Source organism: Amborella trichopoda, chromosome 3 (assembly GCF_054954075.1).
Source record: "Amborella trichopoda isolate Santa Cruz 75 chromosome 3, AtrichopodaSantaCruz75HAP2 v2.0, whole genome shotgun sequence".
NCBI classification, from domain to species: domain Eukaryota; kingdom Viridiplantae; phylum Streptophyta; class Magnoliopsida; order Amborellales; family Amborellaceae; genus Amborella; species Amborella trichopoda.
This window is the reverse complement of record NC_142338.1, coordinates 2580117-2652205: the sequence shown is the minus strand read 5'-3', so window position 1 is coordinate 2652205 and position 72089 is coordinate 2580117. Positions and strand designations below refer to the sequence as shown.

Here is a 72089-nt window from a genome sequence, read left to right as displayed (position 1 = left end):
CATAAATTAGCCATAGACCTCTCTCTCGGTCTTCCTTGTCATAAATAGAAAATATTATAAAAGTATTAGTCGCATATTCTTTAACAAACAAATATTAGACATGGACCTCTCTCTTACTCCAAAGAACCCAAAAAAGTCTTTTTTTTACTATTAAAATATAGGTTTACGTAGTAAACCCGCTTTTTTGGAAACTAACATTGTTAGATTGTTTATACATACTCGAGAAGCTTCCTCCCTCCAAGTAATTTTTAAGGATTGACAATTAATAGTGAACTTTATACTTCCTAAAGTTGGAAACTTATTGTAAGATCGGCGAACACTTTCTTATGCAAATTTGAACCAAATCATAGATTTTTCAACCCTTTTAAGAAACCAGTGTTAGAAACCGATTCAAACCCCTATTTTTAAGGATTTAATTTGGAATCGTTCTTATAAGAATTGGTCATGGTTTTTATGCGTGGTGCTTTCAACGAAACAACAATATATGCATCATTCTTTCATTTGGAGGTCTCAATTATTTCCAAATCAGGCAAGCAAATGGATAATTTTCCTTTTTTTTTCTGTCCTGGTGAGTTTTAATCCCATAAATGGTTGTCTATTTTTGTCTATATGGGCGTATTTTACATTACATAGAGCTATTTCAAGTTTTTTCCTTTTTTTTTCCATAATGTTTCCCATTTTAGAGGAGTTATTTTGTAATTATGTTATTTATTTTACCAGGTTTTTTATGGCAAGAATAGAAGATGGAAATACGCAAGGACCGGGATTTCTTAGCACAATTACAGGTTGGTCCAGGTTTTTAGAATTTTACATTGTGGTCCCCCTTTTCTATACTTTTTTATTCCATAGGCTTTTTATCTTATTTATTGATTTATCTATTTTAAAAGTTTTATTGCATTTCTGTGGCAATCCGATGCCCCAATATAGGGCCGACCCATTTCTAAAGCGGGCTAATAATTAACCATCAGACTGCCTCATAAACAACAAAAATTAACACTCTAAAAATTGAAAATAAAAAATCAATCATTTGTATGCAATATCTAACTAGTGAGAACTAAAATTAGAAATCAATAATTTGTAGGCAATATCAAACTAGTGGTAAACAGGAATAGAAAAACCGAAAAAAAGAAACCTTCTTGTAAAATTCCCAAAAACTTTAGACCAGAACATAATAACGCTAAAAAACCCATGCAAAGCACAGTATAGCCAACTTAAAGCAAAAAATACACACACATTAGAACCATGCAAAGAGAATCAAGAAATTGTACAGTGATTTCGGCATGGATGCAGTGCCGTTACGGACATAATAAGCCCGTGTTGGTCAAAAAGGGACTCTGCCTTGAACCGCAATGGCTCTATGGGGGTGAAATTACTGTACACTCGCCGTCAGAAAGAATTTTCATATATATATATATATATAGAGTGAGAAAGAGAGAGAGGGAGATGAAGCTCAAAGACTCAGGCTTAACATCGTACCAGTGACTACCTCGAGCTCCAAGACATTCTTAATCTGAGGCCCGAACCGAAAGGTTTGCCCGCTGATCCCGGCATTCGAGAGCGTACCACCGATTGTTAGGTCGAGATAATCGGTCCAGCTACTCGGGGCGAGCTCATGATTCAATGTAAACCTCAACAAATCAACCCATAATTCTCCAGCCCCTGCATCTACATAGCTTTCCTCTGCACCAATTGTGAAACCCTTCAAATTACTCATGTTCATGACAACGCCATTAAGAGCTTGAGCTTGGCCACCAGTTGAATGGCCATTTCCTCTTGGTGCAAGAGTCAAGTTATGAGATGACCCAACTTCCAAAATCATGGTACAAACGTCTTTTGTCGATTTTGGAGTGAAGAGAAGTTTAGGTTTTTGGTGAATTATGCCACCAAAATCAGTAGAAACTTGGTCTATTTGATTGCCAATGAAAGAGAGGGTTCCTTGGAGGTCTGCTTTTGCGAGGGCATTGCAGTCATGGTTGGAGATCCCTGTAGAGAGACAAAGTGGGAGGTCGAAAGAGGCGGAGCAAGAGAGGAGGAGAGTTAGAGAGAGAATGAGGAAGAGAAGGGTGGCCATGGTGTGTGTGTGGGTGAGAGAGAGAGAGGTTTGTGCTTCACAGAATAAATGAGGTGATGAGGTTTGCGTTTGGAATTGAGAGAGAGAGAGAGAGAGAGGTTTTTGGGTTTGGAGAGAGGAGAGGCTTGTGGAATTGGACACCTAAATAGAGGAAGAGATGGTCACGCAAAGAGAGAGAGAGAGAGAGAGAGGGTGGTAAAGTTAGGGTGCTGTGAGGGAGGTGGTTCACAGTTAGGGGATTGAATGAGAGGTTAGGAGGGTGTTTTTGTGTTTGGTTTGTGAGACAAGCGCGTATTGGATACGGCGACTAAATTTAGATTGGGTGACGTTGCGAGAATCCAATGAAAATTGGGGTATTGATCTAGTCAATTTTTGCGTTATACTAGTCATACAAGACATTTTTAAGACCTATTTTGCTCCTCTTTTCTCTCTCTATCTCTATCTCTATCTATATTGGAATATCCCATATATATATATATATATACAAAGAGAGATAAGTAATTCAGAGTTTTTTTTGTTTTGGACACAATTTCCATGAGTCACTTCTTAAAAATCTATTTTGGCATGGATTTTTTTTACTTAGTTTTTAAGGTCATGTAATGTCTAACATGGAGATCATGACAATCATGACATGAATATGAAAAATAAAATAATTTTTTAAAATTAAAAATAATAATTTTATTAAGAAAATATTTGGACTTTTAGATTCAATTTTTTTTAGATGGACCACCTATTTGCATCCATCTTTAAGATGGATGCTTTATAACTTGGAACCGCATATTATAGAAATGTGGTCAAGCCCGCATGAAACAATTTTCCTTTTGTTTTTGGCACAAGGCAATCGTTATCGTCAGTCAAGTTTCAAATCAGATAATTGCGAGTATGTGCTCAAAGTTCAAAGAAAATTGTAGGAACTTCATAACACTCCCCAAGCTATCCAGTTTGAAATCGAATGGCTAGATTGTCCCTTTTTTATAACTAATTTTCAAAAAGATATCTAACTTATGAGTTACCTTCCATCTCCACTAGTTAACTATTTGATTAGAGCCAAAGATATTCTAAGGGGAGTAAAATGTCCATTTACTCCCTCAAGAAAAACCTTGCTTACAATTTAATTTTAGGACCTTAAATATCTGGGATGTAACCTCTTCAACCCATAAATTAGCCTTGACAAAAACAAAATTCTAATCGTACAGTCCATGCACTTGAAAAAATAATAACCTCAAGATTAAATAGAGAAGATTTTATTTTTAGGTGGTGAGATCTAAGTGTAAAAAAAACTCAAATTTCATTTTCTTTCGAGATTGGATTCCAAATTTCATATTGAAAAAAAATTTCAAGGTACCTTTTCAGAAGATGGGAGTGGGAGACCTATGACCCTGAGGGAGTCAAATAGGATTGGAATAAAGAGATACAAAAAGATGCCCAATTTGTGAGAAGAGAGAGAGAGAGAGAGTTCCAATTTGAGAGGGAAAGACCAATGTTGTCAAATTCTCTTCGCTTAGGCTGAAGATATCGAAGTCTTCGAATTTTAGGCTTAGAGCAAAGCTTGGTGTTATCACTTCCGGTTACTTTGGTCATGTTCGGGCCAATTTAGGCTGCTTTGGTCAAATTCGGTTTGCTTCGGCCCGCTTCTACCAAGGCAAAGAAATATATATACATCTATATAAAAGTATTTTTATTTTTTTGAAAGTTTTATTTTAAGTTTTTTCTATTGTTTTATATATTTTATTTATGAATATCTAATTTATTTATATAAAATTTAAATAATAATAATAAATAAATAAAAACGGACGTCTTCCTTTCAAATCAGCCGAAACATATAATTGCTTCATTTTTCTCACCAGATCAAAGATAACTGGAAAGCAAATCTGCCAACAATGGAAAAGAATCCTAAATTTGTACGATTGTAACATGTAGAATTCTATGTCGTGTGTATATAGAGTTCAGAGTAAGAAAGAGAAAAAGGCGGGGGGACAATACTTGGTCCAAGATATGGCACGATTGCTCCAAGATATGGTTTCTACATATACTCATATGAATTGTGATACGCATAATAACTATCAGACTTTCATTCTGAAAAGAGGGAAAGAGAGAGAGAGAGGGGGAAAGCAGTTAATGTGAGAGACAGTCACTTGTTTTCTACCATTGTAAGTCCTAAAAATGCAACATTTATTTTGTGCAAGAACATGTGGTGCAAAGAAAGTGGGGAAGTACTAATGCCTTCATTTACACTGCCAGATGCCTTCATTCATTGTTGCAGATGCCTCCATTCATTGTTGCACAGGGGAACAGATAATCCCATGAAACAATGGGAACTTGATTTACACAAAGTCAAACGAGGTTTAAGAGACAAGGAAGTAGGTTTTTTTTGGCGTATCTACAGAGAAAGAAACCATGACGCACACGTTTAGAAGGGATGAGTAGGTGAGCAGGTGCATTTAAGGGAAAATATCTATGTGCATCATCGTTTTAGATTTCATTTATCAACAGACTCATGGTTTGAAAATATACATGGCGGTATAGATATCTCACATAGTATATATTCTAACTTTTAACTCCTTTTGTCTTACTATATGCCAAACCTATCCGTTAGTAATCATTTATTTTTTTTTTGTGACTTTCGTTGCAACTGTTAATAATAATAAGACAACAACAATATATTCCTTGTTAAATAGTTTATCTCTTGTAGATATTCTGATCAATTTCTTTAATAAATGGATAAATAATAATAATAATCCAATAACAATAGTAATAAAGATCTTGATTAATCATTTTGCAAGTTCAAAAGATATTGATGTAATTATAAAATAGGACATAATAAATATATATATATATATATATATATATATATATATATATATATATATATATATTTCTTTTTCAATTCTATAGTGTAGAATAGCGTCCATGGAGGTCAGATTGGTTTTGGGCACGAGAAAGAGAAAGGATTTGACTAATGGATGAGTTTGACATTTTGTAAAGAGAAATGATCTCCCTCACCCATGTGTGTAGGACCTCAAAAGATCACCATTAAATTTGACATAGATCTATAGAAAAGTCAAGTCCTACACCCATGTGATAACTTTTATAGAGATATGTGGCAATTTTAATGATGATCATTTAGAGTTCTATACACATGGGTGGGGAAGGGCCCTATACGATCATTACTCTTTTGTAAAATGAAAATATTAAATTCGTAAAAAGAACAAAAAAATTTCTAATAGGGGAACTAACCATCCCAAAGCTTTAAACTTGAGAGGTAAACCTGAAAGTCTAATATAGAAGGAAATTACAGGGAGGAGGATATAGGTCATTTTCCTTAAAATAAATAGAGAGAGATAGTAATGTACACTAATGCATATCTATATCTCTACGGCATTATTAAGCCAGAGTTAAAGGGTGGACCTGTGTTGCGAGAATAAGAAAGGACCTCGAATCTTTTAAAGAGTGTAGAACAAATTACATCATCTTTAGCGGGAGAGATAGTAAGAGAGAGACATGGACGAAAGAGAGATGAGAGAGAGATATATAGAGAGAAAATTAAGGAGAAAGAGATTTTTATAGGAAATTTTATGGCTGCTATTAAAAGGCTGTTTTTTTTAATGTTTCCTATTAATATCTCTAGAGAGAGACTTTGTAAAAGTATTGGTTTAGAGATATAGGAAGAGAGATCTTCTCAAAAACACAAGATAGAGCAAGAGAGATATGTAACCTCTTTAGAGAGAGATGTGGATGAGAGATATATAGAGAGACAATTAGGGAGTAAGAGATTTTTAGAAGATAGAAAACTTTTAGAGAGAATTTTATGGTTGTTATTAATAGACAATTAATATATCTAGAGAGAAACACTTCATTAAAAAAAAATTGGTTTCGAGACATAGGAAAAATGCCAAAAGAAATACTAAATTTTAGAGGGAGGCTACCCTTTTTGTATCCTCAATAAAGAAATAGAAAAAGAAAGTATGAATTATCATACCATATACTTTCTAAAATATAAAATTTTTGGAGAGGCATGCACTGTAGGTGTACATCTTAAATATTGCTTGCTTATTGCATGAAATATTGCACTTCTTAAAATGGAACCCCTATCTCTTTATAAAATTATTAGAAAGATATCTTGAGAAATTCACACATATTTATTTCTCTCTCTGTCTCAAGAAACATTCTCCAAACCATATTGCTAAGTCCAGGTTAGATTGCTAAAAAGGTAAAAACAGAAAAGGAATTTGTTGTTAAAGATGAAGAATAACGAGCATTAGTTGGCCTTTCTTAATGAACTGCTGCTGCATTATTCTCTGTAAAGAGATCATAATGAGGTACAATTGAAGATTATTTTGTATCAATAAAAGGTATATGGAGTCCATCTCTTTCACACTCTCTCCCTATGCGAAAGTTTAAAAAGTTTATTTTATCAAAATATTCATTCTGGAGCAGTTATGACCAATTTCCACACCTCTCATAACCAAATTTTAAGTGTTTCACTCAAATTAAGTTTACTTCTCTAAAAAACTGATTCCTGTTATTTTTCGTTAGCATAAAAAATGAACCACATTTAATTATAAAAATAATTTATAGTTGCTTTTAATAGTTTTTATATCGATGTAATAGTATTCCAGACTTATTTTGAGAGACATTATTGAAATAATTTTACATCTTTTTTATTCAGCTTGTTATCTCTCTGTGTAAATGTGTGTGAACAACTATTATCTGTCACCTTATATCAAAAGTAGCTTTATTTCTATGAATTCCATTTTATAGTTACGATGATTACATTTTTCCAATCTATTATATTATGCATGGCAAACGTTTTAATGACCATACTACTACTATTATACGACAGGGTGCGGTTTGCATAGAGCCTAGGCTCTAAACAATCAAGTTAGAGCCTACCTTCAAATAATGTCGAGAAATGTGGTTTTAGTATTGAAAATCTTTGTGATGGCCTTACAATATATTTTCATCTTTATTTATAAAGTTTAAAGCTTAAAAAATAGTGTAAATTGACCGACCTATGAAAATTTGAAAATCTTAAAAATTGACGGTCAAAAAATGCATTACAAAATACACTATTTCAAAAAAATGAAATCTATTTTTTTCTCATGTCCATGCATCGTGATGTCGAGATGATCAATTTGAAGATATTTGGGAATCAAAACATCTTCAAGTGAAATCATTATGTAGATTTCTAGCTAAGAAACAACAATAATAATAATGATATACACATGATTGAAGCGATTGGTTCGTGGTTTAAAGTACTTGCCAACTTAATAAGAAGATCTAGGGAGGGGCCACTCCCTCATGCCTTAATTATCAAATTTCTTTGCGGATGATACACTAGTGTTTTGTGATGCAAAGATAAATCAACTGGAAAATATTACTAGGTTTTTTGAAATTTGTGAAGTGATTATGGATATCAAAGTGGATTTCTACAAATCTTCTTTGGTAATCATTAATTGTGGGGCCGATGTAGCGGCGAATTTGGCAAGAGTTGTGGGCTGTAAAATAGCAAGTTTTCCCATTTTCTAGCTTGCCTATTTCTGATAGCAAGTTTCCTATTGTTGTGTGGGATAAGGTTATTGAAAGGGTGCAAATTAAACTTGACTTATGGAAGCACAAGTATCTATCACTTGGGGGAGGGCACACTACTGCGGTCATGCTTAGCCAATCTCCTTGTGTACCATATGTCACTGATCCAAATGCCGGCTTCGGTAGGAAGAAAGCTCGAGAAAATGATGAGAGATTTCCTTTGGGACTCAAACGATGTCTACAAGAAATTCCACTTGGTTAGATGAGACAAAGTTTGTACTCCCAAATGCGAAGGAGGCCTGGGCATTCGGAATGTTAGAAAGTTTAATGAGGCTCTTTTATACAAATGGTGGTGACGGAGTATTATTTCTAAGGACCAGCTCTGGTATAATATTCTCGTTGCTAAGTATGGCTTGGACATTCATAGTTTGTGGATTCGTGGAGGTAGAGGGAATGAGACTTCTTTTACTTAGAAATCCATCTATAACTGCAGGCCTATGATCTCTGGCTATTTCAGATGGAATGCTGGAAGTGGTAGGCAAGTTATGTTTTGGCATCATAAGTGGATTGGTGAATTCCCACTTAAAGTTGCATTCCCTGACCTTTTTCGTATGATTTCTGAACCAAATGTGTTCATTGGAGATGTTGTGGAAAGAAGAGAAAATGGTTTCTCTTGGAATATAAATTTTAGATGCAGACGACTAAATGAAGTTGTTTTTACTTAATGGTGTACTATGCTGGAATTGCTGGACAAAGTATATATCTCACATGATGCGGTTGATGAGTTGATTTGGGAGATTAAGAGTGATGGATTTTTTTCAGTTAAATCTTGTTATAATTTATTTTTCCACAACCATTATAGATGGTCTTTCTTTGAGATTGTTCAAATTTGGAAGTGGCCTATCCTCCATAAAGTACAAATCTTTATTTGGTTGGCGACACAACATAAGATCTTAACCATAGACAATCTTATGAAGGGGGGAAAAATTTTGCCTAATATTTGTTTACTTTGTAAACAAGATGGTGAATCGATTGCACATCTCTTGATGCATTGTCCTTTTACTTTAGGGATTTGGCATTGGCTCTTCAAATTGGTTGGGATTTCTTTGGTTATACCGCAGAGGATTTCTGGGATAATTACTTAGTTTGTTCTTCCTTTTCTACCCAAAACTGGGAGAACAATTTGGAAGATAGCCATAGGTATGGTGATGTGGGAAGTGTGGAAGGAGAGGAATAGAAGAACCTTTGAAGGTGTGACTTTGTCCCAACAAAAAGTGATTTTTTTAATTAAGCAATCGACATGGTTCTGTATATCTATGACCAAGGAGGGATAGGGCATTACAAAAATAGATGTGATGGTTAATCTTTCCAATCTATTTTTTATTGGGATTAGGAGGCATCAACCAAAGGCTTTGTGGTTAGCTTCACCCTTAGGCTGCCTTAAGATTAATTTTGATGGTAGCTCTCTGGGTAACCCAGGTTCGGCGGGTATGGGAGGTGTAATCCGTGATTGCTATGGGAATACTGTGCAAATCCCATGCAGGACCGATTGGTGTTGCTATTGCAAATTTTGCTGAGATGAGTGTTGTTCTTAGAGGTTTGCTCATTTTAATAGACCATAACTTGGGGACAACCTATTTAATTGCAAGCGATTCTTTAAATGTTATTAGATGGTGTAAAAATGAGCAGTCTATTTCGTGGGAATTTCAATCTTTATGGTTGCAAATTATGGATATTACAACAACCTTGACTGTTACTTTCTCTCATGTTTATAGAGAGGCTAATGAGGTTGATGCTTTGGCAAAAGGGAGTGTTGAGCTTGTTTCTCTCTCTATACCTCCTGATGTAATTTCCTTTTAGTTTATCAATAAAATTTTGAACATTGGTCAAAAAAAAAAGTTATCAAATTTCTTTTATAAGAGGATACATAGCATATCCTTCAAGAGAGATGCATCAACTTTAGTCCACGGACCATATGCATGCGGATGTGCTCATGTGTTACAGAGAGAGAGAGAAAAAAAGAAAGAGAGAGTAAAATATATACTATGCTCCCACGGGGAGCATAGTTTACTTCTACTCCCTCGGTCATGTGACCCTACTTGGTAGGATTTTTTCAATGTGAAATTTTGGTAACCACCTCAAAAAACTACATAATTGCTCTCAAAATAATAATAATAATAATTTGAGTTTTCTAATACTTAGATCTCACCCTATAAAATTGGACAGTTCCTATTCAATCCAGGGACAGTATTTTTCAAGTGCTTAAAGGGTGCAATAAGGAAATCCTTTTTAGTGAGGTTAATTTATGTATTAAAGAGGTTATGTCCCAAAAATTTAGGGTTGTAAAACTAATCCTAGGTGGGGTTTATCGCGACGGAGTAAATGGATAATATATTCCCAATGTAGTAGAGTATCTTTTGGGAACTAAATATTCAAGGCTAGGACCATCTTTGGTCCAATGTGTTTATATGAAAATTTTTGGTTGAAAAGGTACGATCTCCGATTCATTTTCCTGTTTAAATGTATTGGGATAAGGGCCCCGTCAAATTGCAACCCAGACAAGGGACCGCTGCAAAGCTTGTTCCTGTTCAGATTACCGACAGTGCCGGCTAGATAAACGATAAAGTTGAAAATTCGCAACAGCTTGAGAAGGGGAACTTTCTGAGAAAAGAGGGAGAAATTTTAGCAAAGGGATTTAGAAATGAGATTGTATACGATGAGACCATTTACCTTTGATACAAGGAGATCACAATTACTTATAACCATTCGATGAAATCTGATAGATTGGGTATATCACAAAGTTTGAGAAAGTTTCGTTTGAAGTTTAAGCATGGTCAATGGAATGAATGCAGCAATCCAATTGCACATCCAAAGATTAAGATTAATTGTAATCACTTTGTATCAAAGGTAAACTGTCTCATTGTATTTTTTTCCTTTAGAAAATAGACAACAAATAAAATGAAAAGAAGAGAAGAGACCTAAACTCATTCTGAGCCTCCAGGTTTGGCGTCCAGAGTTGGTGTCAGTTCAGAATCGGACTTTGACGTGCTAATTTTTCTCGTCCTTTTTGAGCCTACCATGCAAGGATGATAGATACCAAGACGATTTTGGTGAGAGGTTGGAACTAGGGCCTAGGAGGATCGGGTATAGGGTTTCAAAGAGACTCAGGACATGGATACTCCGGTCTGGCAAAATATTAGCCAAAGGTTCAGAAATTATCCAACTGAGTCTTAGCCAAAGGTTTGGAATTGGTCCTAAAAATGGGGGGTTTGGTCCTCCATCTATAAACAAGAGCACCCCCCCCATCAAACAAAAAAAAAAAAAAAAGAGTGCTACAAAGCACAAAGTCGCGATCTAATCTAGGTCATCCATTTCCAACGACGCTGGTGGACACACTGGCATTGCCATCTACGATGCACAAGCTTGGCGCCATTTTAATCGTTTCAAAACTGAGTCATTAGTGAAGACGTTGATGGGGCACCATTATGGATTGCCACAGTTATGAGGAGTGGAGTGTTGTCAAGGGTGGCAAATGGTCAGCCATGATGATGGCAACATTGGATGTCTGGCTTGCCTGCTGGTAACTTGAGTCACTGATTTCATGGCATTGTTGGTCATGATGCTTGGTATTGACAACCCCGTCGCCGAGATAATCATGATTTTTTCAACCACATTCCAAGGCCTAACGTCCAATAATTTTGTGCCATTGTTGGTCAAGACGCCTGTTGCTGACACCCACGTCGTTGAGATAATTATGCTTCTTTCAACCCCCTCCTGAGGATTGGCGTCCAGCTTGCAGGCATGTAACTTGAACCAATGATTTTGTGGCGTTGCTCCTCCCAGCTCTGGCAATAGGACCCCCATCATCTACTTCTACAGCTTACTCATTGGCATGAGAACCACCAGAGCTAGCACTACTGGTCATGTTGCCAATGTCTAAAAGCCAAATAAGATTCCCTAGACCGTTTCTTCTAGATTCTTTGTTGCATTCCGATGGTTTTTAATCTGCTAGGGGCTTTTGCTGCAGTTTGGCATTGATTTCAAACCTAAACAATGGATCTTAGGAGGACCTATAAGGTTTTGGGCTTCAGGATCTTGGTTTTAGGGTGGTCCTAAGGGTTAAGGTGACTAGTCTGCGTTTTTTGTGGTTATGGAATTCTTCTGTATCCTAGAATTTACTCAGGAATGGGGTACCTACGATTACATGGATGTGTCATTTAGTAAACCGAATCGCCCACTCTCAAGTGGCCACCAGTTATACCAGTCCAGATTAGATGAATCAACTATCCAAGTTGCTGAAAATAGGGGAAAATAATAATGAAAAAGAAATGTATCACATTACACTTATAATTTGAACTATTAAATATTTCATTTGTATATTTTTTATCTAATTTTAAATGATCTTTCTTGTTTTTATTAAATTTCAAATAGCCCATCAAATCACACATCAAAATGGATTTTGAAATTTTATCAAAATAAGTGCTAAATAGTTCAAATATTAGATATCTTTTGAGAAATTAGAAAAGAAAAAAAAATGAATATCGCATGATTCCAAGAATCACATACCCAAATCACCCATCACAAAACTCTAATCAGAGTAGGCGACATCAATTTTTAAAACTGTTGAAATGTACACAACCAAATATTTTTGATGATATGATTTCTTTGACTGCACTGTATGCACGTTTCATTAAGTATTTAGTAATTCAGCTATGGGGTTCAATAATTCAGTGTTGTGGCTTCTATAATATGCATCCATGGGGGCTTAAGGCCCGAATATACAGTTTTTCACATTTTAACTTGGTATCAGAGGAGGTCTGATCCGTGAGCTAGATTTCCCTTAGCCACTCTGATTTGATTTATTTTACTTCTATCTGAGTTTTTTTTTAAGATCTGTGCTCCCTACAGTTCGTGTTCGAGCTCAGATCTATGGTTGTCTTTGCTTGATCTGAGCTTTAAGCTTCAAGTTTTGTTTGAGATTTTCTGATTGATCCATGATCCTGGTTTTGAGCTAAGAACTGCATCTCCTTTTCTGCTCTTCTTTTGTCTCTCGATCTGCTATTACCAAATGAGGGTCTTCTCAGCTGCCTTCGATGGCCAAAGGCATCATTAAAATCCACATCAGATAAGGATGTTTCTCTCTCATTCGTTTGCTCGAAAGATCTTGAGGCCCATCCTGATCCAGGTGCACCTTCTCTCTCACTACAATGCTTTCCTCCTCTCTCACTAAAACGTTTGCTCCCAAAATTAGAGGAGCCACCAAATTGGGTTCTTTAATTCGCAGGCTGAGAATGTGATCTCTCTCTATTACTTGAAAATGGGTTCCTTTCATAGCTTTCGTATCCTCCAAATTGGCCCATTATTTTAGGGTCCTCTACATGATGTGATTTGAGGTATATTTGATTTTCTATTTTGGTGGGAACAATACCAGAGGGAGATCATGTTGATATCTTATAAAACAAGAGGTTGTCGGTAATAGGATTTTTCACGTATCTTGGAGATCTTATTTTTGTAGAAAAGATATCTAGTTAAACTAGGAATGAAAAAATTATCATTTATTCCAATTGGACTTCTATTTTTTTTGAAATTTTGGAATCTTGTCTAATTATAAGTAGATGATTAAAATGCCGAATTATAAGTTCTTGAACATCTAATATATCATTCCCTCCTACAATATGATGGTTTTATTGCAATCTTGGGATGCCATTTTTGTTAAGGCATATAGAGAGTGAGAATTATTTTTTATTTTTTATCTGTTTCCTTTGAAGTAGGTTGCTGGTTCTAGAGATCGCATCCCCAAATTTTGGGATTCGAAAGATGTTACAAGTATAAGTTCCGCCCAAAAGAGTAGATGAATAGTATACTTATGCATGAGCAGGAAATATTTTTAGTGTCTTCACTTGATAAATACTTGTGGGAGAAATTGGACAAGTCAAACCATTGAATTCCCTACAGGAAATAACTAATGCCCACTTCATTTACTTCCACATAAATTCAAATTGGGAAGATATCTCTTGAAATAACTAATGCCCAATGCCTTTACTTCCACCTAGATTTCAAATTGGGAAGATCTCTAAGAGATATCGAATTTCACATGATAACAACTTATCGAGAGACCAAGGACCACAAAAAAAAATTAGTTGACCTAATGGATTGAAAAGACGAGTCGAAATATAAATCGTAGACATTAAATAACTACTTGATTTTGCCGGAAAAACACATCAAAAGATATGTGATTTTTCAACATTGGGATTCGCTAAGATACTCCATGAATAGTGAAGTGTGCAGTGTCCTAATTTCATTTGAAAAAATGTATCACATATTCTTCAAAATATTTTTTTTGGATGGGTCGTTTTCTTCTTGGCTTTGTGTAATAACAAAGATAAAGAAAAAAAAAGCACTTGATGTGGAAGGGAAAAAGAAGAAAAATTCAAGACAATGAAGTAGCATGATGTGAATTGTTTCGGAACTAGGCCTAGGCTAGCATTGACCCGCCACTAGCCTGGCCTGAAAATTCTTAAATATAATCTTTTTTAAAGTATTTTTAGTATATAAGGTTTCATATTCATATGAAGCCCGACCTAGCACAAAAACATTTGGGCCAAAACAGGCTCTACAATACTTTGGCTTTACCCAGGCACCAAACAGGATTTTCATGCCCTGGCGTCTATTACATAGTTTCAGGTCAGCCTCAGGCTTACAGTTAGCCTAGCCCATTGGCCGCCTTAACGATTTTTTATTTTTGTTGGGGTAATTCAATGGGGATGACGAGCTCCTACCCATTTTTTTATATCGTTAACGGTTTTTTAGTGCGTTGGGTAAGAATGGAAATCTATACTTTTGCTGGAGCATAAGTGGTGCTACCACCCCAACCCCATTCCGGCCTTAACAATATTTGAGAGATAGTAGATCCCACAGGAAGTACACGTTCTAGTCTTCCTCCAATACCTATTGACGTATTGGATGGTGATAACCCTCATGACCATGCTGTCATGACGTATTATATGGATCGTATTGACAATAGTTTTTCAAAGACGTAGATTCAATTCACATCAAATTTGCCTGAGGACAGAACTGCCTAATTAAGATCAAAATGCCTAACCGAAATTGAGATGAATAACCAATCACATGTGTGCATGTTATATGGGTTCATAAGCTCGACCGTGCACAGGTGTGCGTGAGTTTGTGCGCGTGCATTTTATGACCCACTCACTCTTTTTTCAAAAACCATAGAGAAGCTTGTAATTGTATCAAGGAATGTGGGACCAAAATTTTCCCTTAAGTCATACTTTGTCATAAGTTTGAATAAATGCCTAAATAAACTGATAAATTCTATAGTTATTTTCAAATGACATTTACAACATTAAAAATATCCCTCCTGTTTCAAAACAATAGGACTTTTTACATGCAAATTGTGTTCATACATATGAATGCATCCAGCCTCTCAGGATTTTATGTTCTCTCTAAGACCTTTCGCATTTATGGCAATGCGCACAAAATTCGGATTTCCATGAATGCTCTTAAGTGCCCAACTTCTTTAAGATGCGACTTCATTTTCATATTTATACAGGTAAATCCAGAGAGGGTGTCATGCAACTTGACACTCTTGTTTAGGATCATTATCATTTACGGACCCCAATCCAACACGAATCTCGGCCGATAATGGAGATTTCAAAAAGTGGAGGAGAAGGTTGTCTACACGCAGGCAGTCGAGCCCCATGAGGATGCGATAAACGAAGAAAACGACAGATCAGAGGGCTTAGGAGATGGAGTAAATGTTCGTTCAGCACAATCTTCGGAACAACCTCTTGGTTTCGAACGCCATCATGGAATGGGCCTTCGTGAGTTGCCATTGTGGATGAGAATTCACCCGATCCGGATACGAAACCCAAAATTTGGATCCAGATCCAAAATCTAGATCTGAATAGTTACTCAGGTCGGATTCAAGTGGTAGTGGATTGGATCCGGATCTGACTTGGTTTTATATATATATATATATATATATATATATATATATATATATATATATATATATATATATATATATATATATATATATATATATATATATATATATATATATATATATATATATATATATATATATATATATATATATATATATATATATATATATATATATATATATATATATAGTAAGTATATATAAAGTTTATATAAGGTTGCAACCTTAAATGTAGAATTACAAATACGCCTCAAAAATCCGTCAGAAAAGATTGTTTTAATGTTGTTGAAAAACCCTCTAATCGATCATCTCCACATCAAGATTCAGAAATATGAAAAAAAAAAAAAAAAAAAAGGATTTTAAGTTCTAAAAATAGTGCATATTGCAACATATTATCTTGACCGTCCATTTTCGAGATTTTCATATGTTTATAGATCTACTTGATTTTGACCATTTTTGGAGTTTAAAATTTTATAATTAAAAATGAAAATCTATTTCCCAATAGGGCTAAGAATTTTTTACACCAAAATTACATGTTATGATAAAATTTGGAGGTGTGCCTTAATTGGATTGTTTAAGGTTGCAACCTTATAGAAGCTAAAAAATTCTTAGGATTATCTGAAAATCTATTTTCATATCTAAATATAAAATTTTACAACTCCAAAAATGGTTAAAATCAAGTAGATTTATAAACATATGAAAATCTTAAAAATGGACAGTCTAGATAATATATTGCAAGATGCACTCTTTTTTGGACCCAAAATCTTTTCTTTTTTCATATTTGTACATATCCATATCGAGATGATGAATTAGAGAGGGTTTTTCAACATTAAAACGACCTTTTTATGATGGATATTTGAGGTGCATCTATAATTCTACATTTTAAGGTTGCATCCTTATATGAACTTTTTTTTTATATTTTAATTTTATAATATACAAAATTGGAGCTGATTTGGATCCGAATCTGAAATCATATCTAGATCTTGTATAGTTTTGGATCCAAATCTAAATATGAATATTCTGGATCCAATCGAATTCGAATCTAAGTCTTATGTGTATTTTTCGGATGGATCTAGGTGGATTGGACCCGATCCAAAAAATTCTTAGCCCCATTATTATCTAGGAAGATGAAGTGTCAAAATCTCTACATGGGTTGAAATCCATTGCACCATGTAGTCAATAGTACTTGTGATGCTCAGAGCTTGCTACAAATCTAACTTATTATACCCCTTGAACCTAAAACTTGGGATGTCATCATCTACCAAGATAGATTTGTAACTTCTTAAATGGGTCCTATGCTCTCGCTGACTATAATTCGTATTTGGTCTCATGGACGGTCCTTAGTTAATGGACCCATTAAGTCCTATTAAAACCTATATGACTTAGTATAATTTGTTTTTTCTGTTTATATCTTAGTATTCCCTCTCAACATCAGTTGATGAATAATTTTAAAATAAAACATAAAAAATGATTTTAAGTTCTTTAAGGCCAAGATCAAATCTAGACGGCCAGTATTCACTAAATTTTCTCTCTCCTAAAGAAATCCATTTTTTAGGCTCTTTCTAAAACTTTTTTGAATTGTTTTTTCAAGTTCTTTTGATTTTAGGTGCAAAATTTCGAATCAAGTACAACCCCTATTTTAAAATATTTTTTAAAACAAAAGGTAAGTGTTTCTTTTATAAATACACTTATCACAATTCTTTCTACTATTAGCGTTTGTATTTTGAGGGATTGTTAACTCTAGACAAACTCATATTTAAATGGGATTGTATATAGTGGCATGTACCTTTGGGGCAAGGTCATAATTACTTTAATGGTCAAGATTAATTGTGACCACTTTGTATCAAAAGTAAATGGTCTCATTGTGTACTTTTTCTGTTTAATTTTAATTTAAATCAATTCGAGCCAGTGTCTACTAGGCCTTGCGCTATGGGGGCGAGTTTCATCATAGTCTGTTGCATACCTATTATTGTATAGATTATATATATTAAGGGTGTGGTTTCCAAAAGGTTGCAACTTTAAACAATTTAATTAAGACGCACCTTCAAATTCTATCATAACATGTAATTTTGATGTAAAATATTATTAGGATTATCTTAAAATCTGTTTTCATATCTAATAATAAAATTTTAAACTCCAAAAATGATTGAAATCAAGTACATATAGACATGTGAAAATATTGAACATGGACGGTCTAGATAATTTATTGTAAGATGCACTATTTCGGGGACTCAAAAAAAAAAAAAAGAATTGCCATAGTCATACATCTCGATGTCGAGATGATCAATTAGAGGGCCTTTAACACTAAAACAACTTTTTTCAACAGAGTTTTGAGGTGCATACATAGTTCTATATTTTAAGGTTGCAACCTTATATAAACTTTTTCCATATATTAATAGGGTGCGGTTTGTATAGAGCCTAGGCTCTAAATAATCAAATTAGAGCCTACCTTCAAATTGTGTCGAGAAATATGGTTTCAATAGTGGAAATCTTTTTGATACCCTTAAAATATATTTTCATATTTATTTATAAATTTTAAAGCTTAAAAAATAGTGTAGATAGAGAGATCTATAAAAACTTGAAAATCTTGAAAATTGACGGTCCAAAAATGCGTTACAAAATACACTATTTCCATAACTTGAAATCCATTTTTTTCTCGTGTCCATGAATCTTGATATCGAGATGTTCAATTTGAAGATATTTGGGCATAAAAACAACCTCTTTTAGCAAAATTTTTGAGATAAGCTCGAATTTTATTGTTTAGAGCCTCGGCTCTATGTAAAGTTTTCCCATATTAATATATCAATTCTAAGTTAAAAATGCTCAAATGGCTTCTTGTATAGTATATACGATTCCCATCATGGAGGGGGTTGAAGCCCCTTACCAACAAATGCTGCCCTCATTTATATGTATTATTTTTTGTGTTTATTTTACTTTTTTTTAACTTGTGCTGGACTCAGACCAACTCAGTACATTGGTCTGAGCAATAAAATAGCCGAAATTAAGGGGAAAAGTTCTTCAAAACAATCTTTTGTTTTGGTAGTTCAATGGTAGGAAGGGAACTTGAGATCTCCCAGGCCCAAATCTGAGTCCTCTGTTTTCGAACTGAAATCATCAACAAAAGAAGAGGCTTGTTATGTAGATGCCCTTTTTAGACTGTTAGTCATCCAAAAGGCTTCAATACTTATCTTCCCCAACATTGAGGGATTGAGGCTACAGCATCACAATCAAGGGCTCATCTTATTTTGTTCCTAAATTGACGATGCATGAAGGAGATTCCTATCCCAATTTTCCTTCAAGTCGTTTAGGTATTGACAGACGTTCGAAATGACACCCAAATCGTCAAGAAATTACCAGAGATTTGCAAAGAGTTTCCTCCTCTTTAAAATTGGCCATGGTTAGATAAGAGGCATTTGCCATGGTCCTTTTGATTTCCAATTTGAATATTTCCACTTACCCATTCCAATTGATTTATCAGTTCAAGAGTTATCCCTTCAATCTCCCATTCCAACTGATTTTATCAGGTGAAAGTTATCCCTTGTGACTATCCACATTTCATAACACTCGAGCTCAGCATGCCAAGGCTCACCTCGCCCGAGGGACGTCCCTGCACATGACCAAAAGGCCCCAAAAATGTTAAAAAAACGAAAAAAAAAAGAAGGAAATGCGTGAAACATAGAAAAAAATATAGTGAAAGTAAAATGAAAAGTAAAACAACTCTAAAAGACAAGATGGAAAAAGTAGAGAAAAATGAAATTTTAAAAAAAACTGATTTGCATTTTGGTAGTGTTTTAGTCTAAGAAGGGTGAAGACATTAAAGTTTTTCTTAACTGGTCCTAAGCTCCAATAAAGGATATGAGTTGTGTTAAGTAGGCAGTGAATGCAAAACTTTGCCAAAATTTTATAGCTAAAATTTTATATAAATCATGAATCTATGTTTTCTGCTCATGATGGTATAACCCTTGATCAAACAAAATGACATGTTAGAATCCGTATAGCTGATCTCAAATAGTTGAGAGAAGGTTGTGATGATGATAATATTTTGATAGAGTTTTAAAAACTCCTTAAAAAAAAGAAATTATAAAATATTAATTAAACAATATTCACTATTCTTCTTTTCCAAATATATATATAAAGTAAGTTTGTATAACATTTCTTCATATTTTTTCAATTTTTTTATTTTTTAATGCTCCGACTTAACTCGGGGCGAGGCCTAGTTCATTCACACTGCTTGAGCTTATCCTTTGCAATGTTCAAATTCCTACCGCAACCATTTGCACCCTAATAAAAACTAGTCACGGTTAATCTAGAATCCATGAATTCTTGAAAAAACATTATTAGAATAAGTCTTGGAGAGTATTTTTTTCTACATTTCTAATAATTTTGAAGTCTCTAAACCTATTACCTTGTACAAGGTGGTAACCTTAAACAATCTGGTGCGGTTTGTACAAGGTGGCAACCTTAAACAATATGTGTGGTTTGTATAAGGTGGCAACCTTAAACTAAGGGGCACCTCTATTCCTTTTTAAAAGATGTATTTTAGTCTGTGGCTGGTATTGTTTCTCAACTTTCCATTCCTCATTTGCCTAAGATGGGGAAAATTATTTAGCAGATAGCTAAGGGAATTATCTTTTGGGAAGTTTGGAAAGAGAGAAATAGGCTGACTTTTGAGGAGAATTCTTTGTCTTTTTCTGTTTTATTAAACAATATCAAATTCTGTATTTAGAATTTAATTTCTGTACACAAGGAAGGAAAGAATATCGGCAAGGTAGATGTAATGGCCATTCTTGGTAGCTCCTGGTGATTGCCTAAAGTTAAATTTTGATGGAAGTTCATTGGGAAATCCAGGTGTTGCAAGTATTGGTGGGGTGGTAAGTGACTCTGCTGCCAATATTATTTTTTCTTTCGCTAGCCCAATTGGAGTTAGAACAGCCAACAATGCTGAGCTTAGTGCCTTGTTATGTGGGGTTAAAGTGTTTGTTGATAAATTTCCGGGTTGTTCTTGTATCTGTGAAGGGGACTCCTTAAATATTGTTAAATGGTATAAAAAGGAACAACGCATACAACGAGAACTTCGTGGCCTTTGGCTGCAAGTCATGGATGTAGTTGAAACATTTCATTTGTCCATGTTTTTAATGAAGCTAATACCCTGGCGGATTCTTTGGCGAAAAGTGGGGCTCTTTTATCTTCTCTTGTAGTTTCGAATTATGTAATATCTCTCCCTACTTAGCAATAAAATCTTTGAATCTTTGTCCAAAAAAAAAAAAGTTTTAAAAATTTTGAAGATCGCCTGAAGTTTTATTTTACATCAAATTATAAATTTTAAAACTCAAAGCAAGGTGCAAATTCAAATCTACAAACACTTGAAAATCTTGAAATGAACGGTCTAGATAGTATGTTACAAGATTCACTAATTTTTTAGGACTTGAAATTTTTTTTTTATCCATATCCGTACATTTCGAGGTCGAGATGATCAATTGACACATTTCTGACTATCAGAAGAACCCTTTTTATATAGATTTTAGAAGCATGCCTTACTTCTACAGTATAAAGTTGACACCTTTATGAACATTTTCCATTTTGTTATGGAACAAGTTTATACAAGGTCGACACCTTATATTGTAGAATTAAGGTGCACCTCAAAAATTCATTTTGAAGAGGGTGTTTTGATGTTGGAAAACCATTTAATTAATCAACTCCGTATCGACATGTAAAAAAAAAAAATTCAAAAATAGTACATCTTGCAATACATTATCAGGACCAACTATTTTCAAGATTTTCATACGTTTATAGATCTACTTGATTTGAATTATTTTTGAAGTTTAAAATTCTATAATTAAATATAAAAATAGATTCTCAAAACATCTTAAGAATTTTCAAGGCTAAAATTGCATGGTATGATAAAAGTTTGGAGGAGGGCTTACTTTGATCGTTAAAGGTTGCAACTTTACCTTTTTGTTCATATGCTTATAGAACTCAGATCGGCCTAAAATTTGGTAGGTGGGACGTTAGGATGCCTGTAGGACACTTATTAAGAATTGACAATGGATAGGCCATATCTATATTCATCTTAGCCATGGCCAATTTAAAATTCAATCGAAACTGCCTTCTAAAGGACCTGAAGCTTTGCATATGAGCTTACGGGGTTCCAAAATGATCTTCTACTCACTTTGCGGGAATTTAGTGATTACTTGATTGTATTTCCAAAATTGGTTGCATTGAAATGGCCTCACTATGATATGGTTTGTAATAGAGCAAAATGACAGATCAGGATTTGTATAGTGGACCTCAACTAGTTGGACAAAAGATTTGACCAGCATAATGATGGTCACAATAAGATTATTGTTAGCTCTGTTTTAATTGCCAACAACTCAACTCTGAGATCCTCCGGGATCAAATCTTTGTGCTTTAATTCATATTTCGGCTAACTCAAGTATGCAATGGAAGAGTCCGTGTAGGTAGTACTGAATCATCTTTGGCTGCCACCAACGTTTTTGCCTTTTGCTTCTTTGACTAGCTATAGAAATTATAAAATGCATGAAGGGGCTAAATTGCATAGCCTTTGGAACAATATGAACCACATTGTTTGGGATTTGGAGCATTGGAATTAAAAATCTCTCTTGGCCATATATTCTTTTGAGACATCTGGTAAAATTTAAATGATACAGAGAAAACTCTCTTGACCATGATCACTTTTCGACACTTAAGAAAGCAAGAAGAAAATGAATATTAGAGAGTCATCATCTTTATGATAAGTTTTAATAAAGTTTTATATTGGTTGCCTATCTAACAAAACCTAGCTCCCTTACCCAGTATGAGATAGGTTAAGAGAAGGTTTAAAATCCTCATCCTTCTTATACCAAAATAAAATAAAACATGCAATGGTGTTAAGACGTATTCTTTAAACAATAAGAGTTCGAGGAGGAGTTTGTGGAAAATAAAGCTTGCAATGGCCCCATGCACTATAAAAATAGCCAACCATCTTCCTGTAAAAATTGCATAGGTTCTATCTATGGTCAGGGACCTCCTAAAACGATCTACTAAATTCATCAAGTTGTTTCAATTAATCGAAACGGCTAGTTATTAATGGAATCCCTTGTCGCCTCTCTATGAAATACTCATTCAGTCGAAGGCTTCCAAACACATCGTAAGCTAAGCCTATGTAGTGCTTCAAATAATTCCCTACATTTTCTCTATGAAATACTCATTCAGTCGAAGGCTTCCAAACACATCGTAAGCTAAGCCTATGTAGTGCTCAAATAATTCCCTACATTTTTAAAGGGTTTGTCTAGAGTTAACAACCCCTCAAAATACAAAAGTTCAAGTTAGAAAGGGTTGAGATGGGTGTATTTATCAAAACAATGATTATTTTTTAATTAAAAAATTATTTAAATAGGTAACTTTACTATTAAACAATACCAAATTTGAAATTTTCCCAAAAATACAATAGCATTTTAGAAGTTAATGTCTTGGAACTTTATTTGTAGAGTCCTCTTGTTATTTAGTTAAAATTTCAATTTTACCCTTCATAGATATGACAAAAGTATCATTTGTATTGTAGTAATATTTACAAAATTACCCCACAAAAATAACTTTTTTAAAAAATAGGCTACAAAATTAATAAATTCACCGTTCACAACTCTCTCTATTTTGAGCCTTTGTAATTTGAAGGGTTGTGAAGTTTAGATTATCCCATATTTAAAAGTTTGTTGTGGTTAGGCAGCTCAACACAAGCTTATAGAAAGTTCAGGCTATACTGTGGTTGACCGGGCTTGGGCTTGGGCTTGACTAGTTAGCAGTTGATATTAGCAATGTTATATCTCAAGTTTGATTCTTACTACTGAATTAGTTAAAAAAAAATGGTTTGTCTGAACACTAACGTTAGTAAAACTCACAAAGTTCGCTAGTGGTAGAAGAACTTACTTCGGCTTAGTTGTTCTCTATGATCCATAAGAAGTTTGTTGGAGTGTTTGAGGATCACATTCGGTCTTCAAGGCCCATGATTAGGATCATAGAACAAAATCCAGGACCAGCGTGAACCTTGTATTTGAATGTTCGTTGTAATCAAGCAGATGTGACCATGGCAAAGTTATGGATCTCTAGGAACAATGACTTGGATTATGGAAGGAAATTATGGAGTAGAACATCCTTTTTATCACTTTCAGAGGTCACCACAGTCCGGCAGAAGGTTGGGTTCGGGACTAGGTTCGTTCCTTCTCAATGGGTTGCCACAGTCAAACAGAAGGTTCACCACGGTCGAATTCAAACCGGCCATTTCTCACATTTTTCTTATTTGTTTCCAATGAAATTTGTTTGTTATTGGGAAACCTATTGATTTGAAACCAAAATCAATGAATAAGGCATGATAATAAGGGATTTTCTTGGAAGTACAACTCGGAAACCAACTAGTGCTTCCCCAGGATATATCCTATGAGTACGTGATTGTGCTCATAAAATCGTGGGAGTATGTAATTTAGTAGAGGAAACAGTTTATACAAGCGTGAGGCCTTAAACCATCAAATCACGGCGCACCTCAAAATTTCATGGGAAGAGGTCGTTTTGATGCTAAAAAAACCTTCAATTCAATCATCCCTATCTCAAGATGTATGGACATGAGAAAAAATAGATTCTAAGTCTTGGAAATAGTGCATCTTGTAATGTATTATTTAGACCACCAAGGTTCAAGATTTTTAAGTGTTTATATATCTACTCGATCTGAATATTTTTTTAATCTTTAAATTTTATAATTACATATAAAAATGAATTTTTAGGCTATCAAAAGGATTTTTTATTCTGAAATAATATATTTTGCACCTTATTGTGATTGTTTAGGACCTCAGCCTCACACAAACCACAACCGGAAAAGTTGATGTTCCACCATTTAATTTGTGCTTGTGAAATCCTTATTTATGTGTATACATGAGAGCAGGAACAAGGTTCCGTATAAATTTGGTATGCCTCATGAAGCACTCTTCGTTTCCACTGCTTGAAAGTTTCTTAATTACTGTGGAAGTACCCACCGGAAATGATTTGTAAAAAGTAACGATTTCATTAGTAAGTTAATTCAACTACCTGATTGATATTTACAAGTAAGATGACCATTTTATTGATTTGTAAAAAGTAACGATTTCATTAGTACGTTAATTCAACTACCTGATTGATATTTACAAGCAAGGCAAATGTTGAACATTTATCAAGACAAAGTCATAAAAACCAGCTAGGGTTGTGCCTCTTGGCTTAGTGGTTAGGGCATGTAGTATTAATTGGGGTGGGATCCCTGGCCTGGTGGTTAGGGCATAACGTCCGCTTCAATGATGTAATCCGTTTAGATCACCGCTCTATAAAAAGCATTAGGGTGGGATAAGATTGCAACCGCATATTATAGAAATAAGGCATACCTCTAGATTTTGTTGGAAGATGTAGTTTTCAGTGCCAGAAATCTTATGACGGCTTGAAAATCCATCTTTAGACCTAATTATGACATTTAAAATTCTGAAAACAGTGTAGATTGAACAAATTTGTAAATATTGAAAAATCTTCGAAGAAGATAGCTCTGATAACTTGTTGCAAGATGTATTATTTATAGGATATGAAATTATTTTTATCTTTATATCTATACATCTTGATATCGAGGTGATCACTTGGAAGGTTTTCCAACTTTGAAATACTCCTTTCTACCGTATTTTTGAAGTGCACCTTAGTTCTATAATATGTCATTGCAACCTTATATAAAGGTTTTCCAAAATGTAAATGTATGGTTTCCATTATCTCCCACGGAATTTTCTTAGCCATTGAACACGCTAATGACGCTATTGAGAAACGGCCCTTTGAATTGGGATACGGAAACTTAAATTATCTCCTTTCATTAATCGGAATTTAAAACATTTCTTAATACTTTATATTTTACCTTTAAGTCTCACATTTTTTAGGGTGCATATTGTCTTTTAATGTAAAGATATTTAAAAATATTTTTGTATTTTACTTTTAAGTTTCGCTTTTAGGGGGTGCATATTGTATTTTATTGTTATGTGAAGTTTATCAAACTATTTATGAGATGTAAGCTATTTAGCATGTTACCGTCTTGCAACTATTCTATGGGTTGTATGTGTCTTTTGAGGTGTTTTGAAATTAAATAAAAAAAAATGAGTAAAATGTGAAATAGTTTATAATATTTTGATAAATTTTTCTAATTTTATTTTTCTCTATTAGGCTCAAATTTTGGGCTTTTATTCTTCTCACGCACATGTAAAAAAGTATAAAAAATAATTCATTAAATTAAAATGATGAAAATAATTATAAATTTCAAAGGTATTTTGGTAATTTTATTTATTTGATATTATTTTTTATGTTTTACATGTGCATATTGGTGAGAAGAATGACGCCCTAAATTTGAGCTTAATTTGACAAATAAAAGAATAGGAAAATATTAAAAATAAGGCCAATGCTTTATTAAGAAAAGTACATCCCCACCCAAAACTCACCGAAACGTATAGTCCCAATGTCGGTAAACCTTCAAATCGATCATCTTGACCTTGGTCATTATAGTTGTGATAAAAAAATTAGATTTTCAAGCACTAAAAATGTTGTACATCGTAACACACTATCTAGACCATCCATTTTCAAGTGTTCATAGATCCACGAGATCTATCTAGACTATCCATTTTCAAGTGTTTATAGATCCACGAGATCTGTACCATTTTTTTAGCTACAAATTTCATACTTAGTAATAGAAGTAAATTTTAGAGCCAGTGTTTCCCATACCCAAAGTGTTTTTGAGTCTAAAATATGGAATACAATAAACTCTTTTTTAATTTCTCATAATAAAATGAGACTTTCCAATAAATTTCTCACCCATGATAGCCATCGCATTAGTCACCAAACCCTGTCTGTTTATTTCAAGTCATTTATGGCGTAGTTATAAAGCTAGGATTCGTTATGATTCTCGTGAAATAACAACTTTTTTGCAAGGTTTAGAAATTATCGATGACAAAGAAATAAAAGTCGTTATAAAGCGAAGGGACCCTACCCCTGACGCTATATATTGGGCGTTTTATAACGGCCTGATGCCCGTTATAATGGATTTCAAATTTGCAGAAAGAAACATATGCTATAACTCAAACAAATGCCTTAATATAGGAAAAAAGTAATTTTACAAAAAAGGGTAATATATTTTTGAAATATGAATCCATATACTTTGCCATTTCTCCCATTATTTTCCGTCTTTTTCTTTTGTTGTTTGGATACTTGGCAAGAGAGAGAGAGAGAGAGGGGGCTCGTGGGAACATGTGAGTGAGAAGGAATAGGGGTGTTTGTACTTTTTGGTTTTGGATTAGTGGGATATAAGTAAGAAATATGCTGACATTTTAGAAAAGGGTGAGGTTTGTATTGAGCCGAGGCTCTAAACAATCAAAGTGAAGTCTATTTTTAAATAGTGTCAAGAAATATGGATGCTGTAAATTTTATGGCATCCTTAAAATATATTTTCATCTTTAATTATAAAATTTAAAGCTTCAAAAATAATGTAGATCAAGTAGATCTATGAAAATTTAAAAAATCTTGAAAATTGACAGTCCAAAAATGCGCTGCAAGATGCACTATTTTTAAAACTTGAAATCCATTTTTTTTCTCATGCCTATGCATCTTGATGTCGAGATGATCAATTTGATGACATTTGGGCATCAAAACAACCTTTTCTAGTGAAATTTTCGAGGTGGGGTTTAATTTGATTGTTTAGAGCCTCAACACTATATAAACTTATTGTTTAGAGAAAAAGCCGAAAATATTATGTAGCGGGTATTTGTTTGGTTTTTACACTTTAAGGTTTTATGGGTTTTTCATGAAGGGTCATCATTGTCAAAGCATTTTCCCAACTAATTCGGATCGATTACAGGAATCCTTATGGGTTTTCTACAAAGGGTGTATATAAAAATTTTCATCCAGGGCATATTTTTCCTTCTGTTTTTTTCCCTTGCTTTGTAACCGCCACCTTTGTTACATAATGGCAACGGACCAACCCTTTTTGTTACTTAATTAACATTATTCGATGACCTTCTGAATCCTCTTCTATTCCCCGAATGTCTTTTTGCATGAGAGTATTTGATGGTTTTATACAAAGGCATGAACTGGTGAATATTCCATCGATTGGGACAAAATTCACTTGGTCTAATCACAATTCTGATGAGTTTGTTTTAACCAGATTGGATAGGTTTTTTGTTACCCAAGATTTTGTAAATCATTTCCTCAATTTGAAAGAGATAATTCTTTATTAGAAAAGAGACTCTTGGGGTAACCTTCATTCAAAAATATGTGCAGCTAAAAGAGACAAAGGATTTTGATAATGTCCAATTTATTGGGGGGTTCTCACTCCGCCACATATTCTTCAAAGAACCACTTGTATTGCCTGACTCCGGGATCTTCTTAGACTAGAAGAGATCAATTGGAGATAGAGATCAAGGGTCTGATGGCTTAAGGAGGGAGACAAGAACACTAAGATCTTCCAGGCTATTGCAAATGCAAGGAGAAGAGGTAATTCTATTCAAAGTCTTAAAATCCAAGGGGTTGATTGTGAAAACTCTTTAGAAGTGGAAGCATTGCTCACTGGTCACTTCAAGCAATCCCTTGCCTCTGAAAAGGTCTTGAGTTTGTCCCTTGCTAATGTACCTTTTTGTTAGACTCTTTTTAGAAAAGGTTGGTTGGTTGAAAAGAAATTTTGAATGGAGATCAAGAAGGCAGTTTTTGAGTTAGGTAGAAATAAAGCTCTGCGTCCAAATAGGTTCCCCTTAACCTTTTTCCAAACCTTCTGGTACCTCTTAAAAGATAATCTGTTTAGTTTGTTGAAGGATTTCTATTGGAGAGGAATGACAAATATGGTCATGAACTCTACTTACATTGCGCTAATTCCTAAAAAGTCAGTTATTCAAGAGGTGAAGAATATATGGCCAATTAGCTTGCTGGGCAGTTTGAATAAAATTATAGCTAATAGGCTTCGTCAGGTCTTACATTTGGTTTTTCAATGGCCACAATTAGCCTTTTTGAAAGAGAGACAAATTATGGATAGTATTTTGGTGGCTCAAGAATATATTCACTCAAAGATCAAGGATAGAAAGCCAGGGTTAATTTGTAAGTTGGACTTTGAAAGTACATATGATAAAGTGGATTGGGAGGTGTTACAGAGCATAAGGGGTGGTCTGGGCTTTAAGTCTCGTTGGAGGTTGTCGATAGAAGGTTGCTTGAGTTCCATCTATTTTTTGTTGTAGATAAATGGGAATGCTACTGGTTTCTTCAAAGCTTCTTGAGGCCTCAGACAAGGGGACCATATATCACCATTCCTATAGCCTTTCATGGTTAAATATTTGTGTCATGTTCAGGGGAGTTACTTTCAAGGGATATATTTTTGGTGTGAAAATTGGAAATAGAGGCCTTATAGTATCCTATTTACTATAAGCAAATGATTCCATTATATTTTGTGATCCGTGTAATAGAGAAGTTACTAATCCTTGGATTTTTCTTAAATGTGCAGAAATAGCAATATGCTTGAAAGTCAATCTAAACAAGACTAAGCTTATTGGGATAGGATGTCAAGACAGTCTGGTTGGTAGGCAGGCAAAAATTTTGGGTTGTGGTACATAAAAGTTTCCTTGCTGGTATTTGGGAGTTCTTTTAGTGGATACTAAACCTTCAAAAGCAATATGGGACCTAATTATTGAAAGATATCAGAAAAAGTAATAAGAAGTGGAAAGGACAAAGAGACTTCCCAACCAGAAAGCAAAGTTCTCACTGATGGTATATTTAGTGTAAGCGAGCTCGAAGATCACATCTTTTGAATGAAATCTAGTTAGAAAAGAGCAAAGCCATTTAGTATACTTGGCTTCTCCCCTTTAGTCGTAGTAGTTGGCATTCCGCGCCAAAATGCCTCCTTGGTCGAAGAGCCAGCACGGCGTATTGATTAAGTGCCTAAAGTCGGGATCAGGTGTCTGATACTGCTTGGGACCTATGGAAGGCCAAGACCCTTTCTTTGGGAGGAATATACTCTTTTAGTCAAGTCCACTTTATCCAATCTTCCAGTATACTGTCTGCCTCTATTTCGTATGCATATGCAAATTGTCAAACGTCTTGAGAGATTAATGAGAAACTTTCTATTGGGGGATGTGGATAAAGATAAGAAACTTGATCTAGTGAAATGGGAAACAATTTGCAATCCGGTTAGGGAATGAGGTTTGGGTATCAGAAGATTGAATTTTATGAACTCCAGTTTATTGACAAAGTGGTGGTGGATGATACATTCTCAGTAAAATGCCTTTTGGGTGGAGGTTCTAACAGATAAATATGGAGAAGATACCCTCACGAGACTTATTTAGAGTCCAATAAATAAATTTAATTTTTCCTTCTTATGGAGATGCATTGATCATTGTAGATAAACTTATTTGAACCACATCAGGTAGGCGGTTGGTGATGAAGATCAAACCCTCATCTGGTTTGATAAATGGCTAGGGGATGAGCCTTTGAGACACCAATATCCGGAGGTCTTTACTGAAGTTTTGAACCCCTTGGCTATTGTAGAAGTGGCAAGTGGGGGTGTTTTTACTAACATTATTTGGTCTTTACCTTGCAAGTACATGAGGGTCTCTAATTCTTTAATTGAGGCCTATCAAAACTTGTTGAATACGCTAAAGGTTGTATACATTTCACCCAATGAAGTAGACTCTACTGTTTGGGAATGCACGAAGTTTAGGGATTTTATAGTGAAATCAATCTATTGTTTGTTATTTCAAAATCATCACAGTACATCAGATCCCTGGCTGCGAATAACTAGAAAGATCAATGTCCCCACAAAAATTCAGATGTTCTTATGGATCGTTTGTCAGGAACGTCTAGCAACAATTGACAATCTAAAGAGACGGGGCTTCAATATCGTCAATGCATGTATTTTATGCAAAGCTGAAAATGAAAGTGTTTATCATCTTTTCTTGGAGTGCCCCTATGCTTTGAACGTATGGAGCTGGGTATGTCAGTTGTTCAACTTTCAAGTACCCATACCAAGAAATACTAGATCTCTTCTTAAACAGAGGATAACACCAGGGATCTCTAAGATAGGTACTGCTCTATGGAGGTCAATTTGGGTGAGCGTGCTTTCGGGAATTTGGAAAGAGTGAAATAGAAGAGTCTTCCAGGGAGTTGTGTTAGAAGACTCTATCCTTAAATCAAATATATTAGCATTGGTTGCAGATTGGTTTCTACGAATAAGGATTGTGTAGGTATTCCCAAAAGCTTTATAATAATGCATCATTTTGAAGTAGTTAATCTACCTAACTATAAAGCAATCCGACATGCAGTATGGATCACACCTCCTTCAAACACCAATAAACTCAACTTTGATGGTAGTTCCTTAGGAAATCTAAGAACGGCAGGTTTTGGGGGGCTTATCAGATATCATCTTGGGAAGATCCTATTGTCTTACTCTGGTCCTTGCGGTAATGCAATAGTTAATGAAACGCGAGCTTGAGGTCTATTGGATGGAATTAAACTGCTTTTAAAATTTGATGGAGGAAAGGTTATTGAAGGGGATTCAGCGAATATTATAGCGTAGTGTAAAAGAGAAGCGCAAGTTCTTTGAAGCCTCTCTTCCATTTTTCATAAAATTTTTGACATTTTTCAGTCACTTGAAGTTGAAATACTCCATTATTACCATGAAACAAACGTTGAAGCTAATTCTTTAGCCAATGGAGGTGCTTTTCAATCCGCATTGGCGATTACTAATTTCGTGTGATGTACTTTTACGTATTTCGTTCCCTTTGTAACTTCACTTGTTTACAGTTAATAAAAGCCGTATGTTAATGTTCAAAATTTATAGTTAATAAAAATCGTATGTTAATGTTAAAAAAAACAGAAAAATATATTTAGCTATATTTAACATACAAAAGAAAAGGAGATTTAATTATAAGAGTGGTCCTTCTGGTACACAGAATATGCAAGTGGGGGCTATTGCGTTAGTTCGCATTCGTATCTCTAGCTTAAAGTTGAGGGAGAGAGAGAGATTCACATTCTTGGAGACTCATATGTTAGAGAGAGAGAGATTCACATTCGTGGAGAGGGAGATATTCACATTATTGGTCACACGTATGTTAGAAAGCGGACCAATATTTATATGGGTCACATGCTAGAGAGAACGATTCATGTCTAGTGAGATAACTACAGAGTCATATTCATATCTCATGAAAGTCAGGAGAGAGAGAGAGAGTCGTATTCATTTCTCATGAAAGTTGAGAGAGAGAGAGGGAGTCATATCCATATCTCACGAAAGTTTAGACAGAGAAAGAGAGAGAGAGAGAGAGAGAAAGTCATATCATTTCTTATAAAAGTTGTGTGAGCGAGGGAGCCATATTTCGGATTCTATTTTTTACTTATAAAATAAAGAAACATTGTATAAAAAAACAAAAGAGTCATATTCATATCTCGTGAAAGTTTAGAGAGAGAGAGAGAGAGAGTGAAAGGTAGGTGTGAGAAGGAGGGGCTCACCTAACTAGAAAGTGTTCCTTTCTAGTGGCATCACAGCTCATCGATAACGTTTTGGTTGTTTTTTTGATACCTCGAAGTCATTAAAAAGGTTAAAAAAGGATTACTTTGTGATTAGTTAACTGTGACTTTGATATTGCCATATTCCTAATTTAGGTCTTTAACAATAATACTTGTTCATTTAATAAAGTGGAATAGAACTTATTTTATTTTTCCACCATGCTATTGGGCTTTGTAACATGGACACAGTGCTTATAATTTTTGGGCTTCGTAACATGGACACACGTGTTAATAATGTCTTGCGTTTCTTTTTTCGAACTTGGTCCGGATGATGTACTAATGTATTTGTTTCTTAAAAATCAAATTTACAGCTGTAATTTTGCGACACCCGTATGTGTGTCGAACACAAATACATGTATATATGTCCATGTAACATAGCTTTTGGGCATATATATCTAAATAGGTTCGAGTTTAGCAAAGCTTTCTACAGACAACTAGGTGTGGGAAATTTATACATGCCACTCTCTCCCTGCTGTTCAATTTGAATAGATGGCTGGGATAGTTTTTACCCATGGTATCACAAGTGAGCCCCTAGCCGTGCGATTTAGATATGACGTCTTAGAGTATTTTATTTTAGTTTTTTATAAAAATCATATGAATATGAAATTTGATATTTCATATAAAAGAAATATATTATTTTAAGAAAAGTATACGAAGAGATTATTTATTTTTAATTCAAAAAATTAATTATTTTTTTCTGTCAAAATTAGTTGTAAGTGTGTCATTGACTACCCACTGTTTGACAATGTCACCACCATGCATATTTTGTAACATCTCTCCCCCAAAATTATGTTTAGATATGAATAATGTTGTTCATAAGCACAAAAGGAATTTCTTACCCTTACCCCAACTTTTGGTTTTCTGTTGTTAAGTGCCAAGGTTCCATAATTCAAAGATTATCTTCTCCCATTTAAAAGAACCACTGGTATCTAAGCATTTTTTTACTTCGAAGTGATGGCAATTTTGTAATTGAGGAATTTTTTAATCCCCTCTCTTAGTGGTAATCAAATCCAATCCAACAAAGCCCATTGTTTCTGATACAGTGGATCCAATTGTTTTTCCTTTTCTTTGGATAAGTTTTCCACTTTTGTATCAATACATGTTCTTTTAATATGGTGATATTTTACTACATTTTCCCAAATGGGAATTAATGACTTATCCTAACTTTCTTGCCTTAATATGGTGATATTTTACTACATTTTCCCAAATGGGAATTAATGATTTATCCAAACTTTCTTGCCTTGGACCCAATTTGGAAGACAAATCCGGTGTAGAATAATTACAAAAGTGCCCCTCGCTGGCTTGTGAGAACTTTAATAGGGTCAAAATACAAGAAAAGTAATATATATATTATATAGGAATTACTACAATTCACAACCTTTTAAATTATCTTCATTTTTTATTTTTACATATTCATGATTTTCATGTTAGAGATTATCTACTCTTTAAAAATGAGGCCCAAAATTCGTCCTAAAAATAGACTTTTAAGAGAAGACTCATTTCTATATATGAGTTCATTGTCTCATAGAACCATGCCGATTTATTGAAGGTAAGGGTATAATGGGCACTCTTAGGTATAGCCTCGTCCATGTATATTCAATCGAGAAGAGGCCAAGAGTGGTGACCCACATGCATATTAAAATCAATGATTAACACGACAACAGATGAATACTAAATACGGTATATATGGCTTATATATAGTCCATTCTACTTCACAAATTATTCACAAAAGTGACGAAAGTAAAATTCATATTATTTAGCTCTAGAATGTTTACTTTTAAACTTCGGAAGAAGTTTATATAAGGTTGCAACCTTAAAATGTAAAGTCACAGATGCGCCTAAAAATCTATAGGAAATGGCCGTTTTAATTTTTGAAAATTTCTCTAATTGATCATCTGGACGTCAAAATTAATGAATACAAAAAAAAAAAAAAAAAAAAAAAAATTGTCTTCCAGAAATAGTGCATCTTGCAACACATTATCTAGACCGTCCATTTTCAAGGCTTTCATACGTTTATAGATCTACTTGATTTTAACCATATTTGAAGTTTAAAATTTTATAATTACATATGAAAATAGATTTTCAAATAATCCTAATAATTTTTTATACCAAAATTACATATTATGATAAGATTTAGAGGTCCTTAATTTGATTGTTTAAGGTTGCAACCTTATAAGAATAACTTTTACTCCACCCAAATAAGTCCATGAAAGGTTTCTTAAAAATAGGCAAACTATCCATGTTCAAGGTTGGAACCCTCGGAATATGCAGGAGCATCCATACCCGTACTCATCCGGTCATGGGTCCACCCGTCGAGTCCCGGGTCTAGTCGAGTCCATTGCCATCCTATGATTATGAGCTTCATTTTTTTCTATTTTTTTGTCTTTCTTTTTACCATCATATACTCATATTATTGGCAATAATGTCACAATCACCTGCCAATAGATTTCAAGACGTCTTATTTGTCGTTTAATAGCTAAAGATGACTACGAGTTCTTATTTTATACGAACCTCAATACACCCAAACGAATACGGTTTAAAGTGAAATATTGTATCTTCAATGGTTTATGGGTACGGCTCGTGTATGGGTCGGGTCCAGCAAGGCCCAGACCGGAACGCGATTAGTGCTCTGGTCCAAATTTTGGACCCAGACCTGAAATCGGATCTATCTGTCGAGTCTCCTCCGGTCTAACCGGACCCATTGCCACCCCTATAAGTGGCATATAGCAAATGACTTATGTTTTCTTGTTTGTTCAAGGTTACAAATTGGAACATTGCATATTAAATCTCTTATGAATAACCCATGATTTATGTCACTTGCTCAAGTCAAGGTTGCATGAACCAAATGCGATTGTACTCTTGATTATTTAGTCTTAGGGATTGGAAAACATTTTTCATTACTGCACATGCTTTTCTTGGTTGCTAACCCCAAACAAAAAAGGGTATGCTTATCGTTATGTTCAAATTAAGTGTCCAGATAAAAAAACTAATACCCCCGAGTCATCAAGGTTGGAAACTAGAACTTCACCTTTTCTAACCACAGTTTCAGCTTCTTAACCCTAAACAATACAATGTATGACAATCAATTTTTTTTGGGCAAGTAATTTGAGTATAATAACAAAATTATCCCTTGTTCAAGATTGACAGCCCACAACAAATATATGCAATGAAAAAAATGTGTTCAAGATTCCTGAGCTTAAACATCTGAGGGTACATTAGTCATTTGTCTCATGCCACTTTGGTTGAGCCAAACAATGTGACTCCCCTTGATTGCTCGAAATTAGGAACCCCGAACACTTGACACCCTAAAAATGAAAGGGCACTCGTGAAATTTGGTTCCGACGGGTTAAATTATCAAAATAACCATGCTTGGTCAGGTTCCAAAGGGACTTAGGGTATTTGAAAGAAAACTTATGTATGTAAAGCCATTGGAAGTTAAAAAGTAAACATTCTAGCGTTAAATGGTATCATTGGATTGCTTCCTTTATTTGATATAGTCGTTTGACTATTTCAATGATATTTTTTAATTTAATGCATATAGCATACTCCCGTAGGGGCATACATGGATTTTTCAATCTAAAATTTGTTGATTTATTTTAGAATGATCAAATGAGAATTTAAAAATAATAATAATAATAATTTTTTAACACACCATCAGGTATTGAACTATATTTGTTCAATATTAAGATATTTTTGTTTCTGGGAATGTGTAGAGTACATATCAATGTCTTTCTTTCTTAAGGAGAGGTTGGTTGCTAGGATTATATCTCTAAAATTTAGTTAATTTCTATAATCTCCTCGATTACTATAAGATGAGTTTTGGATATGGTTGATTCCTTAAATAGTCAAAGAAAGACATGCCTCCAAATCATGCCGAAAGTTGTTGTTTCTATGCCAGAAATCCTTGTGATAATCCAAAAATCCATTTTCAACTTTAATTATGAAATTTAAAGTTTCAAAAACTGTTTAAGTCGTGGAGATCTACAAACACTTAAAAATCGTAAAAATGAACAGTTTAGATAATACATTACAAAATGTACTATTTCTAGGATTTGAAATCCTTTGTTTTTGCACCCATATATTTAGAGATCGAGGTACTTAATTGGAGGATTTTTAGGCAACATAATGCCCTATTTCGATAAGTTTTCAGGGTTTACATTTCTTTGACACCTTATATAAACTTTTTCTTTAATATTATAGTGCAAAATTTATGTCGGTTGGGCTGTCTATTTCAATTACTCTAATTGCGACTCTCAACCCCATTTAGTAGTGATAAGATCTACAACCATCGGATAAGGTTGTTCAAACATTGATAGAGCATCCAGTTGATCATCCGGATCTTAAGATGTATAGGTATGAAAGAAGAAAAAAGTAAAAAATAATATTAAAACAAAAGGATGTTAAGCCTTTAAAAATATTGCATCCGAACAATCCATTTTCGAAATTTTCAAGCGTCTATAAATCTTCTGGGGCATTTTTTGAGCTTTGAATTTCATGGAGTAAAAACAGATATTCAAGCCATCGCTAGAGTTTTGGATACGGGAACTATATCTGCTGCCAAAATTTGGAGTTGCACGTTAGTTTGATTGTTTAAGGATGGCACAGTTATTTGTTTATGTATTTCAAAGTAATTGAGAGATTTTAGTTGATGGATTTCTTTGTTTATGTATTTCAAAGTAATTGAGAGATTTTAGTTGCTGCAAGTAATCCATCAACGCTACAGAAATGGAAAGCTCCAACCATCAATTTTATTTATTTATTCATTTATTTTGTCTTGCATATCATTCAAGGCCCGACCACCTTATATGCCCCCTGTCCATATTAATAAATGAGTTAAAGTCCATAGTGCCAAAGTAAAATTTAATGGATGACGTTTATATGCCCCCTGTCCATATCAATAAATGAGTTAAAGTCCATAGTGCCAAAGTAAAATTTAATGGATGACGTTTCTACAAGGCTTAAGTTTAATGAAAACAAAATAAAGCTCCACTTCAAAAAAATCTTCATTCGGAAAGCACTTTCGGCATCATAAATCTCTATGGTGACCCTAAAATCAATTTCCAACACTATCAATAAAATTTGAAACGTAAAAACTATACAGGTCTTGCGGATCTATGGAAATTTATTTTTAGTACTAAAAATGCTAATTTTTTTTTACGACCATAATGTTCGATTACAATTTTCGCTGAGGTGTGGTTTTATTTACTTTTAGAGGGAGTCATTTTCCAAATTTAATAAGTCGACCATTAAGTGCTACCAATTCCTAACGGATTTCGAATCTTTGAATATTTGCGAGGAGTGTCCTCGCAAATCTACCTTCACTCCTAGTGATAGAATTTGAAGATTCGATAATGTTGTACATGTACAATCCATAAAACGTGTCATGAGATAGACTAGTGGTGGGCCCCAAACCCTTTTTTTTTATGCAGATATTTAGTTGTCGAGATGGACTGATAGTTTTCGTATTAAAACTATAATTTTGCAATAAGATTTAAGTTAGGAAAAAATTTATATAAGGTCGCAAACTTTAAAATATAGAATTAAAGATCACCTCAAAAACCTATATGGAAAAGTTGTTTTAATGTTGAAAAATCCTCTAATTGATCATCTCGACATCAAGATGTATATATATATATATCTATATAACGATTTTGAGTACTAAAAATAATGTATCTTGCAAAACATTATCTAGACCATTCATTTTCAAGATTTTCATATGTTTGTAGATCTACTTGATTTTAACCATTTTTAGAGTTTAAAATTTTATAATTAGATATGAAAATAGATTTTGAGATAATATGAAGAATCTTTTTACACCAAAATAACTTGTTAAGATAAAATTTGAAAACACACCTTAATTGGATTGTTTAAGGTTGCAACCTTATAGAAACCGCACCCAGCTTGTTATGGGTTTTTAAAGTCATGGCCCACAACATTAAGACAAAAAGTCATGGCCCTACAAAATATGCTCCCGCTTATATAAAATGGAATAACTAACTTGGTACTCTTAAAAGAAAAAAAAGAATGTATAGAATTAGACCATTTAACCTTTATACAAAGTAGTCACAATAATCTTAATCATTGGATGTAAAGTTAGGTGGCTGCAATTATTTTATTGACCAAACTCAAACTTCAAAATTTTTTTTTTCGAATTTTGTGACACATCCAAGCTATCAAATTTCACATCAAATGATTGTAAAGAATTGTGACCATCTTGTATAAAAAGTAAATAATATCTCATTGTATACAATCCCTAGAAAAAAACCTAAAGTTTTACATTAAAAAGTAAAGTTTCACCCCAAATTCTATCAAAAAAAATTCAAAGCCACAGTCTAAAAATTTATTTTCATCATTAGTTATAAAATATCAAAGCTCATAAAAATACAGATATTTATGAACATTTTATAATTAACATACAAGTACACTATTTTTAGAACTCAAAATTTATTTTTCTCATACACAATTGAGAGGTTGAAATGATTAATTTGGAGGTTCAAAATAGCCTTTCATGTAAAAATTTATAAAAGGTATAGAAATTAGAATCCAAAATTATGAAATTGAATTATTGCATAGGGCTGGAAAAAAAAAAAAAAAAGAGTAGTGCAACTCCCCAATTGATGAGAGCCAAATATTTAGGGTCAGTTACCTCAATTAATTTTTTGCTATTTTGTTCTATCAAAAGTCATACTTTGAGTCAAAATAAAAAACATCAAATGTAATATTAGATTAAGATTCATTTCTCATAGATATATGGTAAACGTTTTCCGCCTCACTGCTAACCTAATCCATACCTCGGTTCCGAACCGGCCGGTAATATTGAGAACGGGCCGGCCGGTGACTGAAACTTCAAAAGTACTTCCGAACTTATGACCCATTTGACCCCCTATTCTGCGGTCCAATCAGCCCTCACTCGCGCAGCCCATAAGGTTATTTCAGTCAAGATTTAAGGCTGTGGTATCATTGTAAATACGGAAATTACTAGGGGCATTTTGTGTTACGAAACCGGCGGAGACGGTTATGGCGCAAGGGACAGTGCCAGCTGGATTGTGCTGGCGGAAAGTGGGTTCCCCTGCCTTAAAACCGACACGTGTCCATCTACGTCCACATGTCAGTTACAAGTACCCATTGTCCCATATGAACTGCACTGGCTCTTGTCAGACGAAAATAACCAAAGTTAAAAGCCAAAACTACGAAAATAGCCTTGTCAGTACTGTTTTTCCTTTTTTTTTAAAAAAAGGGCTCATTAATTGTCCTTTGTAAATAATTGAGAAACCCGTATATTTAGGGAAACTCATTAGTAAAATCTGTTTGGAAAAATTACGTAAATATCCGATATATTTCATGTTGTAACGAAAATATCTGAAACTTTATGTTATTATATATATGTTTGTTTTTTTTACTTCATAATATTTTATTTTAAAAAAATGAAATTGTTCATTTTCGGTTTTTTAAAAATCGTGCTCTTTTTAAAAAAAATTTGATTTTTAAAAAACCGAATTTATATATTTTTTTTGGTATTTGAAACTCTCTCTACTCTTCCATATATTAAAAAAAATTTGGAATCTTAAAAAAAGGTCTATCTTGTGATTTGTTTTTTTGATAATTCATTCAGTTCTTTAAAAGTCGTCGAATCAAATCTACATCATTCAAAGATCAAGAATAAGGTTTGTTTCCATCTTATCTCTCAAATAAAGGATCCAAGCACTGAAGGGGTTGAGGGCTGTAGTGCTGCCAGAGGAATAATGCGTCGGGAACAAGATTAACCTTGGCTAACAAGATTAAGCCCTTTGCTTTTTAATTTGATTGCGAGATCATCACCATGCCTCTCATGATCTCTATCCTTGCTAACAAGAAAATTACTGCCAAGTGATTTCTATTTGTTAAGCAATAGTTATGGGAAAAAGAATACATAAAGGGTAGAGAGAGAGTTTAAAACATCATGGACATCGAGACTCACCTCCAGATCATGCCAAAATATGTAGTTTTAATGTTGGAAATTATATCTGAAAATCTATCAGGAAATTTACTTATGGACTAGTTAAGTTTATTAGAGATAGAGAGAGTTAGTTGCATAGAGTAGAAGTGTTAAGTCCCAAAGGTTTGCAGAGAGCAAGGGTTTAGATACCGAAAGGTTGCACACGAACGGGGCCATTTTCGGTTTTTTAAAAACTGAAATCAAGCCTATTTCAATTTTTAAAAAACCAAAATTGATAATTTCATCGGTTTAAAGTAGAATTGTTATTAAGTTCAAAAAACAGACATATATTTAATAACTAAAAATCTTTGATATTTTCATAATAACAGAAACTAAAACAAATATTTAGGTAATTTTCCCTATCTCTTTTTAATGCATGTATCTCTTTTCTAAATAATTGCACAAATTTATCTCTTTTCTAAATAATTGCAAAATTTATCTCTTTTCTAAATAATTTTCCCTCTCTCTTTTTAATGCATGTATCTCTTTTCTCTAAATAATTGCACAAATTTATATTTTGGAGAAATTAAATTTAGAGAAAGTTACTAGAACCACATAAGTTTTTCAACAATTCAGCAGTTTCTCCTTTTCAACTATCCCAACTCGGTTGTGTATATTTTGGTAAGTATTAAGAAATTAAATCAACAAAAATTTATCAACATACCCATGGGAGAATACACTATTTAGGACTTAATATTTGTCACTATTCCACTCATCATATTATTTTAATGGGTCCTATGAAATTAACTTCATCTATGTGGGTAAAAGGTTAAATAGTTCACCTCCCGTTGGTGTTTTGATAAATTTATCTTAAATTGGATAAAAATGTCATATAGCTGAATTTTTAGTTGACTACCCTTTGGGCCTGTTTGATAATTGGAAGCAAGTTCAAGAACTATAAGTTGGATGTTACTAAGAAGTTCCCGATTTCTGTGTTTGATAACTTCTCTAGGAAATTAAGAAGTTCTTGGTTTCTGTGTTTGATAATTTACGGGAAAGCTAAAAAGTTCATAGTTTCTGTGTTTGATAACCTTATGTGAAGTTAAAGAAGATTTGGGTATCTATATTGGATTTAGAAAAAAGACTGCCCATTGGCAAGAGTTACATTTTTCATATGTCCACCACTAACACCATATGATATATCTCAAATAATAAAGTTACAGTACCAAATATTGTATGGGAATAAAGATTTCAAATAATAGGTCCCTTCAAAATGGAGAAGTAAATCATCAAATCAGCAACGAGAAATCAAAGACTAGTCATGAAAGTAGAGATAATCATGACCAATTTACACGCATGATGCATCATTATATGAAACAAAAGACTTCACAAAGCAAGCCACATTCACTAGTTACACAAATGCATAAAATATTAATGCCACAGGTGTAAGAAACAAATATAACCAACATTCAAAAAATTCCATCACACCAGCACCAATATTGTGCCCTATATTTTAAGCACAAATATGCATGAACACCTAATCAATCGAAACATCAGGTTGCAACCTTATATTGTTGAAGTAAGGTACACCTAAAAAATCCTATAGTGGAGAGTGCTCTGGCATAAAAAAACCCACCAGATGATCATCTAGACCTTGAGATGAATGGATGTGAAGGAAAAAAGAAGAAAAAAGAATTCCAAGTAAAAAAACTAGCATATCTTGTAGCAGGTTATCTGGACTATCAATTTTTACGATTTTCAAGTATTTCTTGATCGGCTCAATCTATATCATTTTTTAAATTTAAAATTATATCGTTGAGGATGAAAAGAGATTTTGAAGCCATAATAAAGTTTTTGAGACTGAAACAACATCTCTATCTAATAAATATAAGGAGGCAACCTTATACAAACTTCACCCTCTTTTATATTCTAGTAACTAAACTTCAACCTCAAAAAACAAAATTTCGAACTTTGTGACACACACAAGCTATCAAATTTTATATTGGATGGTTATAAATAATTCTGACCATCATATACGCAATTGTAACACATATTTACATGACAAGAATTTGACTGGAAAATGACAAATTTGTAACTAGTTTTCTATTGTAAAAAAATGCATCACTAAGAAATTATGCTCATATACTTTATCAACATATGGAGCTCGAGCATGATAAATTTCATGCAAAAAATAGATCAAAACAATGCAAGTAACATCCATTGCCCATTTTGTTGCATTCTTTTGATTCAAAAAACAACATGTATCTATGTGTGATGTTAATCTATTACACACAGCATGTGATCATCTCTAAATTGATAAATTTGGTCAAAATATGATTCAATTACATCAAGAGAGATGATGATCAATTAAAGTTAAGATGAACACCTCAAAATCAAATAAAAAAACTAAGAAAAAGTCCTTCATTGAATTAAACAACACTTTTCTTTTCAAATGTTCCTAAAAAGATATTATTTATGGTTAGTTCAGGCAATGCAAATGACTTTAACTGTAAAGGAAATTGCTATATCATTTTGAAAAATGGAAAGGGAATCAAAATGAATACCAGGTAAGAATAAATGCTGGATTGGGAACTAGTTTTGTAGTAAAATCCATCCAATAGAATAAAAAATCTAAGATGGGGAAGTGTCAGCAAAAGCTCTTGCGATGGATCCCTTTGTCGCAAAAACTCGCGCATGTAGTTGAAAGAAAGGTAAAGTTTAAAACCTTATATGCTTTCCAAATTAGACATGTAGTTTGTACCAAATTTTGATCCCAAAATCTCATCTAAACTTGAAGATATATCAAATAGCATTTGAAAATTACAACAAAAAGCAAGTACAATCAATTTACCAAATTTGCATGGACAGTTTCACAAAAGCCATACTGGAGTTTCCGTATTGATAGATTCATAGAACATTAAACATTCATAATTTACCAAGGATAATACACATCCAATACACAAAAGCTACATCAGTGAATTAATCATAGAAGCACTTGCATAAGATTTCAAAACCAACCCAATATTTCAATTTCACAATACTTCAATTTCACCAACACACATGTGCTTGTGTGTGTGTGTGTGTGTAAGAGAGAGAGAGAGAGAGAGAGCATGGTTATTTATAGGCATTGAGCAAATTATATATTATACCCATTAATCAACAGCCATAGAAAGAGAAGCCCAAAGTATAGCAACATTTGGAGAAATGAACAAAAGTCAAATGATCCATGATTAAAGAATACGACCCCAAATAATCGAATAGAAATACTAAGTTCCAACAAACATTAAACACTTAAGGGCATTTCATAAGCAAGTAATATCCATTGCCGATTTCAAACAGTGAGAAAATAACAGAGAGAAAAAGAGAGAAAAATAATAATTAAGAAGACCCAAGTTGAAAGTCAACAAAGAGGGAAAACCTATAAAAAAACTTGTACCTTAAAATCATGGGGAATAAGAGCTCTAAGCTTCCAAAGCTCAAGAACAAGCACATAGATCAATAATAAGAGCCTTTTGCTTCAAGATCTCAAGAACAAACACAATGATCAATAACAGAGAGAATAAAATGTATACCTCAAGATCAATGGCAAGGATCACAGGTTTGGGTGAGATAATGGCGTGTTGGGCTGGCTTAGCGGCGAGATGGGAAGTTACGAAAAGAGGGGCGCTCAACGAGGCAGGTGCTTAGCAGCGTAGAGAGGAGTGCTCAGTGGGGTCGGTGCTCAGCAGGGGGGTGTGCTCAGAAATTAGGGTTTTAACGAAGGGGAGGGGTGCTCTGGGTTATCGAATGGGGACGAAGTTTAGAGCTTCCTATTTTAGCTTCCAACCTTTGGGTCGGAACTTTTTTTACACAGGGGTGTAAGAAGATGAAAACTTTCTATTTGGGGTTCTCATTTTTATCAAACACGAAAAGTTAAGAAGTTCTCAACTTCCAGAAGCCACTTCCTATTATCAAACACGCCCTTTAAGTGACTTCGAAAGGATACTTTGAAATTTTATTTTTATGCCAAAATAGGTTAAGAAAATATATATCGTGAGACCATTTATCTTTGGTACAAGTTGGTCACAATTAGTATTGACCATTAGATGTAAATTAGATAACTTCATTTATTTCATTGACCAAGCTCAAACTTCAAAAGAAATTATCTCAAACTTTGTTACACATCCAAGCTATCAGATTTCACATCAGATGGTTGTAAGTAATTGTGGCCTTATTGTATCAAGGGTGCAGTTTGCATACAAATGCATCCGTAGCTCTAGAGGTAAGGTGCAACTTCAAATTTTATCATTATATATAATTTTGATGTAAAATATTTTTAGGATTATCTCCAAATCTATTTTTATATCTAATTATAAAATTTTAAATTTAAAAGATGGTTAAAATCAAGTAGATCTATAAACATATGAAAATCTTGAAAATGGACGGTATAGATAATATGTTGTAAAATGCCCTATTTCTAAGGCTTAAAATCTTTTTATTTTTCATGGTCAGATATCTTGATGTCGAGATGATCAATCAAAAGGTTTTTCAACATTAAAACTACCTTTTCCGATGGATTTTTAGGTGCATCCGTAGTTCTACATTATAAGGTTGCATCCTTATATAAACGTTTTCCTTGTATCAAAGGTAAATGATCACATTGTATACAATCTTATATATTAATGGGTAAGGGTGGCAATGGCCTGCCTGGCCCAGCTCATGTCAGATAGAGATACAGTCGGGCCTGGCCCAAGTCTTCATTGGCCCTGTCAGGGCCAACCCTATGGGGATCAAGGTCGGGCTAGGGCCAATGTCGGCCTGATCATGATTTTTTGGATTATGTATTATTTTGTGTGTAGAGGTATTTACTGAATGTCGAGATTTAAATATTGGGTGCGATTTGTCTAGAGCCTAGCCCTCTAAACAATCAAATTAGAGCCTAACTTCAAATAGTGTCGAGAAATATGGTTTCAATACTGAAAATATTTGTGAGAGCCTTAAAATATATTTTCATCTTTATTTATAAAGCTTAAAGCTTCAAAAATATTGTAGATCCCTATGAAAACTTGAAATTTTTTAAAATTGACGGTCCAAAAATACGTTAAAAAATATACTATTTCCAAAACTTGAAATCCATTTTTTTCTTATGTCTATGCATCTTGATGTCGAGATGATCAATTTGAGGATATTTGAACATCAAAACAACATGTTCTAGTGAAATTTTTCTGGTAGGATCTAATTTGACTGTTTAGAGCCTCAGTTCTATATAAACTTTTTCCTTATAAATATTTGATGTTGGAAAATTTATTAATAGTTATAGGAGATAGATTATTTAACATTCTATCTATATCTTTTGATTTAATTTTAAAACACCCATCAAACAACAAGCGCTCGTGAATTGAAATAGTTTTAAATGGGCAAAATATTGTTATAGTTCATCTCTCATGGGTATATTGATAAATTTTCCTTTAATTTTTAACTTTCGTTGATATTTTGGTTCCAAAATAGATGGAGGTTAAATTTTCCCTTAATTTTTAACTTTCATTGATATTTTGGTTCCAAAATAGATGGAGGAATACATTGCCTGTGAAGTTTGAAAGAAAGAGCACAGAAACTTTAGTTTCTCCACAGAGTCGTGAGCAGCACTTGGATCCCTTGGGATTTTTATTTTTGTTGGCTTTGGACAAACTTGTATGCCCAATATGGCCTGTAAAAAGGTGGCTTCTACTAAAAAAAAGCATGGGCTTCCTGCTTAAAGTGGTAGCGCATGCAAAGAGAGGCAAGGCCTCTACACATAGAGAAGTAAGGTTCCTAGAGAGAAATGCTGATGGTGCTTCTTATACGGTGGGAAATTGGTTTTTTTTATTTTTTATAGAGATGTGGTTCTCATTAAGATTTTAGGTGATATTTTTTTTTAGCACGGGGTTGTTATCAAGGTTAGCTTTTATGGACATCAATTTAGCTATGAAATAGAGATGTGTAACTGGCTGGTGACATAGGTTGGTATTGCTAGTTTGTAACGGTTACCCGACAGGATTTTGACAAAGGTTAGACAATTGTGTGATCTAAAAATCTGTAAGGCGATTCTCATGGGTATGATTTATTTCGTTTACCATTCCGGTAGATGTAGTTCATTTATGGTGAGCCATATATATTGTGCGTTTCATGTGGTGGTCCATGTGTTTTAATAGTTTATTTCTCATGTGTATCTATGCTTTGCACTCTCGTCGGTTTCTAGTCACTTAAGTACATGATCTTAATAGGACCTTGAGATTCAAGATTCTTGTTTCCCCTTATAAGAAGGTTATTGAAACCTACTACTCGAATCCATGAAAGGGCCAAATGAAATTAAAAAAAAGAAAAGAAAAAGATGATGAAAGAAACTAAGAGGAAAATGTCCTCTAAGATTATGAAATTATCTAATTCTATACAGTGACTTGGGCGGTTTACAACAAAGAGCCACCCAAGTCACATCAAACTTGGGTGATTACCAATATTAAGGCCATATTAGTAAATTAGGGAATAATAAAATATCAAATAGACCAAAAAATCGGTAATAAATACGTTTTATTTCAAAATTTTGGAGGAAAAAATTAAGTAAAAACTACATATCGCCAAAACATAAGATAAGTTATACAATCATCATTATTTCGGATATGGTTCCAAAAAATGTGGAGAAAAAATTGGATATGTAAAGATTATCATATGTGATTTGCAGCTATTGTATAGATATATTAAAGCCATTAAACAATAATTTTATAGCCTTACTAGTGTTATTAGAGTAGTCCTTGATGATTTTTTCTTGAAACTTTCAATAAATCCAACAACAATGCTTACTATGTTGTCACAACACAAAACATATTGGGGATTTATGGAGAGCATAAAATGACAACAATAATAAACACTAGAATTAATTAACAAATAACAAGAATTGTAATCTAAGGTATAGGATTGTTTTTCAAAAAAAAAAAACAAAAAACACTTTCAATATAGGATTGCAGTTAATTAAAAGAAAACTCAAAGACCCAAATATTTAAAATAGTGGTCCATCCAAAATACTATATTGTATACATCATTGAAATATAATAAAATAAAATAAAAAATCCAACTTCGCTTAAAAAACAACAAATGCTTAAAAAAATTCAAATATCGTGCGGAATTCCTAGCTACCGAAATATTTAGTATCATTAAATCTCTCTCTTACCTATAAGGATGCTATGGGTTGAAAAAAAAAATACAAGATTTTTCATTGGTTACACTTTCTTCTAATTCTAATTATTATTTTGAGATATATGATTGTTTTTTTATTAATTTTTAGAAAAAAAAAAATACAATATTTTTCATTGGGTTACTCTTCTTCTAATTCTAGCTATTATTTTGAGATATGCGATTTTTGGTGGTTATTTTTTTTTGGGAAATATATTGCTCGCATTTTTCCGTACACTTTTTAAAGGGAACTCATTGGCGAAATTTTTGATGGAATGCTTTATTAAATCAAGATTCTTGAATTACTCCCATTGTTAATGTAATTATCTTTAAACAAAGATTCAATATTACTAAGTTAACGACGAAATAAAGTTACAAGAAAGAATTTTTTTTGAAAAGTTTTTTTTGAAAAAGATAAAATATAAATTTATATTGGTTCCATTAAAAATAATAATTTTTGAATATCTTTTGAAAAACTCAGAGTTCTTAATACATTTAAAAACTAAACTTTGCTAACTATGATTAGGACCATAAGGCAAGGGGAATTACCGACTGTCCCACCCTCGATTCCCACTGTTTACAGGTCAAAAATAAAAGGAACCGGGAACTACCAACCCAGTTCCAAGTCAGATCGGGGCTATTGTTTGTTTTCCTAAAAAATTCACAAATCCACATTTTTTTTGTGAGAAATAGAGATTCCAAGGAAAATAAAAAGGGCTGAAAATACTTAGAAACTATCTCCTCCTAGCTTTGACTTTGTATTTTAAGTAATAAAATTTTGAACCCAAATTCCAAAAGCCCAAAAAAGCCAATAAAATATTAGTGTTGGCTTTTGGCATGCTTCTCGTATTAATGGGCGGGCAATCTCACCCAATGAAACCCATTAACCACATAAGGCCAGACCAGATATTTCCACTTGTCAAAAGGGGTTTTATAGTAAATAATAAGCAATTAAAAATCCGATGATGCCACCAAGTAACTGTGAGAAAATGGCTTTTGCCCCTATTTCTCACCCCCACAAGTCTCTGTCTGTTTTCACGGTTTTTTCAGGCTTTTTGTTCTCCCTTTTCCTATCTTTCTCTCTCTCTTCTTTCCTTTTTCTCTCTCCTCTTTGTATATTCACAAAGAATTGACCTTTTTTAGGCTAGAAAATAGCTGGAATTTGCAGAAAACAACACCCCCCAAATATTATATTTTCTCAATTATTTAAGCTCTGTTTTCTTTTTCCTCAATCATAAAATGGCCTGTAATTCCAGCAAGCTCTAGGAATGTTCCAGAAATCCATAGAAGCCATGGAATTGGGATGAATATATCTCAATGCCTTCTCTAAATATCTTCTATAAAACCATAGTTTGTGATCTGGGTTTGCTTGTTTTTTAGCAAAAATTGGAGAAAATGGGTTGTTTTTTCTCATGGGTTTTGCATGGGATTAGACTGGATATTTTTTGGGCCTTTTTCTCATGAATGGAATAGTAGATTAGTTGGGGTTTTGTTGAAACTGGGTCTTTTTTATGATCTGGCTCCTTTTCTATTTGTGTTTTCCAAAGAGAATCAGGCCTTATTATATCTAATTTTCTGGATTTTGAAGATTATATGGTGGGTATTTTTGTAGTATTTTGATGGACTGGAGCTGAATATCTATTTTTTTTTTTAACTTTTTTTGAAACTGTGAATATCTGGTTTTATTTTATTTTCCCTTTCATTAGTAGAGCTTTTTTCTTCTCCCGGATTTACAAGTATATATATGGAGCTCTCTGAGTTGCTCAATTTCTTAGAAGAAAACGTTTTCAATTGGGGTTCTGGTTTTGGAGAAAAGAATACAAATTTTTTCGGTTCAAGAGAGAAAATCAGTTTAATTCTTAGAAGAAACAGATTTTGATTTGGGTTTCTTATCTTACAGAGTGGTAACATAGTTTCTCGGAGAATTGATGAAATTGAGCTGAAAAATCTGAAATTACTCCGAGGAATTCTGGGGTTTTTTATCTGGGTTTGTGAGAAAAATGGGTAGTTTTTTACAGTCAATCGATGGCGTAGTGGAAGAGATCATGAGAATTCATAGATCTTTGCCCACTAGGCCTGGTCTAGATGAGGTAGAGGCAGCCATGGCCATTATTCAAAATGTAGAGAAAGAAGAACATGCGAGAATTGATGGAATTAATAGACAGAGAAAGGCCCCTGATGTTCCTGATGAGCTATTCTTTGTGTTGCAAGAGATGCAGAAAAACTTGGTGTTCTTTCAGAGCAAATATCAAAAGAAGGAAGCTCTGCAACTCATCGATCTCGAGAGGACCCATGCATTGTTCGATGACTTGCTTCAAAGAGCTTCGAAAGCTCTGCCTTCGTCGTCCATGAATTATAGCCAGAACTCTCATTCTAATGGAAAACATACAATTGCCACGCCATCCGTTGCTTCTACATCTAACAGTAGTGTTCATAGTGCTAGTGATGGGTTTGATTCTCTCTCTAAACAAGCATCAGTTGAGGGTAGTCGAGAGGTGTACAGTAGAGATGACAGTTTTGTTAAGAAGGCCAAGCCTTCTCTCTACCCTGACGGAGTCACCTTGGGTCTTGATGTTTCGAGGGGTCTGAGGAATTCCTCTTTGAAACCAGTTACTGCTTCTGGTTAGTCTTTCTCCCTCCCTCCCTCCTTCCTTCCCGCCCTCCCTCCCTCCCTCCCTCCCTCCCTCCCTCCCTCTCTCTCTCTCTCTCTCTCTCTCTCTCTCTCTCTCTCTCTCTCTCTCTCTCTCTCTCTCTCTCTCTCTCTCTCTACCCAAGTGATTTGCATTGTTGGTAGTTTTCTAGTGCTAGAAATGCATTACTGTAGATTGCTCTTTGTGCTTCAAATTGTTTGTAACTTTGTTTCATATACTAAAACATAGCTTCATGGTGGCTGGAATAAGTACTTTTGGTTATCAATACATCTGTTTTGTTATATTTCTCTTTCAGGAGTATAACTTCATTCTTTTTGGACAGTATTCTCTTGATATTTTTTCGGTAGTGGAAGTAATTATGTTTCAGATCTTGTGTAGTGTTATGCTTTCTGAATGGAGGAATTCGCTAACATTTTGAATTGTTCTTAACTATAGAAATTTATCTGGTGCTAAGAAGAAAGCCCATCACTGATTTCTTTCACTTAGTGAAATGGACGTTGTGTTTAGTTCTATCTCCTATAATTATAGTTCTATGTTCTATAATCTGTATCCTCTATTTCATAAAAGTTTATTTGAAGGTTTATTTGAGAATTTAGTGAAGAAATTGGAGTATATAATTCATCTATATAGTGAACTGGAACTTTAACCAAATTTAGCAGTAATGACTGCTAATAATACCCAAGGTTTTGTAATTTTCATCTGAAATTGACATTACTCGCAATGCCTTGCATGCATAGCCTTACCATCAATGGTCCGATTTGGTTTGTTAATGGAGCAGTTATATTTCAACATGTGTAGGTGAAGACAGTGAGAAGTTGAGTTTGATTAAACTCGCTAGTATGTTCGAGATTTCTTCTAAGAAAGGCACCAGGGACCTAAATCTTCAAGGCAAACTGACAGAGCAAATAGAGTGGCTCCCCGATTCCTTAGGGAAGCTCTCTGGCCTATGCACCCTTGACCTTTCAGAAAACCGAATAGTAGCCCTACCCAACACTATAGGAGGCCTTTCCTCTCTAACTAAACTCGACCTCCACTCTAATCGGTTAGAGGAGCTCCCTGACTCTTTCGGGGACTTGTTTTGCTTGGTCGATTTGGATTTGCGTGGAAACCGATTAAGATCATTGCCTTCAACTTTTGGAAAACTATCTCGACTTGATAACCTTGACCTGAGCTCGAATCAGTTGTCCTCTCTCCCCAGCACAATAGGAAACCTCATAAGCCTCAAGATATTGAATGTTGAAACCAACGAGATAGAGGAACTACCCCATATGATAGGTCAGTGTTCTTCTCTTGTCGAGATTCGAGCTGATTTCAACCACTTGAAAGCTGTTCCTGAAGCAGTGGGAAGGCTCGAATCCTTAGAGGTTTTGACTTTGCATTATAACAAGATCAAAAGCCTACCTACTACCATGGCTTCTCTATTGAAATTGAAGGAGCTTGATGTGAGCTTTAATGAGCTCGAGTCAGTGCCTGAGAGCCTTTGCCTTGCTACCAACCTTGTGAAATTGAATGTAGGTAGGAATTTTGCGGATTTACAGGCTCTACCTCGATCTATTGGAAACCTCGAAATGCTTGAAGAGTTGGATATAAGCAATAACCAGATAAGGGTGCTCCCTGACTCCTTTGCTAAGCTATCCAATCTGCAAGTGCTTCATGCTGAAGAGACTCCATTGGAGGTGCCACCAAGACATGTAGCTGAAATGGGGGCTCAGGTATTTGGAAGTTCTCAAATCACTGTTGGATTGAAGGATATACTTTTGTGATGTACAGTTGAAATTTACTCATCCTCCCCACCAAATTTCCTGACATAAGTCAGATTCATAGGCTTAATTTGTAACAGTCTTTAGTTATCTTTCCTCTTCAAAACGGAAAGGGCATCATGGCCTTCATCAATATGTCATGGTATATATGTCATCGTTTTATACCATGCAATTTGAATGAAGTCAATCAATTTTCCAAAAATGTATTTTTTTACTAATTTTGATTCCGAGTTACATAAAAAGAATTTGATCAAAATTTCTGCCAAAATTCTTCTGGAGTTTCAAATTTCAGCCACTTTTCCTTCGTTTTTTTTTGCCTTTTTAAATATGTTTGATGAATCAATTGTGAAATTGGATGCCTTGGTTTATCGCTTTTGTCAAAATGCATCTGACTCTCGAAAAATTTGACACTTGATTGTAGTCTTCAGTGTTTATTTTCTTTTTCTCATTTTTTCAAATGATTCATTTTCTGCTCGATCAGAAGATGATTAGTTCTATGCTTGCTCTTTAGGCTGTTGTTCAGTACATGGCTGAGTATGTTGCCAAGAGAGATTCCAAGACTCAGACAGTTAAACAAAAGAAAAGTTGGGCTCAGTTTTGTTTCTTCTCCCGGCCTAACAAGAGGAAGCACTATGGCATGGACTATGTCAAAGCCTAAGCTCCATAGGCTTTTTGGAGTACTAATTTTGACAAGGGGATTTTGGGTGAGTACATCCTTCTCAGATTCAAGAATTCAGCTACACTTATCTTTTCTCATCTGTTTTAGAAATCCAATCCTTTCTTCCTAAGTAACTTATGTGATCCATTTTTAATTGTTAATCCTGTCTTTGCTTCTGCACATCTGTCTATAAATTCTATCATCATCTCTGTCTTTAATTGCTGAAACTATTTATGATTTTCTTCATCAATCTATAAATTCCATCATTTTCTCTTTCTATATTATTCACAGTATATTATGGGAGATTGAGGCAATAATTCGACACTAACACGATGGAATCTCAGATTCCATCCTTAAGGCAAGTGAACTTTCATCTTGACCATTATGCCCTTGAAGGTTGTTGCATCTTTATTTGGATTGCCTTTGTACAAGAAAGAGATGTATCATTTGCGGCAGAAAGAAATTGTACGATTAGCTTTTTTGTGTTTTTTTTGTTTTTCCTTTTGTTTTTTTGGGCATAACATAATATGAGGGCAGCCATGCAAATCTTGCCTTCTGCCCCTGTTAATTTACCAGCACTTGTATAATAACAGATCATGGTTATAACAGATCACTCTGTTTTTTTTCTTTCATTTATTTCTTTTGGGCGTACCAAATGATTTATTTTTTCTGTGAGTACCAAAATTATGGGATATTGAACTGGGATACTTCGTTTTTTTTTCAGTTTGGTCTTATAGTAAATGAGGCTTGTTCTGCAATCCATGTATCATATGCTATAGCTTGAGCTTCATTTGCTATTATAGGTACTGAACATACACGATTCTTTTAGAATTCAATTGGCTTACAACTCCACTGCTTCTGTATAATAAATTTGAAAAGAGCTCGGGAGTGTTTAGGGGTCTATTGTAAAATAGGTGAAAAAGGCTACTGTAGAATGAACTTCTATTTCGCCATAAATTTTTTCCAAACCGGGGTCGGTGAGGAGCTGGACTAAAACAGATGAAGGATTTGGGAGCTCGGAGTACACTGCGGTAAGACAAATTGGAACTGCACATTTACAGCATATGTTGACTTTCCATAACGCAGTATTACCTATGTTGCTTTCAAAGTCTCCATATATTACCTTGAGCATAATATTCTTCTGTTACATGCTTTTGGGCTGATTTTTATATGGACAGATTGATTTTTGTTTCTTCTTTATCTAAGCCTTGTATATGATGGATAACTTCTCATATTGCACTAGTAACTGTTTTGCTTTCTAACTCTTTAATATGTGGGTGAGGTTTGTATAAGGTGTCAACCTTATACTATTGAAGTACGGTGCACCTCAAAACTATGTTGAAAATGCAGTTTTGGTGCCACAGAGCTCTGTGATGATATGAAAATCTATTGTTGCCCCTAATTATGGAATTTAAAGTTCCAGAAACGGTAACCATCAAGGAGATCTATATACGTTTGAAAATCTTGAAAATGGATGGTCCAGATAATGTGTTAGAAGATGAACTATTTTCGGACTAGAAATCCCTTTTTTTCATGACTATGAATCTCGAGGTCGAGATGATCGATTTGATAATTTTCCAGCATAGGAACAACCTTATCTAGTGGGTTTTCTAGGTGCACCTTGCTTGTACAGTATAAGGTTGACACCTTATGTAAACTTTTTCCTTTATTATATTAGCTTGAGCATAAAATTCTTCTGTCATATGCTTTTGGGCTGATTTTGATATGGATGGATTGCTGTTTGTTTATTTTTTATGTGTTCCTTGTGATGGATAAACCTTATGTTCTGTATTATGAGATTTGAGATTTATTTGTTCATTATGTAATATCTTTGTAATCATTCTCTAAAACTTTTTAGCGCTTTGGATACCTGGGTATCTAGTTAATAGGATTCTGGATTTTTTCTATGGCAATTGCTTTCGAAAGTTCTTTTATGCTGCTTATTAGAATGAGAGTCAATCCCCTTGAAGTTTTGGCAACAATTCAAGTAGAACTTACCATTATTCAAGCAGATCATCCATTGGACTATGACATAGCATGCTCATTGTCCATTGGGGTCATCATGGTGTGCTGAATTGATGAATGGTGTTGGACAGTAAGTGTGACCTACTAAGGACTGAATTCAGATTCCAATTTCCATTGCTGCGCTTCGTTTCATTTGATGCCGATGACCAAATTTGACAACTGTTTCCGTTGCTCACTGGACTATGGTGTTACTTCTACATCATTATATGTACTCCTCATTCATGTCGAAGATTCATTCGTAGCTGCAATTCTTGGTTCCAGTTCGTGAATAAGCTATGTGACTGGATTTTCATGGCAGATGGCAAAGAACTTTGTGAGTGTAGTTTCTGTGAAGTCAGATAAATTGACGATCCACTTGGAACAGTTCTCAGATGCATTCAACTAGATGAGACTGATAGGGAAGCAACTCTACTCCATAGGAACTGAAAATAGAGACAAACCAAGGGGTGAGTGACATGTGGCCATAGTGGCCCTGTGAAAAGAAAAAATGATCCCTGTTGTTTCTTAATGTGAGATTAGGACTTTCTTGTTGGTATTGGGTGCATTATCTAGATCCACTTAGGCGGCTTGACTGACAAACCGCCTAGGTGCAGCTTAGGTGGTGGGGTCTGGGCAGACGTGCTTAAGGTGGGCACCTAAACGGTCAAGGTAGTGTCCCACTTGGTGCCATCCTTTAAAAAAAAAAAAAAATTCAAATTCACCGAAACAAAATAAAGCATGGAATTGGCTCTCTCTCTCTCTCTCTTTCAGGTCCATGCGCACTCTCTACATATGAGAAGAAGAATTCAATGGGGCCTCTCTCTCACACACATACATGTGAAGATACACATGGACCTATATGTTCCCTCTTTATAAGTAAGAAGACAATGACCTCCAAGTGTTCGATAAGAGGCCTCTCTCTCTAGCGGATTTTTTCTCTCTTTCTCCTATCCTCAAAGTGTTTGAAACCCCTCTCTCTCACAAATATAGATTCAAAAGAAAAACGATGGAAAAAGAAGGATCTTTAAGAATTTCGTACGAGGCTTGACATATACATGCATATGTACATGCATGTACTAAATGCATACATACATATATTCAGAAACACACACAAAACAACATATGGCTCCACCGCAAGCTCTTTTTCTTAAGGCTGCCCAGTTATTTGGGCGCATATCTAGGTGACCGCATCCGTCTTTTTGAACATTGAACCGCATTCGCCTTTTTGAACATTGAACTAGGTTAACCAAGGGTGGTGCTTTTTCGGATGGTGGATCTCTCTCCTCTCTCTCTCTCAGACACTCGCAATCTAGGTTGACCTAGGGTGGTGCCTTTTCTGAGGGTGGATCTGTCTCTCACAGAGACACCTGCTCCTGGTGTACTGCTTCTTACGTTAGTGGCTGTGCCTTTTTTGTAGGTGATCTCTCTTTCTCTTTCTCCCTCACGCGCTCGCACACATACCCCATCCTCACAATTAAAAAGGCATTGTTCAAGTGAGTGTGCGCATGTGTATGTGTATGTATGAGAGAAAAATCTACCAATAAAAGGGAGCATCCAGATAGAGAGATCAACTTAAAAGGCAGTGTCTCAAGAGTGTAGAGAATTGATGCTGATAAGTTATAAGTCTGGCTCCCTTGGCTTCAAAGCACAATCAAAGTAAGGTACATCTTCAAATAGCTAGGAATGTGGTTTAAATATGGAAAATATTCGCGATAGCTTTAAAATATATTTTCATCTCTAATTATAAAATTTAAATCTCATTGTAGATCGAGCAGATTTCTAAAAACTTGAAAATCTTGAAAATTAACAGTAAAAAAATGTAGTGAGGGATGCACTATTTTCAAAATTTGAAATCCATATTTTTTTTAATCTCCGTACACCTTAATGTTGAGATCATTAATTTGAGCATATTTGAGCATCAAAACAATTTTTTCTAGTGAAATTTTTGAGATCCCCTATAAATGTCACATATATATATCAAAAAGCTACCAGATATAACCACACATATATCAAAAGTTAAGGGATATAGCCAATAATCCTGATTTACTTGGATTCATTTTCTTTATCCAGCCTTAACCGTAGTTGCAGTAGGGCAATGATTTTGCCTCTCACCGTCTTTAACAGTTACCACCTTCACAGCAAATCACCTTAGTCGACAATTACCGCATTGATATCAAAATTACCTACTCTTATTTGATAATTACCACATTGATATCAAAATTACCTACTCACTAGCATCGACCCTGCCAGGTTAAAAGTCACATGGGCCAACCTAGTTTACTTGGCAGCCCGAGGTGTATCATATTGAGGTTATACGTGGTAAACACAGAAAGGTATGATTTAATTGAAAGCATAGCGACAATTATCTTTATTGGGGTATAATTTTATAAGGAGATTGTTGCCTTTGTATTTTGGATTTGGAGCTCATTGGGTAATAGTAGGAGTTTCATGTACCAAATTAAGGACAAGGTTTTTATGTGTCGGCAGACTCGCCCATTCATGCGATGACTCCTTCCAAAATCCATCATGGGCGAACACGAATTATAAAAAATAAAATAAAATAAATTTTAAAATAAAAAATAAATTTTAATGTACTTTTCTAGTTTTTTGATTTAGAGATTATAGTGGGACTACAACCTTTTTAGCATCCATCTTTAAGATGGATGCTAGTTGCATCATGGGTTGCACATGTAGAAATGCGTCCCTCGATGCCTTCTACATTTTTCCTTAAATTAATACTATTTCTATAATAATTATATGAATTCATTTTACATGCAAAAAGGCAAAGGTATTAAAAATTTGCTATAATTTTTAAGGGAAGCATAGAAAGCTTGCCCAATTTTTAATGCATATAAAATTTAATTGTCAAAACTAATTATCCAACTCAATAGCTTTAACTAACATACCCTTGTTAATCCCTTGCATATTGCCACCCCACAACCTTATTGACATTTTTCGGAGCTGTTTTGATGTTAAGTGAAAAACTTATTTTTTCAGAGCTGTTTGACTACCTTCAGTCAACTCGATTCATAATTTTTTTATTTTTTATTTTAGTTTTTTTGTTCGTAGGACAGTGCCTCAAACTTTAAGGCACAGCTTTATTAACAAAAAAAATAAAAAATTTATTTGACTGAGCGGTAATTTTGAAAAAAGTAAAAAAAAAAACTTAGACGGACCTTTTGGATGATCTACCCCACCGATCCGGCCTTTGAATGGTTGGTTTAAGTAACGAGAGCTACTTGATGGCATGCTAAGAAAATGGGAGTTGATTGTGAGAAGCTTCTTCATTCGATAGTCACTACTTGTCTTCAGATTTGAATTTAGGCGAAGCCATCTCAACTTTGAATCAAATGGCCAGTGAATTAAGATTCTCTCATTTCTTTTGAATGCATTCATGTGAATTGATTAATCTATGAGATTTCCTAAAAGATTATATGCTTTATCTGTTTGGCTAACTTATCAAGCTAAAAACACAGGGTGATTTATTATTGACTTGATTTATATTCACAAATGCATGAAGATATTTACATTTTAATTATTAATTGATTTATCTATGAAATGCCTGAAAATGCCAAATTTTCTTCTTTAATTGGTTACCAGTAAAGTGCCTGAAAATTGATGCAATGAAAGTAGTATCGGTTCTTTAAGTGATTTGTCCATAAAATAGATTAAAAAAGTAGCATTTTATTTGTTTTGGCTTTATTTATCGCTAAAATGGCTGATAAATGCTATATTTTCTTTGTTTTGATTGATCAATATAATGGCTGAAAATTGCATCATTATTTATCTATTTTGTACGTTATCATATATGCATTTAATGCGTCAAAGTAAGATTGGAGGCTGACCTGTTTGTAGCAAAGAGGAGAGAGACCTAGTGTCGATGAATTTCTCCAACAGATTTTGGATCTTTCCTAAAAAAAACTTTTCACCCCAGATTTTGGATCAAGGCAAATAAGTCAATCTCCTTAGAAAACCATTTCCTGGTAATCTTTTTCCAGTGATCTAAATGGCCCAAAATTGCTAACATCCTAAATTTTATTTGGTTTTAGATTGTTTTATGAATGAAATAACTGAAAAAACTGCATCTTATTTGTGTTTGAATTGAAGCACTGATAAGATGCTTGGAAATACTGCATTTTTTTATTTCGCTTTGATTTAGCAATAAATGTATGAAAATTACTCTATTTTTATTTAATATTGTGATTATTTATTCAATTGCCTATTTGTGTTGTAGTTAGATTGGAGACTAGAGATAAAGACCCAATCTGAAGATTGGAACAATGAGGAGCACGATTTAGGACATAAAAGAACAAAAACAAAAAAGGTCTTTTTTTTATTAGGACTACCATGATTTTTTCGGAAAAAAAAGACAGGCTATTTCAGTAAATTTAATAAGTAAAAAAGATAGAGAGAGAGAGATACTTAGGTCCATACCCCCTAAATTTCCATTATTATAGATACCACCCCAAAATTATTTTAAGTTCATACCCATTTTTGCCTTTTTTCATTTTTCCCCAAAATGCCTACTCTTCAGACCTCGAAAGTCCGAAATGGGAAGCGGTAAAGAATTATTGACTTTAGATCTTCTAAATCCGAAGTCTAATAAATCTTGACTTCATACATTTTGAAGTACAAAGTCAAAAAGTCAATGCTTTTTAGTCTTGACTTTGAATCTCAAAAGTCTGAATTGTAACAAAATTTTTGTCTTTAGATCTTCAAAGTCAGAAATCAAATTAAGATGTTGATGTTAGATATAACTATCTAAAAGTCATCACCATAAAGAATCCCATGTTATATGGGATTGGGATTGATATTGACATCAGTAAGTTTAATTATGAAAGCTATTGAAGTTTTCTATTTGTAATGGATTCATAATATATATAGAATAAGAGAGCAAAGAATATATGTGCCTTGCTAGAATTACCATTTGGGAAAGGTGGCTTATTATATAGACAGAGGTGGGGGCAATCTGCATTGAGATGCAAGACCTCCCCATAGAGGGCAATGAGCCTCCAAGAGAAAAATACTACGATGGTGGATTATCATGGAGATTTTGGGTGGTACCTTATTTCAGGGAGATAAAGTCACAGTTGTTATCAAGGTTCACTTGTTGAATAATGGTTTTGTTATAGAAAAGAGATAAAAGATTAGTGGGTAATGGCAGTCACAGGAACTAGTCTAAAAGGGTTGCTTGATTGGATTTTGTCGAGGGTTGCAAAGGTAACTTTGTATCCCAAAATCTGTGATATATCTCTCATCGCTATTGTAGATTTCAGTTTGCCATACCTGTGGATGTAGCCCTTTTGGGATGAATCACATAAAGTTTTGTGTTCTTACGGTGTGTATATACTGTGTTTTATTTCTCGTATTATAGTTTGTATTGTCGCTGATTTTATTTGCAGCCAGTCAAGTACATAACTTTGGTGGATCCAACTTCTGGGGTTTATGTTTCTGCATAGATGGGTGACATTGAATCCTAAAAAGTGGTATCAGAGCATGTTGTTCAGTACCAAGCTCAGGTTTGTGCATTTTGTGAAAAAAAAAAATAGATGGCAAAGAGTCTCAAAGCTCATTTGTCTGGTACCCTTTTTTATACTATTCACTCTAATTCTTCAAATATTAGATAATGACATGGGGCCTTGGTGGTATTATTGCTGAGCTCCATGATGAAAGTCATTGACTCTATTCTCACCAAAAGGTAAGGGCCCAAATCCCCACTGACATACCACTTTTTTTAGGAAAAGAGCCCATGCTTAACTGCTTAGTGTTTGACGATTTGCAACACTAGGTCTTAAGCTCAATTCCTACCAAAGGTAGGGCCCTCTCCTCACTAACTCACTCAAATTTTTTTCTTCAAATAACATATTGTATTGGTTAAGAATCTCCAAATTTATGAATCTAAGGCACAAATGGATGTTTAACAATTTTGAATGTGTTACAGGACCTATATCCTTTGTAAACCGGGCACATGAGTCGAGCCAATTCAAAAATATTTTCTTTTTTATAGGTTGGGAGAGAGTTGGAAGAGATATTTTTTAAAAAAGTGAATTTTGGAACATATAAAAGATGAACTCTGAGAAAATTTAAATATGATAGGTATTTTAGTCCAAAACCCACCAAAAAAGGCCTGTGATGTTTTTATTGACATTTAGCTGGAACTTTAAGAGGTTATTCACTGGGGGCCACAAATATTATATGTAAATTTTCCAAATGTTCAATCTAATTTTCCAGCTGTTGCCATTGGTGACTATATGACAACCACCACTTCTTATTGCATGAGTTGCGTGGGAAAGGGATGCATCGTTTTTAAGTGAATAGAGTGATTGCATGGTTCACCAGCTAACCCTCTTATGTATTATTGTTTTTAGGTGAACAGAGTGATTGCATGGTTGACCAGCTAAGCCTCCTATGAATTATTTATTTTGTGCATTAAAACCTTTTTAATATGTAGTTTTTTTTTTGGGGTAATTCAGTGGGGATGACAAGGTCCTACCTATTTTTCAAATAATTTAGAAATTAATTTTTTTAAGGTGTTAATGGTATGGTGTTAGTGGAAATGAAAACTGCAATGTGGTGACCAGGATGTGGGGGTGCTATCAATACGGCTGCAGTCCTTCTCCCAAATCTACAGTACTTTTGTGATGCCTAAAACAATGATGATGATGCTGGCAAACATGCATAATTGAATTTAATAAAACTAGTTTTGCATGAAGGAAGTTTATACTTGTCCTAGTAATAGGGTTGAGCTTGCGTTAGTAGCACCACTTGAGTCGCAGATACTGGTCTAAGTTTTCCTTCTAATTGATACATTCGAAAATCACTAATTATTTCTAAATGCAAGTAGGGGTCTATATTCCCCATTGATCTACCAAAAAAAAAAAAAAGCTTGTATTTGTCCATGTTGTTTTGGGACTCATTAAGTATGTGCCACTTCTTGCCTGGACTAGTGCAAGTGGCCTTTACCCCCTATTTAGGTAAAATTTAAGTAAAAAAGAAAGAAAAAAACTGGTTTTTGCAGCATTCTTTTGTCTTTTTTAAGCAGTAATTCATCTCCAACTATTTCAACCCTTGTTGTGATTGATTTTGATATAAATGGATCCCTCTTACCTCTCAAAAGTTGTTTTTTGTTAGTTTCATTTAGAAGAGGTGTTTTCATCTCCATCATTCTTGCATCTTCTCTCTTCATTTTGAAGGAAACGGTTTAAATTTTTTTTTTCAAATTGTTTGCCTTTAAGCCCTCTAACAAATCCCTAGATCCCTAGAGCAATTTGTTGGATCAAAAAGGCAAATTGAAGAACCCAAGAGTTCCAATTTTGGGGGGTTGTTTTAACCCAAAATCGAAAATATTTGATTAGTCTTTGATTATTTCATGAAATTCATTCAAAGTTGTCCCAATATGTTCCTATCACATTGATCCATAAAAGCTCAAATAAAAATTTTTGAATCAAAGCCAAAATCTTTAAGATCAATTTTTGGCTTTTTTCCACCATTTTCTTCTTATATTTATGTTTTTTTTATTTTGATATTGATTCATAGGTGTACTTCCTATTAGATGAAATCAAATATGTGCTAATGATTACAAGTGTTTCCTTTGTGTTTTGCCATTTTCTCAATTTTTCTTTATTTCGTTTCTTTGGAAAAATATTGGCCGAGTTGGCCGATTGTGCTCGGGACCGATGGGAAACCGGTTTCGCCTCCTGATCTAAGTTTTTAAATACTGCTCTAGACTAATGCTTACGTGTATCGCATGCTTTTATTATAAAATTAAGCTTTGTTTGAGTAAATATCTTCTGTGCAATATTTTTGCAATGCATGAATTTGTCATCGATTCGAGGACATCTAAATTATGGGAAATATAATTGTTGAAAGCGTGGCTAACCAGGTTTTGGCATAACCTGGGTATTATCTGCAAGCTATCCAAACAATCATTTCTCAATAACCAGGTTTTGGCATAACCTGGGTATTATCTGCAAGCTATCCAAACAATCATTTCTCAATAACCAGGTTTTAGCATAATCAAGATTTGCATAACCATGTTATGATCCAAAACATGGTTTAGTTTACCCTAGGATCCAAACGAGCCCTAAATGACTAGGTTTTACTACTTATTTGGCTCGTGCCACCCTGTCCTCGGTCAAATTATGTGAATGCCCATGTGTCTTTTCTCTAGGAACTCTTAATAAGATTCTAATATGAGAAATATAATCAAAACCCTAACAAGCAATAATGTTTACGCCATTCGACTCGAACTACTTAATTGGGGCTAAAATACTAAAATAACTTTTCTTGTTCAAAGTTCTAAATCCTAGACCAAGGTAATTGAGATAGAAATTGTATAGCATGAGACAATTTCCCTTTAGTACAAGGAGGTCACATTTATTTATAATCATCCAACGTGAAATCTGATAGCTTGGATGTGTTAAAAAGTTCGAGAAAATTCTTTTGATCTTTGAGCATGGTTAATGGAATAAATGCAGCCACCCAATTTCACATCCGACGGTCAAGATTAATTGTGACCTCCTTGTAGCAAAGATAAATGATCTCATTATATACTTTTTTGTTTAAGATGTCTTTGTATATATATTTTTTTGTTAAGGGTTATGTTAGGGTGCTCACTCTATAGACCAAAGTAAGATAATCATGTACAAATAACCATTATATTGTCAAAGTGGATTGCATGATTTGAGTCACTTGGGCAACTTTCTTTTCCCAATATCCAATATCTAATACCAAGTTAGGTAACTCACCTACAGATATGTTAGATATATAAACATACTGAGTGCTCCAATCATGAACCACAAGCATGCACAAATATTTATATATAAATGGTTTCATGGAAGCTCAAAAAAAATAAAATAAATGGTTTCATGGATAGTCGGTTAGTGAGGTTTGGTTTTCGGTGCAAAAGGTTTAAGGATTCGTGGGGAATATGGAGAATATGGTGGTCCCGTGGGGTCTTATTATTTGAGCACATCATTCATTACCGCATTATTATTCCCTCCAATATTATATTATTAAATTAAATACTGTCCCAACTCCCAACTCTTATGGTTGCATATCTCATTATAAAATTAACCAACAAACTCATACTTTATTGCCCTGATTATTGCCGGAATATCCGCCAGCGAGAACAAATTAACTTCGAGATTAGTGAGAGGAAATGTAATGGCCCTACTCTCTCCTTAACGGAAAAAGTTTATAGAAGGTTGCAACCAATGGTTTAAAAAACTGATAGGTGATCCGGATCGGGCTTTCAAAAAACCGATCCGGATCGGCTAATCGGCATCCGGATCGAGAATCGGGTGAATCGGTCATAATAAAGCTTAAAAAAAATCCGAAAAAATTATTAAAATTCATTATAAATATTTTTTTTTAGGAATTCAATAAAAAATAAGGGTACTCCATTAAGAATTTTCATGTTTTTGAATGAATATGCGAATATTGATATGTTCTTTCCCTGCATGAACCGCCATTCAGCATTTAATTTACATCACACAAAAGGATAAACATATAATTATCATGGAATAAGTATATCAACATACATGGACTACAATAAAGCATAAAATTAGTAACATATGATCTAAAAATAAAATGATAGACTACATTATTGTTCTTCTTGGTCACGCTGGTGCCATTGATTGAATTCGTTTAACAATTCATTGATTCGATCTAAAAACGAATCATCGATTTTAGCAGGCGTCTGACTATTCTCAAATCCCTGAGTGTTAGTGTTTTGTTGTGTTCCCAATCTAAAATCCCCGAAGATTGTCCATCCTTCATGCTCACCTGCACTGTCGTGCTCATCCCTACACTGTTGCTGTTGGGACTCGATATGTGAATAATATGGCTGGGATAGGGTGGCCTCAGAATCATCATCTCTCTCATTTTCTCTTTGAATAATATGGATTAAAAAAAAAAATAACAAATTTTCAAAAATATCGATCATGGATTAAAAAAAAAAATCACAAATTTTCAAAAAATTCTATCATGGATTACAAAAAAAAATTTGATCATGGATTAAAAAAAAAAAATCACAAATTTTCCAAAAATTCTATCATGGATTACAAAAAAAAATTCGATCATGGATTAAAAAAAAAAAATCACAAATTTTCAAAAAATTCAATCATGGATTACAAAAAATTCGATCATGGATTACATAAAATTCGATCATGGATTACATAAAATTCGATCATGGATTACAAATAAAAACAAACAAAAAAAAACAAAAAATTCAATCGTGGATTACAAAAAAAGAAAAAAACAATTCGATCATGGATTACAAAAAATTCAATCATGGATTACAAAAAACTCTATCATGGGTTACAAAAAAAGCAAAAAACAAAAAATTCAATCATGGATTAAAAAAAACAAACATTTCGATCATGGATTACAAAAAATTCTATCATGGGTTACAAAAAAAAAAAAAAACAAAAAATTCGATCATGGATTATAAGAAAAAAAAACAAACATTTCGATCATGGATTACAAAAAATTCGATCATGGATTACAAAAAATTCTATCATGGGTTACAAAAAACAAAAAATTCGATTATGGATTACAAAAAAACAAAAACAATTCGATCATGGATTACAAAAAAATCTATCATGGATTACAAACAAAAAAAAAAAAAAAAAAAAATTCCGTACGTGACTCGCCGATTCCGTACAGTGAATCGGCGAGTCACTGTACAGAATCATCTGGTTCTCTCTAGAACCGGACGATTTCCGATTTTGAGCTGATACGATCCACTTTTTGCGATTTCCGAGTCGAACCGTGCGAGTCCGGTTCGACTCGGCGTTTTTTAAAACACTAGTTGCAACCTTATAATGTAGAACTACGGATGCACCTCAAAAATCCATCTAAAAAAGTTGTTTTAATGTTGAAAATCCATGTGGTTGATCATCTCGACATCGACATATATGACTATGAAAATTAAAAAGATTTCGAGTCTAAAAAATAGTGCATCTTACAACATATTATCTACACGCTCCATTTTCAAGATTTTCACATGTTTATAGATTTACTTGATTTTAACTATTTTTGAAATTTTAAATTTTATAATTAGATATAAAAATAGATTTTGAGATAATCTCAATAACATTTTACCTCAAAATTATATATTATGATAAAATTTGAACGTGCACCGTAATGGGATTGTTTACGGTTGCAACCGTATGGAAACCACACCCCTCTCCAAAAAGAGACATGGCTCTCTCTCTAAAAAGAAACATGTATTATATAAGGTTGTAACCTTAAAATATAGAGATTCGGATACACCTCAAAATCTATTGAAGAAGGTTGTTTTAATGTTGAAAACCGTTCTAGTGGATCATCGCGACATAGAGATGTATAAATATAACAAAAAAAATATTGTGAGTCTCGAAAATAGTGTATCTTACAGCACATTATCTAGACCATCCAATTTTAAGATTTTCGTATGTTTATGAATGTATTTGATTTTAATAATTTTTTTAACATAAAAAAAGATAATCCTAATAATTTATTACACCAAAATTAGACGTTATAACAAAATTTGGAGGTGCATCGTTTAAGGTTGCAACCTTAGAGAAACCACACCCCTCTCAATATAAGAACAAATATTGCCGGACATTCTCTCTCTTCCTCTCTCTCCCTCGATAAGAAGAAGCATGGCTCTACACTCTCTCAATGGCATGAAAATGACGTGAAACAGGCACTACATTCTCTCTCTATCAATGGCATGAAACATGGCACTACTCTCTCTCTCTCCCTGTCAATGAGAAGAAACACAGCTCTACATAGAGTCATAGATACACTCCCCATTGAACTCTCTCTCTCTAGCCAAAAAAATGGGTACTATATAAGTAAGGCGCATATATATATTTTATCAAGAGATGTAGTTCTCATGTTAGAAAACTTACGATTACTTGAGAATTCATGTTCAACCTTTAATATGAAATTTAAATATTTTAAAAAGGTGCAAATCAAGCAGACGTGTAAATACTTAAAAATCTTGATTTAGACGGTTTCAACAGCTTGATATAGGATGCACTATTTTTAAGGCTTTAAATTATTTTTCTTTTATTTTTATATATCTTGAGGTTAAGATGATCAATTGGAAGGTTTTTCAACTTCGAAAAACTCATTTTTATTAGTTTTTTAACATGTATTTTATTTCGATAATACAAAATTGCAACTTTATATAAATTTTTTTTTAAAAAATACTCTCAAGCCAATATGAGTGTTTCTAACTCAACCGTAAATATTACTCTCTCGAGCTAATCTCTCTCTCTCTCTTTTTTATTTTGGAATTGTATACAATGAGACTATTTACTTTCGATAAAGGTGGTCACAATTATTTATAACCATCCGATATGAAATTCAATGACTTAGATGTGTCATAATGTTTGATAACATATTTTTTGAAGTTTGAGCTTGGTCTATAGAATAATTGTAGCCACCCAATTTCACATCCAATAGTCAAGATTAATATGACTTTTGTATAATTATAACCCCCTAATTTCACATTTAATGGTCAAAATTAATATGACACCTTGTACATAAAGTAAATGGTCTCACTCTATACTTTGACCTTTTTTTTGAAGGAAAAAGAGAGGGGGGATATCGGGGAGAAATTTGAGTCAAGCCTCTCTATCTCTTTAGCATTTGTCGAAGTTCAAATATCCAATTCGGCGTGGGAAAGTTTTGACTAATGAATTATTTATCTTCACTTGTGGTCAATAATTTGACCAAAATCTCATCCATGCCCTTCTTCTTGTTAAAAATTAAAGTATTTTTCAAATTTCGAAATGGGGTTGCCAAATTTTAAAGCAGATCTCATTTCTTAAGTTGAAATTGAAAGACCATTTTCAGTCTGATGTTTCAAACTTTGTTAAATACATCCTTGATTTTTTTTTTAATAAATGTTTGACATGTGAAGAACAATACATCTATAAACCACTCCCTTAGTAGTTATCAAAAGCCACTAGTTCAAAGATACATGGTACGCATGTCTTATATAAATATCTGCACATGAATATAAGTATCTCTGCATGCCTTTCATGATATTTTTATAAGCTACCTTATCTAAGCAGACGACCCCTTTGTTTTTTTTTTTTTTTTTTGAGAAGAAAAAAGACATATGTACATGTATGTCTGTGTGCATATATATATGTCTACATTAAATGTGTGTTAAAAGTAGAATTTGTTTTGGTGAGTCGGCCTACTTGTATGTTTATGGTTTTTGAGGGATTTCTAGTTTTCTAGGGATTTAGGACATGAAACGTATCAAATCTATTTTCTCCTCATATTTATAAATTTATAGCTCTAAAATAGTGTCAGGTTCAATAATTTTTCAAAAAATAAAATACAGAGAAAAATACAAAATAAACCATTTTTTGGCTCAAAATTCATTTTTTCGTAATTCATAACCGAAGTGGAGATGGAAAAACTTGAAAATTTTTGTATCCAAAATCCATCTCCAAAATTTATTTTGGAAGGCCAGACTCATGGTAAAAAGTGCATTACCGATCACACCTAAATTCTTTTATATATATATATATATATTTATTGTAGAATTTTCATCCTCGTCATCATTCAAGTTTCATCCCATCCCATTCTTCTGCAACTCTGCTTCATACCCTACTATAAGTCATATTTTAAAACTTCATATAGTTCAAAAAAAAAAAAATTATAGAATTTTATGGTAATCAAGAAAAGGGCTTGACGAAATTTGTACAAAAGTATGACGTCAATTTCGTCTCACTGAGTTCCCCTCAACAAACCCCATAAAGAAACGGGGTCGTGTCCAACTCATCACCAACCAGGGCCACTTAAGAGACTTTCTCATCTTTAGGAAGGGCATTTTCGTCCCAATAAATACAGTTATTCCACGTAGTTTGCCTGTGCCCTATAAACATGTTTTTGCACCATTGTCACTTTCTTCACAAAGCAAAGTAGAAAGAGAAAGAGGGGAGGAGGAGAGAGAGAGAGAGAGAGGGGGGGGGGGGAAGGCCGAGAAAGAGAGCAAAAGAGAATGGAGAGACAGAAGAGAGAGAGTGAGTGAATGAACAGAGACTTAGAGAGAGAGAGAGGGGGGAAGGCTGAAAAGAGAGCAAAAGAGACAGAAGAGAGAGTGGGTAAAGGAGCACAGACTTAGAGAGAGAGAGGTCTGAGAAAGAAGAGAAGAGTAGGTGAAGAGAGAGAGAGAGGTCTCAGAAAGAAGAGAAGAGAGAGAATGCTGGATAAGCAGGGAAGGTTCTCATACGTCGCCATTAACGAAGAAAAGAAGAAGAAGAGAGAAAGGAGATATTGGGTTTCAATGAAGAGGGTGTCCATAAAATCCCTCACATCTCTGATGAAGAGGAAGCGCTTGCTCATTAGAGCTCTCAGAAGGGTATTTTCGGGATTCATCACCATAAAAACTATTCGGGCAGTCCGGGCAGCGAAGCCAACCTACGATGCGATGAGCTATGCCAAGAACTTCGATGACGGGCAATGGCAAATGGACGGTAATGATTAGCTGTTCAGGTCCTTTGGTTATAGGTATGGACAAAGGGGACTCTTGTTTCATAATAACCTTGTCTAGCATTTGTCTTGAGCTTTTTTTTTTTTTTTGGAGTTCTATTCTACTTAGGCTTTTTTTTTTAGAAGGAATTAATTAAGGTTCTTTTTTTCCTGCAAATGTGATGTAAAGTTCTGGTCTTTCTTCTTTTATGGTGGGAATGGAAATTGCATTCTTAACAGAAGATGGTGGTGTGAGTTATTTCCTCTCTCAATGTCGTTGTTTGAGTCTCTCTCACATACACACAAAAGGTTAACAATTTTTAAGAAGGAAAATGTTTTGACAAAAGTGCAACCCTATTAAAATAAGTAAAGCCTCAGTTCAAAACTTAGCAAACCAAAAATTGGCAAATCGATCACTCAATGGTTGTGAAAAAATAAAAAGGATTTCAAATCTAAAAATAGTGTATATTGTAATATATTATCTAGACCATCTATTTCACTCTTTTCAAAAAAAAAATTTACTAATGCATAAGATCTATACCATTTTTGTAGCTACAAATTTCATAAATGGTGGAAATTAAACTTAAAACCATCTTAGAAATTTATCGTGCCCAAATTATTTTTTAGACGAGATTTTAAGGTGCTTCACTTTTTGCTCAAACCTTATAGAAACTACATCCTTTAAAGAAATACAATGGTAGCAAACTACAAAATAATATTCTTAAAAAAAAAAAAAAAACCCTCTACGTATCGCTCTCTCTCAACAAGCAGCTGGTGATGTAAATTATTCTCTCGCAATTTGGTGGCACGAGTTTCCCTCCTTCTAATGTTGTCATCTGATCGATATGTTTCTCTTTTCCTTTTTGTCTTTTCTCTTTTCTTTTCTCTTTTCTCTTGATAGGTTTCTCTTTTCTTTTTTCTTTTCTCTTGATAGGTTTCTCTTTTCCTTTTTATCTTTTCCTTTTCTCTTTTCTTGTGTCCAATCTTTTGTTGTTATTTTTTTCTTTATCAATGGGAGATAAAATGAGGAAGAGCAGATTTAAGTTGGCTGGCTGGCCATGAGTGGCGGTCTTGTACCAATAGGCGTTATGATGAGATAGAGAAGATTAAGGTGGGCTGGTCATGTGTGGCGATAAGATGAGGTAGAGAAGATTAAGGTGGGCTGGTCGTGTGGTTTCGTCCAAGTGCAATACTTAGATGGGTTAGCCATGTGAGCGCCGAGTCCAGGTGCAACACTTAGATAGGTTAGCCATGTGGAGTCCAGGTGCAATACTTAGATAGATTAGCCATGTGGAGCGCAGACTAAGTACAATACCTGCTAAGAGACACTTTTAGAAGATGGGGCCTCAACAAGGGCAATAAAATGAGAAGATGGGGCCTCAACAAGGGCAATAAAATGAGGGAGAGTAGAATTAGGTGTGCCAACCATGTATAGCACCATAAGTATAATACTTGTTAAGAAATGTCGGAGAGTAGACTTAAGCGGGCTAGCCATGAGTAGACTTAGGTGGGCTAGCCATGTGGAACGCCGAATAAGTACAATACCGGTTAGGAGATGTCCCCTCACAAAGAGGGTATGACCAGCACAATGGTATATCAAGATTCATAACCTACCCCAATTAATTGAGAAAAAAAACTCTTTATTATGTGAATCATCATTATCGTGAATCGCTATTATGTAAATCAATGAATCAATTTATTGGACTCTATGCATTGAATCAATCAATAAATGAATTTGTTGCACGAGCCTTACCCATTTCTAATGGCAGTAAAGGAGAAGGATGATAAACTTAGCAATTTCGACTTTAAAGTATCGCACGCATCCAAGATAAAAAAAAGTTGTGGGTTCTGACTAAATAAATTCACCTTTTTAAAAAAGTACCATACTGTACCCATACTCCCCTACTTTACTCCCCTCTTTATTATTTTCCTTTTTATTGTAGACATTCATCCACGAACCCCTCAAATTCTCTTTTTGGGTAAGCGGTAGACCCTCTGAAATAATATTTCTTAAAAATAAATTTTTTCAAGGAGATACGAATGCAAATTCTCTTTTTTTGGGTAAGCGGTGGACCCTATGGAATAATATTTTTAAAAAATAAATTTTTTCAAGGAGATAAAAATGCTACTTAAGGTTGTGCTACTAAAACGCAGCCTCTATAATCTTGACCCAAGCCCAATCCATCCAATCTCTCTCCATCACCCTCTTTCTCTCTCCTCTCTCTTTTTTCTCTCTTCCCTACCGTCTATCTCCCTTCTCAATAAATATCAAAACCACATATCTTCTCTCTCTATCTCTCCACCTTTATATCAATCTCTTCCAACTTCCATCTTGGTCTACAAAATAATTAGCTCACAGTAGAGAAATATAGAAACTTTTCTCAAAATTAAAAAATTAAACCAAATATAACTTTATATTACGCCTCTCAAAGAAAGTCGAATGTGTCCTTTTTTTTAATTAGCTCACAATTTTATGTAGTTATATAAATCAGCATTCCAAAGAATTGAATCTAGTTTGGACCTGGTAGGTGTTGTGAGTCTAGTTCTTCCAGTTTTAATGTAATTTAATTTTTCAAAAATCAGAATGCCTCAATTTTGTAGAGGTATCAGTCTAACTCAAATCAATGTTTCAAAAATTGGAATTTGGCTCCGAATGTATGGCCCAAAATGGCCACCCGACATTCCCAGGCCTGTATGACCTAGAATGTTCACCCTGTTAAGAATTAACAGAATGGCCACCTGATAAGAATTGAACATACTTGAAAAAAGGTATTGTTTATATAATGATGGCCACCTGATGAGTTAAACGTCTATAAAGGGGTAAAATTTATATAAGTTTGCAATTTTACATGTATAAGTAGGTTGCAGAGTGTTACACGATATCGATTTTAATTGGATGGTTGGATGACGTAGATTTGAAACTTTAAAAATATTAAAACCACACTATCAAGCTTTATTTCAATTATTTGGGATCAGGGAAATACTTTAGAAATATTAAAACCACACTATCAAGCTTTATTTCAATTATTTGGGATCAAGAAAATTATATATGTACGTTTTTTTACCATGTTCAGAAGCCAAAAAACAAGGCTAACTTTCTTCTTGTAAAAATGTATATACAAATGGGATTTGTATACTATGACATTATTTACTTTTGTTATAAAAAAGTCACAATTACTCCTAGCCATTAATGTCAAACTAGATGGGCATATAGCGTGTCATGAAGTTCGATAATCATCTTTTTTTAGCTCTATTCAATGACACTCTTACAATCATCGGATTTAAAATCTAATG

General features: G+C 34.0%; 2 protein-coding genes across 3 annotated transcripts in view; one reads left to right on the top strand and one right to left on the bottom strand.

Moving 5' to 3' along the window:
• LOC18439768 (cytokinin dehydrogenase 7) overlaps nt 1-2048 on the bottom strand; it is an 8426-nt gene extending 6378 nt beyond the window's left edge. The window contains exon 1 of the mRNA XM_006849926.4: nt 1477-2048. Within this exon, the coding sequence (XP_006849989.3) occupies nt 1477-1819 (343 nt within the window). The 5' untranslated portion in view covers nt 1820-2048. The remainder of the gene's footprint in view (nt 1-1476) is intronic.
• A 47069-nt stretch (nt 2049-49117) lies between these two features.
• PIRL4 (plant intracellular ras group-related LRR 4) lies at nt 49118-54867 on the top strand. 2 transcript variants are annotated; one of them, XM_011627127.3, is made up of 4 exons: nt 49118-49860; nt 50688-51601; nt 52161-52353; nt 54404-54867. In XM_011627127.3, exons 1-3 carry the CDS (start codon nt 49239-49241, stop codon nt 52305-52307), a joined length of 1683 nt encoding a protein of 560 aa, XP_011625429.1. In that variant the 5' UTR covers nt 49118-49238; the 3' UTR covers nt 52308-52353; nt 54404-54867. The 2 variants fall into 2 exon arrangements, with proteins under 2 accessions (XP_011625429.1, XP_006849986.1); XM_006849923.4 differs by lacking the exon at nt 54404-54867 and adding an exon at nt 52599-52939.
• The last annotated feature ends 17222 nt before the right edge of the window (nt 54868-72089 follow it).

Bases quoted from the DNA above. Each gene is read 5' to 3' on its own strand.
- PIRL4 (XM_011627127.3), top strand. From the start codon at position 49,239: ATGGGTAGTTTTTTACAGTCAATCGATGGCGTAGTGGAAGAGATCATG. The intron at 49,861-50,687 runs GTTAGTCTTTCT...CAACATGTGTAG, and splicing joins GAAACCAGTTACTGCTTCTG to GTGAAGACAGTGAGAAGTTG. The intron at 51,602-52,160 runs GTATTTGGAAGT...CTTGCTCTTTAG, and splicing joins TAGCTGAAATGGGGGCTCAG to GCTGTTGTTCAGTACATGGC.